This window comes from Palaemon carinicauda, chromosome 43 (genome assembly GCF_036898095.1).
Source record: "Palaemon carinicauda isolate YSFRI2023 chromosome 43, ASM3689809v2, whole genome shotgun sequence".
Taxonomy (NCBI): Eukaryota; Metazoa; Arthropoda; class Malacostraca; order Decapoda; family Palaemonidae; genus Palaemon; species Palaemon carinicauda.
Window position 1 is genome coordinate 10,340,645 of NC_090767.1, and position 72,089 is coordinate 10,412,733.

A 72,089-nucleotide genomic window follows, 5' to 3' on the forward strand; every position below is an offset into this window, starting at 1 on the left:
CACTATCCCATAGTTGGCAGGCTGTCGCAAGCTGTTAACCCATTAAGAGGCGTGTTGAGATACTGGAGTCTTTGCCAGGGCTTTCTTTACTGACTCAAGGGCGCCTCCTTTTGACGTTCTTGGAGGAGCCTCTCTGTCTATCAGCTGCAGCTTCCCTGCCGTTGGACGGGGGGGGTGGGGGGTGTTACTGGGCTGATGACAAATGGATCTTGATCCCCATTTCCTGAAGAAGACCTCCTCCTTTTCACCGGTTAAGTTTGTCCTTCTGTTAGTCGATATTTGTTCTGGTGTCCCCCCGTGTGAAAGGTAGGACCGAAGGTGGTTACTTATATTGTTAGATGTGGCACTGTTGAAGTGAGCTATGTCTAGCCAACCTGTATGCCACGTATACATTGCATTCGACCTGAAACATATCTGAGGGGACCCACTGGAAGGGGTCTTCTTCCTGGGGTATGAGCACCATTGCTTCAGGAGACGGTGAAGGGCCATGTTCTTGCACACTGCTAAAAATCTTCTATCCCTGCCCCTCTAAGCATAGAATGGAAGCCATGGTGGCTACCTGACAACTTAAATGTTTCAGGATGATGAAATATATGTTGTTGTTGATCCACAGAGTAAGCTACCAGGTCCTACCTTATGGTTAACAAATCACCAACACTGAAGAATGGGTGAAGGCAGGCGATGTCTTGTGAATTCTGTTGGGGCCAATCAGCTGGTCTGACTCTGGCTGGCTATAGCTGTTACACCAAGTCCTTGGATGGAGATTTTGGTCCTCATTCTATACGATTGTATTCTGTACGAAAGTGTGCATGTCAAAAGCTTCTTTGGACGATTTCAAAGTCAGGTGTGTTTAGAGAAAATCCTTGGTGTTGATCACATCCTTAAGGTCCCCTTCGCCCAGCAGTGTGACAAGTAGGCAGTCGCATGTTATGATGGTTAGACTGGGGCACCCTAGCAGGAACAACCTAGTCTTCTACACAGTATTCTAGAAGTTTTATTCCAGCTGTGACCAAGATGTCGAATGGTCTTCCTAGGCAGATAGTTGAATTGGTGGAACATCAGAAGTTTAAACTTGCAGAAAATGTTTTTACGTTGAAGAGGCTGAGATGTTTCTTTTTATAGTTTATATATGAAAGGTTATTTTAATGTTACTGTTCTTAGAATATTTTATTTTGATTATTCATTACTTCTCTTGTAGTTTATTTATTTCCTAAATTCCTTTCCTCGGGGGGTTAGTTTTTCTTGTTGGAGCCCTTGGGCTTATAGCATCCTACTTTTCCAACTGAGGTTGTAGCTTAGTTAGTAATTATAATAAGTAATAACAACAGGTGGCAGGAAGAGCTTATCCTTCCACAGTGGGGTTGAGCTGTCGAATGCGACATAGAGCGAGACTCCAGCTGCCCTTGCGACAGAAGGTGCTGTCAGGTGACTGACAGGTACAATGCTGCTCTGGAAGGTGATGCAACCAATGCCCTCCTTTCACCAATCTGTCGTGATTACCGATATGCTCGTCTTGTCGTGTTATGCCAGGCCGTCATTGACTAGGTAACAGATGACTGCCTGTGCCTGTGCCTGCTGGGGCTGGGATGTTGCCGGTCCGCACAATTTTCGTTTGTGCCTTCATCGCGGCCCGTGACAAGTCCTCAACATTTCAGGAGAGGTACGCCTCGACGTTAGCTTGGATGGTCGCTGTATCACGGACTTATCTTCTCCCATAAAGTCACAGCGCCACGTTGGGTTTGCAGTGAGACAGGATCCACGGCAATGTTTATCGTGAGACACTAGAGAGCTGACTGACCACAACAATGGCTGCAGCCCAGTGTTAGTTGGTAGCACATTATGAACACATATTGCACACCAGCTAATTTAAAGGTTTAAAGGCTGCACATCAATGGCAGAGACAAGGGATAGTGACATTGTCCCATCAAGATGGACAATACCGTAGAGACTGACCATATATACATATAATCAGCACCCAAGCCCCCTCTCCACCCAAGCTAGGACCAAGGAAGGCCAGACAATGGCTGCTGATGACTCAGCAGATAGACCTATAGGCTCTGACAAACCAACACCCATCCTTAACTCACAAGGCTGGTGGGGTTGCAGCAACCTAAGGAACTAACGAGTTTGAGGACTCCAACCCCAGTCTGGCGATCACCAGTGAAGGACGTTACCACATTATTAATATAATTATTATTATTATTATTAATAATAATATTAATAGCTAAGCTACAACCCTAGTTAGAAAAGCAAGATGCTATAAGCCCAAGGGCTCCTACAGAAAGAAAAATAACCTAGTGAGGAAAGAAATAAGGAAATAAATAAACGATATAAGAAGTAATACAATTTAAAATACATCTACAAATTTGTGTATTACATTAATGGATTAATTCCAAAGGTTTCTACGATGAAAATAGTAAATGAATTCTTTGAAATAAGCTTACATAGGCCTAGGCCACCCCAACCCTTTGATATTGGCCTCGTAAACCAAGTCTGTCTCAACGAATGATCTCGGCATCTTATTGCATTTCTCAATAGCCTAAATATTTGATGTATCTTGAAAAGACTTCAAGCTTATGACTGGCGGCTCCCTTATAAAGGTTTAAAGGTCGCTCATGAATGGCAGAGGCAAGGGACAGCGACATTGCCCTAGCAATCAGGACAATGCCCTAGAGACTGATGGCAGAGGCAAGGGACAGCGACATTGCCCTAGCAATCAGGACAATGCCCTAGAGACTGATGGCAGAGGCAAGGGACAGCGACATTGCCCTAGCAATCAGGACAATGCCCTAGAGACTGATGGCAGAGGCAAGGGACAGCGACATTGCCCTAGCAATCAGGACAATGCCCTAGAGACTGATGGCAGAGGCAAGGGACAATGCCCTAGAGACTGATGGCAGAGGCAAGGGACAGCGACATTGCCCTAGCAATCAGGACAATGCCCTAGAGACTGATGGCAGAGGCAAGGGACAATGCCCTAGAGACTGATGGCAGAGGCAAGGGACAGCGACATTGCCCTAGCAATCAGGACAATGCCCTAGAGACTGATGGCAGAGGCAAGGGACAGCGACATTGCCCTAGCAATCAGGACAATGCCCTAGAGACTGATGGCAGAGGCAAGGGACAATGCCCTAGAGACTGATGGCAGAGGCAAGGGACAGCGACATTGCCCTAGCAATCAGGACAATGCCCTAGAGACTGATGGCAGAGGCAAGGGACAATGCCCTAGAGACTGATGGCAGAGGCAAGGGACAATGCCCTAGAGACTGATGGCAGAGGCAAGGGACAGCGACATTGCCCTAGCAATCAGGACAATGCCCTAGAGACTGATGGCAGAGGCAAGGGACAGCGACATTGCCCTAGCAATCAGGACAATGCCCTAGAGACTGATGGCAGAGGCAAGGGACAGCGACATTGCCCTAGCAATCAGGACAATGCCCTAGAGACTGATGGCAGAGGCAAGGGACAATGCCCTAGAGACTGATGGCAGAGGCAAGGGACAGCGACATTGCCCTAGCAATCAGGACAATGCCCTAGAGACTGATGGCAGAGGCAAGGGACAATGCCCTAGAGACTGATGGCAGAGGCAAGGGACAATGCCCTAGAGACTGATGGCAGAGGCAAGGGACAGCGACATTGCCCTAGCAATCAGGACAATGCCCTAGAGACTGATGGCAGAGGCAAGGGACAATGCCCTAGAGACTGATGGCAGAGGCAAGGGACAGCGACATTGCCCTAGCAATCAGGACAATGCCCTAGAGACTGATGGCAGAGGCAAGGGACAGCGACATTGCCCTAGCAATCAGGACAATGCCCTAGAGACTGATGGCAGAGGCAAGGGACAATGCCCTAGAGACTGATGGCAGAGGCAAGGGACAGCGACATTGCCCTAGCAATCAGGACAATGCCCTAGAGACTGATGGCAGAGGCAAGGGACAGCGACATTGCCCTAGCAATCAGGACAATGCCCTAGAGACTGATGGCAGAGGCAAGGGACAGCGACATTGCCCTAGCAATCAGGACAATGCCCTGGAGACTGACCGTATATTATATGATCAGCGCCCAAGCCTCCTCTCCACCCAAGCTAGTACCAGGGCGGGTCAGGCAGTGGCTGCTGATGACTCAACAGATAGACCTATAGGCTCCCCCATACCCCTCAACCTTAGCTCACAAGGATGGTAAGGTTCCAGACACTAATGGCACTAACGAGTCTGAGCGGGATTCGAACCCCCGACCGGGAAACACCAGGCAGAGACGTTACCAATCAGGCCACAGCAACCTACTTCTCTATGAATGATTAAATTAAAAAAGGTATATTAGAACAGAGGTTTTAAGGCTTCCCATACAGCAGAAAATGTATTTTTATGGCTTCCATTATTGCAAAAGATTTAAAATATTTAAATTCATAAACTATGAGGTAAGACCTCCGCCATTGCAACAATTTTGAACTTTTTAAAAGTTCCATCGATTCAACTGCCAGGTGAGGAGGAATATTCCAGGACCTGGTTAAAACTGGAATTAAACTAATGGTGATTAACTATATTCCCCAATCACTCATTCCAGATTAGATAATTAGTGCTCTCTCTCTCTCTCTCTCTCTCTCTCTCTCTCTCTCTCTCTGCTCAAATGTCTGACACCAATGGGCGCAATAAATTGATTTAAATAAAAATTCTCTCTCTCTCTCTCTCTCTCTCTCTCTCTCTCTCTCTCTCTCTCTCTCTCTCTCTCTCTCTCTCTCTCTCTCTCTCTCTGCTCAAATGTCTGACACCAATGGGTGCAATGAATTGATTGAAATAAAAATTCTCTCTCTCTCTCTCTCTCTCTCTCTCTCTCTCTCTCTCTCTCTCTCTCTCTCTCTCTCTCTCTCTCTCTCTCTCTCTCTCCTGAAAAGTCTGACACCAATGGATGCAATGAATTGATTAAAATAAAGATCTCTCTCTCTCTCTCTCTCTCTCTCTCTCTCTCTCTCTCTCTCTCTGTGCTCAAATGTCTGACACCAATGGGTGAAATAAATTGATTAAAAATTCTCTCTCTCTCCTCTCTCTCTCTCTCTCTCTCTCTCTCTCTCTCTCTCTCTCTCTCTCTCTCTCTCTCTCTCTGCCTTCTCCATCATGAGGCTCAACACTAGGCCTACACAATAATCTATAAGTTTTATTCCAGCTGCAACCAGATTATGGAATGATCTTCCAAATCTGGCAGATGAATCGGTGGAACTTTAAAAGTTCAAACAATTATTATTATTATTATTATTATTATTATTATTATTATTATTATTATTATTATTATTATTATTATTATTATTATTAGCTAAGCTACAACCCTTGTTGGAGAAGCAGGATGCTATAAGCCCAAGGGCCCCAACAGGGAAAAGTAGCCCAGTGAGGAAAGGAAACAAGGAAAAATAAAATATATATCCAATCAGAAATAAGATAGAAATGTTTCAGTAGGTGATGGGTGCTTGCAGTGCTCCTTGTGAAGTACACCGTGGGCATTTCCTTATGGTCTCTGCATTATCCCCTATGTCTATAGGTGCACCTCCTTTTTTGCTTTCTAATTCCCTACATGTTCCCACCATATGGGAGAAAAAACGTGAATTCAATAGGCCTTTTGAAAATTGGAGTAAGATTGTATTTAATATAGTGTAAAATCAATAATAAAGACATATTTTATATAATATATTGTATTAGAAATTAAGATTTTAAGATATATTAAAAGATATAACCGATTTTTTCTAAGAAAGTAAAAATTTCAATATATTTATTACAAACCAAATAGATATGAATATAGTAGGTATAGAAATTAGTAAAACATTTATGATGAAATATATGAAATCATTAATTAGGGTGATAAAAATATTCTTAATAAACATTTATAATATATTTACATTTAAAATATATTTTAATTTATTATATAAGAAAATAAAATAAGTTTAAAGAATGCAATGGTTTAAACAAATTCTGTCAGGAGGTAAATTTCACTTTATATTTTTTAAGCTTTTTGGTTATATATAATTGGTTTGTTTAATAAATATATATAGAAATTTATTATAAATAACATTTATTTATACCTATAAACCACTTATATGCATTAGAATAACTTATAATATAAATAAAGTAGAAAAAACAGTAGCTTCACTTGATGCTCAAGAATTTAATATTTTTTTCGGTTATGGCGATATATAACTACTTTTATAAATAAATAAATAAGTAATTTGTTATTAATATAATTTAAGTAAAGCACTTATATGTCTTAAACTCACTTATAATCGAAAAAATAAAATAGAAATATCAGAAAAGTTGATGACGTCACATGTAAACAAACATGGCGCCCCTTTTCAAGTTGACTGTGTTCGCCTTCTCTGTTCTTGCTGTCTCCTGGGCCCCATTACTTCAATTTACTTCGGGAGACAGTGTCTAAAACTGAGATGTGGGATTTTTGTATCCATCTAGGTGAGAATTTACGGGAGAAATTATATTCTAAGGCTATTTTAAGGTTTATCTCATGATGAGGATTGACTCCGCTCTGCGACCTTCCTTTACACTACCATATTCTAAGTTAGTCATAATCATACATGCATGTGGCTGCTATCATATATACACCCCTGTTGTTTTTACATAATCATCTCCGGAGAACAGTTCATTAAAATTCCAGACAAGAGGCACTTCTTTCCAATCTTTGATTTTATCGTTTTCTGCATTATTCGTACTTTTATCCATTTGTAGTTTCATATCAAGAGTTGCTTTTAATGTCATGTGATCTTCTATTGCCCCCTCCACAACTACAATAGAAGCTCCAACACTTAATACTAACTCATCCCAGGACAACATCAGTCTTTTAAAGTTTTTTATAATCATTAAAAAAGATGTGCTTATAAATATCCAAAATAAGTTGCCATTTATCATTTGGAGAAAATAAAACTTATTTATAGTTATTTTGAACAGTCTCAACGTAGTTCATCGTCAAACATGGTGGTGATGTATGGTGACGGCCATGCCACTTAACTGCCTTATATAAAACCGTATCGCTAAGATTATGGCAGTCTAAGGAGGGGGCACAGGCAATTAAGTGGGTAAGGACACGGCTTATAAGTTGGATGGTGTTCTATGAACGAGGGAAGTCCTGTCCGTCATTATACAAAGGCTCCAAATGACAGGAGTGAAAATATTTTTCTTTTAATGAAATTATATGCAGTACAGTAAAATCTCGGTTATCGCCAGTGTTATGTAATAAACTCCCTTCCCTCTGATAGCTGAAAACCGCTAAGTAATAACTGAAATTTACTGTATATTCATTTTGCATTATTTTTATAATTTTTCATTATTTTATTTATAAGTTGAAGGTTTTATAAATCCAAAAAGGACTATGAGTAAAAAGTCATATATGAAAAATACTGTATATTGTAAAATTTATCTGCCCTGAGAAACTCATGATATAGAGAGGGGGCCGCCATGTATATTTACGTATATAGTTGTAAATCCCTAATACAGTACTGTATGGCAATGTATTGCTGTATCTCTGTTATGGTTTTCAAACGAGCTTTTTAGTAAAGTTAAATCACTTTAATTATATTGTATTACAGTAAAATAAAACCACAAATCCTTCTTGAGGTGACTTTAGGCCCACTCAAACGTCCTTCTGGGAATGACATTGATCGAGGTTAGATTATGAGGGCACCTTATGCTAGGAACTCCCTCTCTGATATAGCAGAATAGGATTGAGGTTTCCTTTAAGCCTCTGGTAATCCTTGCTTTGAAAAAATCGTTGCCGGACTCAGGACTTTGGCCGGGGAATAATGATGTCACTTGTCACCCACTTACATCGATGTTTCGTGTCGTAAATAAAAATTGTATAAAGATAGAAAGAAACTGAAGATTGCAATAGAGCTGAATATGTCTTCTATATATCACATCGTAACATGGACAAATGTTCAGTTAATTAATAGTCTTTGATGTAGTATGTTGGGTAATTTTGGACTTTCAGATACAGTAATTATCTTGAAAAATTCTGTTTCAGGTTAATTTCCGTTTGATATGTGTAGTTTCAGAGGTAGAGTCTCCCCTTGGAGGAGAGTAAGACCCCGGGATTGTTTGGCGAGAGAAAACGGCATAAGTAGAGTACAGGGAAGCGTCAGCCTCTACCACTGCATACCTAACCTAACCCATGGCTTGCCAGGAGCTCTTCATTTACCATAGAGGGAACTTCATCATTCTTTGACCCCATTTTCCTAATTTCACTTATTTAATTTTGTGAACCTTACATTAACAACTTGCTTAGTTAGGTTAGATGTGACTCCTTTATTATTCAGAACAAGAATTGTTGATTTATATCTTCCTAGCTTAAACTTTAATATAATTGTACTAATTTTGTGTTAATTTGGAATTGTTATGACTGAAAAAATTCAGACTTGAGATGAAGATTGTTCTTACACGGATAAAAGCCCTCGTCCTTTAATAGTTCTTCTGTAGCTGAGACTCGGTTATTAAGATTATAACCAGTTGTTGGTAGTTACTGGCAGGTGGCGGGGGAAGCCTTTACCTCCTCCAGCATTCTTGAGTGGCCACTTTGTTTTCAGTCTGTGTAGTGAAGGTTTACAGCATCCTCAACTGACTTATTTTTTATTAAATATTTTGCAGCTTTCCCAATAACTGTAGTTGACTGACGGTTTTTGTGTACAGTACCTGTTGTATATGTACACTTTTTGTTCCAGTTTAACATCATGCCTGTTGCTTTTTATTCCCTCTTAAGTGTGGACTGGGGACGACGATGTAAAGCATAACTAAGAGGTGAAACATCGTCTTTTTGCAATGAGAGCGGATCCACGATTTCGTCGGACATTGCCACTTGGATGAAAAAATGTCTCTGCCCTTCTTTTTTCCATGTTACATAATTGATTAGTCTTTAAAGACTAATCTGTAGGCATTACATATAATTGACTCATCACTTAATCATGGTGGGAGAGACAGTTTCCCCATCGTTTTGCCATGCGCTCTTGTGCTCCCATGGCAGTGCCACTTAGCCTGTTTGTGGTCGTACTTTCTTATGGGAGTGCCTCTTCACCTGTTGGTTATTGGGAACACCTAAGGAAGCTATAGTATTCAAATTGACCGTCGTGTTTTAGATGTTGAGGATTCACTTGCTTGCAGATTCTTATGTGCATTCACCTATTCACACAGTGTCCTATGAGAGCTGATTCTTCGGACACTCGTGTAACACTGATGGCACTCTTAGCGCACCATCGGATCTTAATATCACACCTGTTCATGCCTAAGGATGTGGTATCTAGATGGCAAGCACCCTACTGTTCACACGCACACCACATTTAGCGGGATTTCTTTTGAACTGGAAAGAGCTCCTTTAGATGAGCGCCTGCCTATTAGCATTCGTTCAACTCTTCTCGCCCTCTCCTGTGTATTCGCTTTCGTCTTTTCATACGCAGTCTTCGGGGTGTGCACATTCTGTTGTTTGGGCTACCATGTTGGAATGCATTAGCTAGTTAGTGTACGTGATCAGGAAGTATAGCATGCACTTAGAACGCACCTAACTTTCCACTTAGAGTAAACTGTTGTACTGTACCAAGAAAAACTGTATGTACCAGGAACACAGAGTTGTAGAGTTGTTTCTTTCATGTACTGTAGTTCTTTTGATTACTGTAATCTGTTCTGTAGCAGACCAACATTTTCTCTATCGTTATACTTCCAGAAAACTATTCGAGAGACAACGCCTTAGATGACGCCCAACGAGTAGTGAGCAAGACATTCTCGTCTCGTAGTTATAGTCGACCAATTCTGCTGAGACCGTTCGGTGGCTATAGCACATTGAAAAATCCACTTTTTGCCTGTACAGCAAGGTTAGGCATTTACAGTATTTAGATTAACTCGCTTAGAATAAATATTGCTGGCTTTCCCAATCTGTTTATACTTCAGGGAAGGTAATGTTAAAGGCACAATGCATTGCTTACATACTGTACTTTTATTCAATGTTATGCTGGTATTGCAAATGCATTTCTAAGAGCACAGGGCTGTCTGGCGCTCCAGGGACAATATTGGGTATGAAATTATCACACTTCAGATCTTTATTGCAACAAGGGACCTTTCCACTTGTCCTCGGTTTTAATTTGAAGCAGGTAACTTCTCTTGACTGCTCTGCATTCGCTTATGGTCACCTGACACCACAGTGCTTTCATACTTCCCCTTTTGGGAGGAATTTGCAACCTTTCCTGCTCTTCCTAGAATCAAGCACTCCTATGGGCGATGGGGAGAAATGGCACCACCCTTTTGCTCACTTCCTGGACGAATGACAAGCGAACTAAGGGGAACACATTTACTTTACCCTATTGTTATTCCTCTCCTAAAGTCTTCAGAAGTCCCACCTTAATAAGGAAGAGCAATTAGCCACAGAGGCACAAGATGTCTTATCGTATTCAGAATCTTAGTGACATTAACTGCTCCTCAATATGTGTTTGTGGGAGGAGCTAAACTGTAACAAAATGCTCCCTTTCTTTGGAACAAGTTACAGTAGGAATTACAGGACTTGAAAATGCTTCTGTGAGTATTATCTTGCAAGGTTCATGGGAGATCAGACCCCAAGCACTGCTGGTTAGGATGTCACCAACTGCCTTTCTTCCCTTTCCCACTCCATGACTTTTCAAGGACACTTCGACGACTCCAATCCTTCAGTATGTTCCGTCAGCGGGCTTATCAGGGAAGGTCTTCCTGGGTCACTCACCTCGCACACGAGACAAGAGGTTTATATTGGGAGTGGTTCCTTCCTTAGAGATACTATAAGTTTTTGGTATTAGTCAGGACGTTTGCAGCGTCCCTTGTACTTCTCCTACACCAGCGAGATTCCTTGTACAATTTGATGATGCCAACGGTTAGAAAGCCTTGGAATTCAACATGAGTGTCGAGAATGTTCCCTCTTGGTTCACCAGGCAAGACCTTTTGTATGGGGGACTTTTCCATCCCAGAAAACACATTCTGGTACTTATTACAGGTTCACACTTTTTTCCCGTCGGGGGAGCCCTTCTGGGTGAACCCAGAAACTGGCTACAGTCAGGTGTCTCCTGTTCCTTTCGATGACTGCCCTCAGCCTGAGTCTTTTCAGCTGGCTGAGGGTATGCAAATTTGCTTCCACAGTCAGCCGAAGATCGCTCGTCGAACCCCAAGAGTTCGACGCCCTTCTCCCGATTGATCTCCTCCCAGAGGATTTTGCGAGAGTACGAGACTTCCTCCATGCTGCCTTCAATCCCTTCGAAGCATAGCTTGTCAGAGCGAGACGACGAGAAGGTTCAATTGTTATTTACAGCTCCCGCCCCTTGCCGTCATGTCCGTAGGACATAGCAAAATGTTTACCGTTCTGCTACGGCTACTTCTTCAGGAGTATCGCCTAAGGGTTTTACTTTTGACAAAGTAAAATCTATTCTGCACACAAGTCAGTACAAACTACAACAGTCAATGTCTAGTTCATCTCTTTACAATCGAATTGGCACAAATTCTCTCCTCGCTAGGTGACACGCCCATTCACCTACAGGGAGGCGGGCTGGCGAACTTTTCCTTGGCGAGAGTTTTAATGCAGCCTGAATCTCCTTGCTAGTCCAGAGTAGCAAGTTTACTAGACCATAATCGCTCCCTCGCAAACCTTGGATTTGACAATTTTTTTTAGTACACTGTGCACAAGCAATGTGGTCATACAACACCTTACCTGAGTACAGTACCCTCAGTCAGGTAGCAGGCAGTTGCACTTGCCCCGCTATTGCTCGGCTCAACAGGGGTCTCCCCGTCAATGCTCTCCTCCCCAGTATTCACCTTACCAGCGTTCGTTTCATCAGGGGAGTAGACCTCTCTGCTCCCCGGGAATTGATGCATTTTACAGATGTGCCAAAAGAAATTTGGAAGGCTCGCATGTTGCACCACACGGCCTCCAGACTGTGGTCCGAGTCAGAGCGACAGTACCACATAAACCTCCTGGAAATGAAGGCAGCTTTTCTAGCCCTCAAGCAATTCCACTAGCTCCTTTCAGGACACTGTGGTGCCGATGAGCGACTCCACGGTAGTGGCTTACGTCAACAAAACAGGAGGTACTTTTTCACAGTCCCTCTTCCATCTAGCTATGGAAGTTTTGAGATAGATGAAAGACAACTCTTTAGCCCTCTCGGTCTGAATCATTCCAGACAAGAGGCAAGTTCTGACAGATAAACAGTGCTGGAAGACTCGGATAGTTGGCTCCGAGTGTTGTTTGAATCGTCGGATTGCCAACAAAGTTTTGGTTTTGAAACTTTAAAAAGACAATGAATTATTTATGCATAGATTATTCTGCGCATCTCTGAGTTAGTGTAAGCCACTGAGTTACAGTAAGCGTCATTTTTTGTACTTCCTAAAGGAGTAATATCACTCAAATTTAGGTGTTTATGTACCGGACTCTGATATACATTACTGGTTTGGAAGTAGATAATCTGTTTAGATACTCTTTATGTTTTTCTTTCTTTCCTAAGTTTCCAATGTAAATGTTCCGCTAAGAGCTGTTGAAGAAGGAGAAAAGGGAATATGGTAAGAAAGTACAGTTTATTTTACAAGAGCTGCAGACTTCAGTGATGTTTTTCAATTACCAAGTTACAGATATTTGTAATTTCCTTAGAAAATATGAAAGATTAGATGTCTCTTAGAACTTGTTTCCTTAATTGAATCAACATTGGAATGTTTTTCCTTCCATATATATTCCAAATTGTTACAGATTTTGGTTCCTAGACAACTTGTCCCCTTTACCCAACCGACTTCTGCTAATTCTCGGTTTATTTTGTACCTCGTGGTAGTGAGTTTTAGAAACTGGTTCAAGTACTGAAAGAATACATTTGCTACTACACAGAGTAAAGTTTGCAGTCTTTATTTGTGGATGCATCTAGTCGAGCAGTCTTTAGCTGGTGCCTAGAATGAAAGAGAGTAGTGGTAATGCCTAGGTTATGCCAGACTTCTAGCGGCAAATTGACTCCTTCTTGCCTTTGACATTGTCCTGTTTGGATGTCTGTCTTCTCTCTTAATTCCCGAGTTCAACGTGTTCTGCTGCATCTACACCTCATATTTATAGACGTTAAATGGTGTGCAATGTTGCATGAGCTATTTTCATCTTGATGTCGTGGAAGGTCCTCATAAGGATGGTATGAAGTTTCCAGGCAAGGGTAGGGAACCGCCCCTATGTTGAGTTCATGCTGGAACGACCCTGTGCTGTGTGTTGTGGCTGGTCCCCTTCTCGAGGAAGTATAAGTGTTTCCGTCAGGGTCGACACTCCTCCGAACCCTCAGAATAACCTCTGGATTCTTTTTCTCGATCTGGATGTATGAAAGACTTTGGTTTTACCGTTGAAATACTGAGGTGGATATTATTATTATTATTATTACTATCGAAGCTACAACCCTAGTTGGAAAAGCAAGATGCTATAAGCCCAGGGGCTCCAACAGGGAAAAATAGCCCAGTGAGGAAAGGAAATAAGGAAATAAATAAATGAAGAGAACAAATTAACAATAAATCATTCTAAAATAAGTAACAACGTCAAAACAGACATGTCATATATAAACTATTAACAACAACAAAAACAAATATGTCATAAATAAACTTTAAAAAGACTCATGTCCGCCTGGTCAACAAAAAAGCATTTGCTCCAACTTTGAACTTTTGAAGTTCTACTGATTCAACCACCCGATTAGGAAGATCATTCCACAACTTGGTCACAGCTGGAATAAAACTTTCCCTTTTTCTTTGATTCTGGCATTTCACTTAGTCATGACAGATACCCCAGATTTTAATGACTCTAAGGTGTGTTATGGCTTCATCGTTCCTGGTGCTAACGATGCAGGGGAGATCCCAGCCTCTGTTGGGACATCCTTTGGGTACCTGCCTTTCTCATGGGTTCCGGTTCTGCTTATGTGCCCAAAATGCCATTTTCATCTACCTATGGTAAGCAGCTCTTCTAGGAGGACACTCCATAAATCAATCCATTGTTCTATAGTCTCCGGTAGTGCCATAGCCTCTGTACCATAGCCTTCCACTCTCTTGGATTAGAGTTTTCTTGCTTCTAGATACACTTGGGCATGCTGTTCTATGTTATTTCTCTTCCCCTTGTTTAAGTTTTTATAGTTTATATGTGAAGAATCTAACTGAATGTTTCTACTCTTCTTGAAAAATATTATTTTGATAGTTTATTCTTCTCTTTTAGTTTATTTCCTTGTTTCCTTTACTCATCGAGCTATATTCCCTGTTGGAGCCCTTGGGCTTATAGTATCTTGCTTTTCCAACTAGGGTTATACCCCAGCTTTCAATAATAATAATAATACTTTGTGTATTACCATTAGCCAAATGAAAAGTGTAGGTGCCTGTGTTCCCTCTACCCTCCATCAACATGTTGGAAGCTCCTCCGGTCTCCTTTCTGTCTTGGGCTGCTCTGGTATCACGTCAAGAAATGAAGGCCCAGGCTGTAGAAATCATGTCATCGATGTTAGGCCTTGACAGAGCTCATGTCGACACTTATTGTTGTGGCTGTGCCTTCCCTTACAGTAAGTAGACAGAGTCCTTCGCTGCTTGCATGAGATCATTGTCGAAGTCTAGTTTACACATCCACACGACCACAAGCTCAGGCTACGTTTGCGTAATTGTGAACGTGGTTTCTATTCTTATTTCACTCTTTGAAAATGTACCTTAAAGAACGCTGACTTTAATTGTCTCTGGGGAATTGCTATCTTAGACTGTAGAATTCTACAGATGTTAACTTTAGTTCTAATGGTGGCATCACCTCGTCTCCATTCGTATCGATACGTATGGGGAGGCATCCCTTTAACTGGGAGGGCCCAGTTTATACTGAGGGGCCGGAATCAGTTCCCCAAAACACAGCATATGGTTTTCTTGTTGAATAGCTTTAGGCATATGCAGATACCTGTATAAGTGTCTTTAATCGTACATCACAATAAAGACAAGCAAAAATTGATTTTATTTACAAAGAAAGTGGCATCGTAAGGAAGGTGATAGTATACAAATAAAAGAAGATAATGTAACCATCTACAAGTGTGTCACATACTCTCCCTGGCTGTACCCTTTCGTCGCCTTACAGGAACAAATGACTATACCTGTACTCTCGTATAGGGGTCACATTGTATAATATACACAGGTAAGTCCACGACTATCAAGTAATAATGAAGACGGACCCAACTCTCGTGAAATGTTTTTAAAACAATCGAGTATAAATTTCCCTACTCCAGAAGTCGAGCGAAGTGTTTCTTCCTCCCCGTAGAAGTACTCCAATGCCGCTGGTCCCGTCACAACTACTTGTCATAATAGAACAATCCAGTTACTGAGTCCTTTTTCTAATCAATGTCTGTTATTCATAAAAAGATTGTGTTTGCCAAAGCAAAATAGATTCCACTATCAGTTTTGACAGGAATCCAACTCTGTTATATACATATCTGTCTCCAGTAGATTCAACTAGTTCTTTATGCATGCTGCATAAGATTTTTCTTAAGCCTGATCATCCTTTACATTCAGATCTCCCTGGACAATTCTATCCTGTTCGTAATACTAGGCAGGCAGTCAATTCTAATAGCCAGGCCTTCTCCATCATGAGGCTCAATACTACACAGTATTCTAGAAGTTTTATTCCAGCTGTGACCAAGTTGTGGAGTGACCTTCCTAATCGGGCAGTTGAATCGGTAGAACTTCAAAAATTCAAAGTTGCAGCAAATGATTTTATATTGAACAGGCTGACATAGGTCTTTTATAGTTTATATATGACATATCTGTTTTGACGTTAATGTTTTTAGAATGATTTATTGTTAATTTGTTCTCATCATTTACTTATTTCCTTATTTCCATTCCTCACTGGGCTATTTTTCCCTATTGGAGCCCTTGGGCTTATAGCATCTGGCTTTTCCAATTAGGGTTGTAGTTTGGTTAGTAATAATAATAATAAAGGGATAGGAAGAAACATGTGGATGTGCTTATAGGAACAGCGGCAGCTTGCGTTGTGAGTTCAGGAAGGAAGCAACATCTTTCCCAAGTGTTCAGGAACACCTTGCAGTGGTCTTCTCTGCTGTGAAAGTTAAGCCCTCATTCTGTTTCTGACCCTGGACTGGTATTTGAAGGCGTTGGGGGATGCCCGACAGAAAATGGGCGATAGAAGTTCCTGTCAACGCCTCCCTTGCGGAGATGCTTATGTTCTCGGACGCATCGCAGGTTTTGGAAGCCACACCTAAAAAAACTTAGTTGATTCAGGATTGTGGACAGAGGCTGAAAGCCGTCATTGGGCCAATTGACGAGGAAAATTCATTCCTGGACGTCTCTCTGAGCTATAGAGTTGTCAGCCTGATGCATTCATGCCAATCAACTCTTCTGTGTGGAGCACCTTTTCAGAAGGTAGTGGATTGTCTCGTATTCCTTTGCCCTGAGAATTGTCTCTTGTTCTCTGTCATGACAGTTTATTATTTCACTCAGGACTCTGTAGTAAGGCATTAACCTCTCCAGGGCTCCGTTTGAAAAGCCACAAAGCGAGTTGGATGGGGGGTCTCAATCTCGTGACTTTTTAAGGCAGCCTTGGCATCTATTGACTTTTTTCTTTATTTCAAGCTTTGTTGTTCAGACTAACCTAGTGGTTCAAATCGCTTTTGCTTTCTCTCCTTCTCTCCTTGATGTTGTTAAAAGCGAGATGGGCTTTCGTCCTGTGTTATCGCTTTGCCTTCTGAAGAGAACTTGTCCCTTTTGAATGACATCTTTTGTTAGTGTGGGCAGGACCACTTTCTTTGATGTTGAAAAATTTACTTTGATGTTGAAAAATTTACTTTGTTGACAAATATACTTTGTTGATAAATTTACTTTGTCTGTTGACAAACTTTCTTTGACAATTGACAAACTTAGTCCGTTGACAAACTTTCATTATATATTAGCAAACTTACTATTTGTGTTGACAAAGTTAATTTGTCTGTTGACAAACTTACTTTGACAGTTGACAAACTTACTTTGACCGTTGACAAACTTTCATTGTATATTAGCAAACTTACTATTTGTGTTGCCAAACTTACTTTCTGTTGACAAACTTACCTTGACCGTTGATAAATTTACTTTGTCCATTGACAAACTTTCACTGTATATTGGTAAACTTACTATTTGTGTTGACAAAATTACTTTGTGTGTTGACAAACTTAATTGTTTATTGGTGGACAAATAGGCGAGTTTTATGCAATACCTATAATCGGAAAAACCTTTTCATACACATTTCTTGACACTTAGCAAATCATAATTGTCACATCTACCTATCATTGCCTCCCTTGCTAGACCGTATCCTATAGTCATTTTTTTTTAGCGATGCAGATTTGCACCGACTCGCAGCGGCGCCCTTTTAGCTCGGAAAAGTTTCCTGATCGCTGATTGGTTGGACAAGATATTTCAAATGTAGATGTAGGAAACATTTACTATAAGGTAGTACCTCAGTCTGGTTATTTTCTAGGGATATTTTAAGCCCTTTTCTTCTGCCATAATCTAAATTCCCTTTTTTCTCCTTCCCGTGATCTTCGTCTTCCACGGGACTTTCTGCTATAAAACTTTCTCTCTTCGCAATTTTCCGCGTTTGTGGACCTGCGAAGGAGGGACCTTTCCGTATCACTTCTCGCAGTTACATGTTCAGAGCGGGATCTATTCAAGAGTAACTGATCCATGCATTGTTTTCTATTTCTTTAACGTAAATACCCCAGTCTGTTTCACGTTTCCTGTATAAGTTTTGACTTTATCATTTTATCCCTCTTACAGGCTGCCTTGGTTAGCGCAAGAGCCCGTGGCCTTGCACCTTCAGTGTAGGTCGATCTGAGAACGAACTCCTAACCTGAAATGCTCATACAGTAAACTAAAACAATTTTTCACGTGAGATATAAAGGAAATTCAATGTTTTCCAAACGTCTATGAATACATATATAGTGCATACATTTTTATAGGTTTGCAATGGTTGTTATTGTTGAAATTATAACCTCAAATATCATAATGCAGTGCAGATATTTTTGCTCGCAGAATTTTAACGTGCGCTTGTATCCCAATATGCCAGATGGAAAAGTAAGATGCTACAAGCCCTAGGGCTACAACAAGGAAAATCTCCCAGTGAGGAAAAGGAAATAAATATACTATATATGAGAAGTAATGAATAAAACATGTGAAATATCTTCAGATCAGGAAAAACATTCAAATATATCTGTCCTTTGTAATCTTAAGAGTCCAAACAGTTCAAGTTCCACTGATTCAACTACGATCCGGAAAATCATTCCGCAATCTGGTCACAGCTGGAATAAAATTCCTAGATTGATGTTATACAATATACAAGAACTTCTGATATTTTGAGTTTGTTTCTTGAGTGAGTTAGAACTTAACACTATTGTTCACCACACTAAGACCCTTGTTTCGTTGCAGGTGGACACGCTCTTCTGCCCAAATTGCCTGGAGAACATGCCGTCGACAGAGGCACGGCTCAAGAAGAACCGGTAAGAGAGAGTGTAGTAAAAATATTTTGTTGAACAGGTACTTAATAATCTCTCCTACATGATAGAGTTATTGTCTGGCTGTATATATATAGATAGGTATATTTTTTTTCGGTCATTCTCAGCTTTTCCCGTCCCTCGTGTATGGGTGTAGGGAGTTGTCATAACCTCGTGAGAGAGGTGTATATGTGTGTATTGATCTAAATGTGTTTAGTCATTATTTTTGAGAGATGCCATACACAAGTTTTGACATATTGCTGTAAGGTCAGTAATGTTCTGTCATCTAATTCATATTGCTATGTATGAATGGAAGTACTGTATAGAATTTTGGTCTTTATAAAGCACAAAAATATATTAAGAAATGGAATAAGGACCATTATAAAAAGGTTTGAAAGCAGGGCACAGTATTACCGGGAGAATCTGTTTTGCCTTTAACCTTTAAAAGGAAAAAGAACTTTTATGAAGGAATCTTTGTCAATCTTTTGGAGGTTTAGTTAACTATAGTTGACTCGTATTATTATTATCCATTTCTAAGTGCCGAGGTGGACGAGAGGAGAAAGGAGCGATTCTATGGACATTTTTAAAATGATTAAAGAATACAGGAAAGTGTGCAATTAAATATTACAGGAGAGAGAAAATTTGATAGGCCGTTGTATTACCTTATCTTCCTAAATCATTAAGTCTAGACTTTTTTTTATTATAAATTATGTTATGTATAGATTTAAAGTGACGTTTTCTCATAACATTTCTGAATTGCAATAACTTTTTTTCAGTTGTTTTGAATAGATTGTATATATAGGATATTTTCAATTTTAATTGTTAATTCTAGTTTATTGTTCTGCACATTAAAATAAACTAGATAGAGAGAGAGATTGAGTGAGTGTGTGTGTATGTAAGTAATGTACAGAGAAGGTTTGTCAACTAGTGCCTTCAGTGCTCCTCAGGCTACACATTGTATACATTATCCAAGGTTTGTCTGCATCTTACTTCCTTCTTTAGATTTCTACTTTCCATTTATACCACTTGATCCTTTTTTATCCTTCTATTCAACCTCTCTTCCACACGAAGGAAATTAATCGACGGAAAAATTACTCTCGCTTCCAACAGATGCGCCAACTGCTTCGACTGTCCGAGCTGCGGCCACACGCTGTCCATTCGGGCGACGAGCATCCAGGCCCCTAACCCGGAGGACTCGAGCAAGACTGTCGCCAGGAAGGTCTATTACTTGGCCTGCACCAGCTGCCGGTGGATGTCCCGAGACGTCAACCTCAGCGACAAAACTGTCGGTAGGTTCTTTGTTTTTAGGAATTTTTACAATCGGCTTTTGTCGTGGTATGAACCATCTGGCCATCCCAACTAGGGGAAACCCTGTGACTCCAAAAGAGGAAGTTTGTTCATTATAGAAGGAAAGAAGGTGCTATTTTGGTATGTGATCTCAGAGATGATTCTTTTGCTTTGATATGCGATCTCAATGTTTTTAATAGGTAAAATAAAACTGTCATAGAAAATTTAATGGTTCTCGCTTCGCCGTGCGCTCGCTTCTCTCGCGAGAAAATAAAAACATCAAACTGTATGTACTGGCAAGCGGTAATGTTGAACTGCGCACGCCAATATCAATGATTAATTATTATTTCTTAGATAATTATTCCCGGTATATATATTGGTTCTTGCTTTGCCGTGTAGTGAAATGAGATCGCTTCTATCAGGTGAGATCGCATACTAAAGCAATAGCGTGACTTAGATATCGCATACCAAAACGGCACCGGAAAGAATTACATAAGAAATGAATAACAGATAAAAGAATGATGTAGAATGAATGAGATGAGAAAATGAGATTATATACTTTTAATAGTTACTAATTAACAATAATAACTAGGTGCTACTAGTGAATGCTAGTAGAAATTAGGTATTTCTTAATGGAAATTCCGCAAATTGCAAACTTTGTAGGTTCTAGGAAGCTTTTTGTCATTCAAATTCTGTTCAATTTTGGCTTAGGGTAAACTTCACTTAACTCACCTGTCAAGTGACAGTAGATATCAAACCTATTTTAGTTGATTGTCCTGTTTTCAATCTTACAGATACTATTAAGCGGTCTCTTCAACTTAAACTTATTTACTTATCACTCAAGTCTCTCAAATTACATAAGTGTAAAGTATTTTATTTTGTCTAGATACATATATTGAATGTTCAAGTGTAGATTTTAACATAAGGTTTTTATTGTCGAACACCAAAAACATCCATTAAATTTCTCTTTGTTATTCTAGGGCGATCCTGGTCTCACCTCTGAGCTGGCGCCCTGCGTCGCCGAAGAAGAGGTGGATGGACTTCCTAACAACATATTCACGGAGGAAGTCGACCTCTCGAAAGGTCAGTCGAAGAAGAGGCTTGCGTTTGCCTCGATGTTCTGGCTTCTCACATTATCCTTTGCCCAAAACTGCAGTATTAATATATAGGGATGCTACTTAATATAGCTGTGCATATAGGGCTCGGTGTGAGTTCCACAATATAACCTTGAAACTATTAATATAAATATATAGAATATGATTGGACAGTTTCAGATGAGGCTTAGTCAAATTAATGCATCCGTAAACAAGTATTGGTCTTAAAATTCGTCCCTTGAAAACTGCCTAAAATCACTAGATAATATTAATGGGTTTTTTACAGCTACCGCATTCTCGTCAGAGCATATCGATCCATAATTATCAGTTAACATTGCTTTTTGAAAAGTCTATTTAGATAATTATAATAGAGCGTCATTTTTAATTCTGTTGTGATTATACAAAATCCGAGATTTTTAAAAAATGTTTTCACTTTTTTTTATCGCAGGTGCATCTTGAGCAATGGGAGACTGAAATTTGAAGGTTTCTAATTTTGCTGCTCTTCTGTGAAAGCATAGAATGGACGAGAAGCAGCTAAGTGCATTATTGGGAATGTTAAAAGGTAAGATTAATAAAGAGCATTGTTTCTTAGGTTTCAATGGAATTGTAATAAAATGTTGGTTTGTGAGTAGATGGAGATGAAATTAACTTTTCAAGTAAATTAAAATTTTATAAACTTGTGGATTATGATCATAGATTGTCGATGCATTACAGACAGTCAAGTTTATGGATTAAGTTTTAATTTAAATTATGATTATATTCATAATTAGTTATGACAGAACTTTCTCGTTAGTAAATTCCTGTAGGATTTTCTTCATTCTTTACTGCATTGACAATTGTTAGACTGATTGTAGATTGCACCGAATGAAGGGCGTTGTGGTTTAAAGTGCTCTCGTTAGAAGACTAAAATAGTATTGGATTAATAATGAATTAAGGTCTGATTTGATTGCTAATAGATTAGGATAGTGTTGGATGTCCAATGTATGTTCCTACACAAATAATCCTCCTTTAATAGAGTGTTTTCAACTAGCTTGAGCTAGGCTGTTAAGATGTATAATGAGGTGTTAGTAGTTGCTGGTGTGTGAGGGGAAGGCCCTGTCCTCTCTCCAGCACACCAAGAATCCACTTTGACCAAAGCTGCCGGGTCGTACACTCGTAAGCTCGGTGTCGCCTTCGTGAGCCGGAGCCATGTGGATCCTCATTCTTTTTTATGCCTCTCACATGGGGCATGACTTAGCAGTCTTCCCCTTGCAGTGAATGTAAGGATTGTCCATCAGTTTGAGTGATGTATAGCAAGAAGAAAAAGAAGCCAAAACAAAACCATTCACCTTTGGGTCATCCTCGAAGTGGAGAAAATCCCCGTGCATTCTCTCTTCTTCCGATGCCCGAACATTTAGCCCTTCTAGGGATGGTGACAAGAAAGGTGGCAGTTCTGATCTCCCTCACGGGAAAGCTATGAGAGAAACAACGGTAACTGGTTACCCAGGAGAGACAGCTATTCCCCACTCTTTGCCGAGTTATGAGCCTCAAACCTAAGTTGACAACAATGCTAAGGAAATGACCATAAGGAAACACCAGCCTTCCATGGACTTGTAGGGCATCCAATAGCCTAAGTTGCTGCAAGTCCTGGGTATTTACAGTCCGGTATCTTCCTCACCTGCCACTCGGGCAGAGGAAATTCCTAATTTAGACCTGCGTTTCCTTGTTTGTATTCCCAGTGACTCAGACCATGGAAACACTGGACTACCATTTCAAGAAAGGAAAAGCAACAACTTTGAATGCCTTCTCTGACTAGTCTAATTTAATCAGCCTTACACTCCACTCTTTTTTTGCTGATCCCTGCACACTTTGCAGAGGTGAAATGACAGACGCTTGATTGCAAGTAAAATGAGGGCCATCACGTCATCAGATTCTTTGGAGCACTGTGTGAAACCTCACATTCTCATCCTTCTCTTTGCTTGCCCTCATGTGTTAGCCTGCATACCCTGGACAGAGAGCAGCCACCTATATGCATTCTCCCATTGCGTTCACCTATGTGCGCTTGGCAATTGCGGTATACTATTCATGCACTCGCCTTTTCTGCAGTGCCAATTGCTTGCACACTCCTGATAACATGCACCCATCGCTTGCGCATGGTCCTACGCTCTCACTCATCCCTTGCTACTCATTGCTGCTCGCTCCCAATTGCACATGAGATGTTCATTAGATGAGCCTCTTTGCTCGCACCCTGACGGAGGCATCCTCTCCTTGGCGCACACAGCCTTATGTTGAAGTTCATTCCCGGTGCTATGTCCTCTTTTATTACTGTACAATGCATTCTAAGGAGATTGAGCACTTGGTGCGCTCCCCAGTTTGAACACGCACAACTCCCCATGCTCGTCTAGTTTCTTTCATCTACCTACTTACGGTATTTAGTCAGTCCAAGGGTCCTTCTGATTGAGTAGTAGGAGCCCTTCAGCTGTACGGGTAATAGGTTACCCGAGGCTCGCACTGGAGTCAGGGAGCCAAGAGAGACCACAAATCCTATAACCCCTGACCAAAGTTCCTCTCTAGCAGTCATTGAACCTGGAAATGGAGTCAACCTTCGTCTAGGCCTTAACTCTAATCATGGGGATAAAAAACTTGTGTGAGGCATCAAGGAACCCTTTGAAGGGAGGGAAACTTGGGTGAGGCATAAAGGAACCCTGTGAAGGGAGGGAAACTTGGGTGAGGCATCAAGGAACCCTTTGAAGGGAGGGAAACTTGGGTGAGGCATAAAGGAACCCTGTGAAGGGAGGGAAACTTGGGTGAGGCATCAAGGAACCCTTTGAAGGGAGGGAAACTTGGGTGAGGCATCAAGGAACCTGCGAAGGGAGAGAAGACCTCTATTGACTGACACTTTAGTATCCTTCAAGGGTCAATACTATTCTTCAGAGCTTCCCTGGTCAGGACATGGTGAAGAGGCATCTAAGAGCAAGCATGTCGTACGGGATCTCAACCCATGTCCCCCTCCCATCAGTGAAGGTTTTACTTGAAGGATCTAACATTTCTTCCCTTACAATTGACACGGAGATCATGATATTGACCCTCAGGCTGCATTTACACAAAGTGAGTCGAGTCACGTCATGGCAAATTATGACGCGGCGTGAATCGCCACCCTAGTTTAACGTTGATTTGTTCTCTAGTCTTGGGTAGTGCCATAGCCTCTGTACCATGGTCTTCCACTGTCTTGGGTTAGAGTTCTCTTGCTTGAGGGTACACTCGGGCACACTATTCTATCTAGTTTCTCTTCCTCTTGTTTTGTTAAAATTTTTATCGATTATATAGAAAGTATTTAATCTAATGTTATTACTCTTCTTAAGATATTTTATTTTTCATTGTTTCCTTTCCTCACTGGGCTATTTTCCCTGTTGGGGCCCTTGGGCTTATAGCATCCTGCTTTTCCAACTAGGGTTGTAGCTTAGCATTTAATAATAATAATAATATGGATGTTTAAAAAACAGTTGACACCAAAGAGTCGAGTCACATATGGCTGGACCCATTTTCTACTTCAGTCGCAGCAAGCCCATCATGGTGTGATCATCATGCGAGTGGAGTTCCTGATCAACTCAAGATCATCCTGCTATTTATGATCCCAGTGATCGCAGCCACCGGAGTCTTGATGTCATAGCTGCCATGTGGATAGATTCCGTTGTTTGATGGTTCTATTATACTGATATCTCCAACACATTACAATGCTAGTCTCATCTCTTTGATTGGATTATCGTTTCTTTCTACACACGCATGAGCAGCATGACCTAAATTGTGTGTGTTTGTGTGCAAGTGAGAGAGAGGGAGGGAGAATTGGCTAGATTCAGTCTTAAGGTATAAGAGTACTCTATAGTACTGGCTACTCTGGTGTTACCCATCTGGAAGCATAGTTATACGATCAATTCCCATTGGAATAAAGGTAGCTGGGGACAGGATTCACCACCCCCCTACAGAACAGTTTCTTGCAATCGACTTGAGATATCTACTCTCGGCCCCTCGGGTATAACTGATGAGAATTTATCTTTTGCTCAAGAGTCAATGTTCGTTGGAGCAACTGACACACTCCTGGGCCTGCGGGGACTACCCTACTGGGTGTTGGCTGACAAGGTAGCCCAGAGCCCATCCCAGTTTCCAGTAGTTTGGAAGGGAAGATTTTTTTTTATTCTTTTTTTTTTCCTCCTGGAAAGGTTGCTAGTACAATCCATCTCCCGTAGCTTTATGAGGGAATGCCTCCTCCCGTAGGAGTGAATAATGCTACTTGCCAAGCTTATGTAGGAAACGGGTCATATAAGAGTGCTTTGGGCCATACCGCTTTGGCATGCGTGAGCACAGGCCCGAGTCTCGCGGGGAGTCTTGCGCAGCATTGCCCACCCATTCATGGAGCATTAGTTGTGGGGGTGAGTGAGCTCATCTGCCTGACGGAGGTCTGTGGGCGATCTAGATCACTCACCAACCTCATGGCGAGTTTGTAAGGGCCTACTCACCCACATGTCATGGTTTGACATTTCATTCACCATGAGTGCACATTATCTTGATAGCACGCACTCACTCACCACCGCATTATGCTCTATCAGCAAGACAGGAAGCAAAGATACCCACCACCTTACCTCGCGAGCTTATACAGGTGCTCACCGACACTCTCATCACAACATTCACCTCACCATTAAGTGGTTCAGCATTCGCGCTCGCTGGGGATCGCTGCTTTGGGGGACACCCCCACTATACCTGTTCGCCCTACTTTGGTAGGGGACGGGAGCATGTTGGCTCCCTGTGGAGAACTGGGATATCTAGGAATGAAGATCCATACCGGTCTAGGCAAAGTCTTTCTGTTCAAGGCGAAGGCTGCTGGAGCACTTGCCCTCCTCAGAGGAACTGGTATCCAATTAGCCTCCTGTGCTTTCGCTCTCTACTATGGCAGCTGAAGACCTCTCGGTCTCAGCAGTTAGACCCTCTTAACATCATGGTTCCGATAGGGTCACAGCGAAAGAGATACCCGAGCTGGTGGCTGTCTGACAGTAATCTGCTCAGGAAAGTACACCTCTCTCCCCTAGAATTTACAGATGCCTTAAAATAAGAGGAGTGGGCCTCACCTGTTGCACCACACAGCCTCTGGGCTCTGGTCCAAGTCCAAGTGACAATGAAATGAGGGCAGCATTCCTAGTCTGCAAGCAATTCCATTACTTCCGTTCAGACCACTCCATGGTGCGAGGAAAATGACAACACCACGGTAGTGGCGTACTTGAGCAATCAAGGAGGTACTTTGCATAGCCCTCTGCCATCTAGCTGTAAGAGTGTTGAGTTGGACGGAAGACGACTCAGTAGCCCTATCAGCCTGTTTCATTTTGGGCAAAAAAGTTGTACTGGCAGACAATCATAGCAGGAAAACTCAAATTGTAGGCTCCAGATGGTCTCTGAACAACATTAGCCAACAATCGACCTCTCGGGTACCAGATCCCTAAGCAGTTTGGCATGACACCTTCCAACATCGGTTGGACAACCTTGACATTTACTTGTTCCCCTCCTACTACCTAGTAAGGAGGTTTCTGAATAAGGTGAGGTCATCATAAAACCTCTCAATGATCCGGATAGCTCCGGTGTGGCAACATGTAGAATAATGCCGGACCTTGGACCTTCTGCATCTGATCTACACAGACAACCACACGTGAAGATCTTTCACCTAGCGATAGCTTCGCCGTGATTTCCCGCCAGGAGGTTCTCCCGCAACTCCTAACAACACTGTGCTTTTTGCAACTAGTTGTGAGGAGGAGGCCAGGAGACCTCCCCAAGTCATCTTCCTCCGTATACAAGGCGAAGTGGTCCGTCTTTTATTGTTGGTGTCGTGGACGGTGTTTCGCTCCTCTCAGTGCTGCTACCCCAATGATAGCGGAATTTTCGTTGTACCTCAGAGAGGGAAAAACTGCTCGGTCTCGGCCATGAAAGGCTACTGCGTAGCCTTGAGCCTTGCCTTTGGATTGAACAGAGTTAACACTTCCTCCTCGAAGTAACGTTTTCTCCTCGTATGAAGTTTTGAGTGCATTTGCCCTGAGTCAGAAGTCAGACTTATGCTTTGGAATGTAGTTCAAGCACTACATTCTCTGAAAGGATTGCCTTTCAAACTGCTCGGTCATTCATCAGACTCTGACCTGACCTTGAAGACTGTTCTCCTGGTAGCCCTGGCCTCCGCAAAGAGAGTCGGTGAGCTACAGTGTTTGTCCGACAACGTCGCTCATTCAGAAGGATGGAGGCAAGTGACACTGTTGCATTCCCGAGTTTGGGGCAAAGACTCGAAATATGGCTGTAGCAGATCTTAGATTGGGTTCCTTCCGAATTGAAATAATGAAAATGAAAATAGTTTACATTTTTCGTTACCATATAAATCTGGAGCTCTGCACATACTGGTCCCGCCGTCACCTTCCCCCATAAGTCCTACCGCAGTTGAAAAGTGACGTTCAGTTAGTAGTGCAGGTATGAGTGGGGTGGTTCGTCTACTCCCCCCCCCCTTCCATCAAATAGCTGAGGGTAGTTACACCTCATAAACGGCTTCTTAACAGCTAGTTTCAGCTATTGCATAATTAAAGAACTCCAAGTTTGTATAGTCAGGAAAAATATCAATTTCCAAACTTTGTCATTTTGCACAGTGCTGTACAGTACACTTGTATATTAAATAATCACATACATACATATACCAAGGCACTTCCCCCAATTTTGGGAATAAGAAGAAGTTTTGGAAAGACGTGAAGAGAGTAAGGAAAGCTGGCTCAAGAATTGAAGAGACAGTGAAAGATGGAAATGGAAGGTTGTTAAAAGGAGAGGAGGCAAGGAAAAGATGGGCGGAATATTAAGTAATATTCTCCAGAAATTGTCTTTCAGTAAATTCTATTTATGCTCAGAATAGTGTTTATACAGACTCATTTTTATATATAAATATCTTGAGTAATCTGTGTTTGAGAAGGTATCCTCTGTGATGTAAGGTATAATGTTTGATTCAAGGAATTGTTTTAAATATCTCTTGAAGAAAATGTATCAATCAGGGGAGGTACTGCGAGTCAGTGTGTTACCCAAGGCTAGTCATTTGATTATTGTAGTGAAGGATTCCCTTGTTATATTTACGAGGGAATACTCTTCTACTTCACAAGACATACTTGTAGCCATAGTTATTTTCATTTTGATATTTATTATCCCTTTTACCCCCACCATAAGGTTAAATTTCAAGCACATGTTGGTATATATTTTTTTAAAATTGCTCTAACAGCCTTAATTTTTGTCATAGAGAGGTCAGGTTGGTCTCATTCTTTTGGAAAATGCCTCAAGTTTCTCATAAAGTTATCAAAAACATGTAAATAATAGTGTTTTGCAAGAACGTACCAGTACGTCCTTTGGGGGCGAAAGGGTTATATAGAATATTATATTAGAATATTTTATATTTGTTATAGTTTGTCAGGCAGAATATTTTATTGAAAGTTTAGTCTTGATATTTAAGTGCACAGTAAATTGAATAAGACTTAAATATCTGTACAATTAACATCATTTTATTTTTCAGAGAATCATCAGAAGAAGTAAATAATTTTTAGCCTCACCATCTCGAACCATAAAAATAAACAGCATGTCGGCTGTTCATCATGTATCATGAGACACGAGACCTTCTTCATGACATCAAGTTGAAGATCAACGACGAATAATCTGGGATTTACTACAGGAAAAAAATCCAGTTTCCGACATTATAATAGATTGTTCTGATTTCAGATTTTAAAAGAGGCACAGGATATTCTCAGCCGGAGTAGCTATTCTATCAAATTTTTTGGTAGTGTTAGATTATCATTACAAGTTTTATTCCAGCTGTGACCAAGTTGTGGAATGATCTTCCTAATCGGGTAGTTGAATCAGTAGAACTTCAAAAGTTCAAAGTTGGAGCAAATGCTTTTTTTGTTGACCAGGCTGACATGAGTCTTTTTAAAGTTTATTTATGACATATTTGTTTTTGATGTTGTTAATAGTTTATATATGACATGTCTGTTTTGACGTTGTTACTTTTTTGAGGATGATTTATTGTTAATTTGTTCTCTTCATTTATTTATTTCCTTATTTCCTTTCCTTACTGGGCTATTTTTCCCTGTTGGAGCCCCTGGGCTTATAGCATCTTGCTTTTCTAACTAGGGTTGTAGCTTGGATAGTAATAATAATAATAATAATAATAATAATAATAATAAAAAGTTAGTGATAAAAAATAATTTTTTTAAATTTTTACAATGATATTAATATAAAAACAACTTAAAGTATTAAATTTTATTAGCAGATTATTTCAAATTAATCAGTGTCCTTTTCTGGAAGAAGTTTTTATAGTTTAGATAGGATATATTTATTTTAATCTTGTTGCTCTTCTTAAAATATTTTATTTTCTTTTGTTTCCTTTCCTCACTGGGCTATTTTCCCTGTTGGAGCCTCTGGGCTTATAGCATCTTGCTTTTCCAACTAAGGTTGTAGCTTAGCAATTAATAATAATAAAAAGTTAGTGATAAAAATAATTTTTAAAAATTTTTCAATGATATTAATATAAAAAAAACTTACAGTATTAAATTTATTAGCAGATTATTTCAAATTTATCAGTGTCTATTTCTGGAAGATATGAATTTAATTATTAAAGCTATTTAACTTTTACTTGTTCTTTCAGCAAGAATTTTATTCGCACTTAATTTCTACAAAGTCAATCCATATAAAGCTGATTTTAGTTTTTAATTCTATGCAGATTTCCAATAAATAAAAATGTGATGCTATTTTTTTCTAGTTATATTAGGTCAAGATGAACATTTAATGTATGAGATTTTATGATTAATTAAAGTCCAAATTTCAATTTCCTAATTATCATTTGAAATGAAACGTATAATAATTTTAGTTGCCTAAACTCTAGTTGGTGAATAAGAATTTACAAATGTTGCCTCTCACCTCTTGAAATAATTAACCGGAATTATGTGTATTGTAAACTAGATTTTTTTATTTGTATTGTAATTTTTTATATAAATGAGGAAATTGAATTTTTAAATCTATGTGGGGATAACTTTTCCCCACAACACTCATAACCTCTGTTCTTAGTCTCTCCGAAACATAACCATAGTACGGAGAGGAGACAAATAACTTTTTCTTACTGACTGTTTGAATTGTTAAATTTTGACTGTAAATTTTATCTAAAAACTTCTTGCCTTGATTATAATAGAGGTTCAGAGGGAACCCATTGGTAATAAAAATATTTTTATGTTATTGTGAGGAAATTGAACATTACAAACCAGTTAAGATCAAATGTAAATGATGAAGCACCTTTCCCCTAGAAATTTTCTACTCAATTTTTCAAATTTCATTAACTTTATGTTAAATCAAATGTCATTTTCTTCTGTATTTCTTAGTATACATCTAGATCGTATCTTTTTAGTATTGTCTAAAGTACTGTAAACAAGTTATCTAAATTTGTGACTGAAGGAAAATTACTATTATTTTGTATTGTCTAAAATACTATATACAAGTTATCTAAATTTTTGATTGAAGGAAAATTAGTATTTCTATTTTTAGCAATTGTTCAAATTCAATCTAGTCTATATGAAAGGATATTAATTTTAATTGAATATAACCTATAACTATAAATATTTCATCTTTGTCTAAACCATTTCATCTCTATCTTTAGAAACTGCCCCTTTGATCCAAAATCAAACCATTGTTCTCTTGTCTTGGGTGGTGCTATAGCCTCTGTACCATGGTCTTCCACTGTCTTGGGTTAGAGTTCTCTTGCTTGAGGGTACACTCGGGCACACTGTTCTATCTAGTTTCTCTTTCTCTTGTTTTGTTGAAGTTTTCATTTTTTATTTAGGAAATATTCATTTTAAAGTTGTTACTATTCTTAAAATATTTTATTTTTCCTTGTTTCCTTTCCTCGCTGAGCTATTTTCCCTGTTGGAGCCCCTGGGCTTATAGCATCCTGCTTTTCCAACTAGGGTTATAGCTTAGCAAATAATAATAATAATAATAACTACCATTGAACGTTGAATCTAGGCTTATGTTACCTTAAAATGTATAAGCAGATTTACTTCAGATATTGAACAAAACAACTTGGTTCTTTAATCAGAAACCTCTTTAAAAATTGTTCAAACACTTCTTTTTAACTTCAGGGTTTCATGGACTGGGATAAGACCTTAACCCTTTTACCCCCAAAGGACGTACTGGTACGTTTCACAAAAGCCATCCCTTTACCCCCATGGACGTACCAGTACGTCCTTGCTAAAAAATGCCATAAATTTTTTTTTTTTCGTATTTTTTATATTTTTTTAAGAAAATACAGGCATTTTCCAAGAGAATGAGACCAACCTGACCTCTCTATGACAAAAATTAAGGCTGTTAGAGCAATTTAAAAAAATATACTGCAAAATGTGCTGGGAAAAAAATAACCCCTTGGGGGTTAAGGGTTGGAAATTTCCAAATAGCCTGGGGGTAAAAGGGTTAATATAGAATCAGCTTGTGTATAAGTATTGGTATTATGAATATATTAAAGTAAAAAATTGATTTTGGCTTAATGTTGCAAAATAAGTTATTTCCTTCCCTCTTGCAATAATGAAAGGTGTTCAGCTTCAATAGAGTTACTGTATCTTATAAAGGGGAGAACCAAGTATGCTCTGTAAAGTTTTGCTTTATTAAATAGGTTTACGTATTGTGTGAGCAATTTAATTTATCTTGTGTGATGGGAAGTAAGGGAAGACGTGAATAGAATAATTTGAGATATTTGTGAAGGGGGTCACTGTATTTAAGGGGTTAAATATTACTGAGCATTAGAAAATCTCTCTCTCTCTCTCTGAGGGACCTGGGTGAACCCAAACATAGAATAAGGCTCTCTCTCTCTCTCTCACTGAGGGACCTGAGTGAACAAAACATAGAATAAGGCAATAAGGCTGGTGCTCTCTCTCTCTCTCTCTCTCTCTGAGGGACCTGGGTGAACCCAAACATAGAATAAGTCTCTCTCTCTCTCTCTCTCTCTCTCTCTCTCTCTCTCTCTCTCTCTCTCTCTCTCTCTCTCTCTCTCTCTCTCTCTCAGGTTATATTCACAATAAAAGTATACCTATTTCAAAGTAAGTTTACAATGTATGGATACTTTTTTTCCCCACGGTTTTTGTAAGTTTAATATCATAACTTCACATAGAATATGTTCAAGTAATTTTCCTTCGATCATTTTTCCAAAATATCAATATTTTTATTATTCTTGTCACGAATAACGTTGTAGTTTGTTTGCAGTATGAAATTTTTTGTTTCAAAACATTAAATGACAAAATTATTATTGAAAGGATAAAATCTCATGTCCACTGGTTTTAAGCTTTGCAAATTCTTTATTTTATTATTACTAGCCAAGATACAACCCTAGTTGGAAAAGCAAGATGCTATAAGCCCAAGGGCTCCAACAGGGAAAAATAGCTCAGTGTGGAAAGGAAGCGTAAGAAATAAATAAATGATGAGAATAAATTAACAATATATCATTCTAAAAACAGTAACAACGTCAAAACAGATATGTCCTATATAAACTATTAACAACATCAAAAACAGATATGTCATATAAACTGTAAAAAGACTCTTGTCACCCTGGTCAACATAAAAACATTTGCTCCATCTTTGATCCAATTAATTGCCTCGCATTCTAGTTTATATTGTAGCTTATATAGTTATACAGTTGTAGTTTGAAACATTTCAAAGATTAAATTTATATTAAAAGATTTTATGAAAGGAATAGCGACTAAATTCTTTATATCGTAGCGTTAGTTTTTCCACGCTAGACTCGAGAAGGAAAGAATCAGTGACTTTTTTAATTGACGTTCTCGTAATATTACTTAAAAGTGGATGTCCTAGCGGTGATTTTAATGTCAAACTAATAGATTGTTCTTGAAAGGTTTAAAGAGGTAGTTATACCTAAGGAAAGTATTAAGATTCTGGTTCTTGAAAAGGGAATTCTCAGACACGTCTGGTTCTTGAAAAGAGAATTCTCAGACACGTCTGGTTCTTGAAAAGGGAATTCTCAGACACGTCTGGTTCTTGAAAAGAGAATTCTCAGACACGTCTGGTTCTTGAAAAGAGAATTCTCAGACACGTCTGGTTCTTGAAAAGAGAATTCTCAGACACGTCTGGTTCTTGAAAAGAGAATTCTCAGACACGTCTGGTTCTTGAAAAGAGAATTCTCAGACACGTCTGGTTCTTGAAAAGAGAATTCTCAGACACGTCTGGTTCTTGAAAAGAGAATTCTCAGACACGTCTGGTTCTTGAAAAGAGAATTCTCAGACACGTCTGGTTCTTGAAAAGAGAATTCTCAGACACGTCTGGTTCTTGAAAAGAGAATTCTCAGACACGTCTGGTTCTTGAAAAGGGAATTCTCAGACACGTCTGGTTCTTGAAAAGAGAATTCTCAGACACGTCTGGTTCTTGAAAAGGGAATTCTCAGACACGTCTGGTTCTTGAAAAGAGAATTCTCAGACACGTCTGGTTCTTGAAAAGAGAATTCTCAGACACGTCTGGTTCTTGAAAAGAGAATTCTCAGACACGTCTGGTTCTTGAAAAGAGAATTCTCAGACACGTCTGGTTCTTGAAAAGAGAATTCTCAGACACGTCTGGTTCTTGAAAAGAGAATTCTCAGACACGTCTGGTTCTTGAAAAGAGAATTCTCAGACACGTCTGGTTCTTGAAAAGTAAGCTAAACTTAAGGGATATAGGAAAGAAGGAATTGTATCCAGGGTGCTGCTACAGAGGATAAGAAAATAATCATGTGATTAATTATTTAGGACAATGGGAGGAATAATTCCCTATAGATAAGCTTAAAGAAACAAATACAGAGATATTTTTAAATGTAGCCACTGTCTTGGGTTAGAGTTCTCCTGCTTGAGGGTACACTCGGGCACACTATTCTATCTCATTTCTATTCCTTTTGTTTTGTTATTAAAGTTTTATTTTATATAGGAAATATTTATTTTAATATTACTGTTCTTAAAATATCTCATTTCTTACGTTTCATATACGCACTGGGCTATTTTCCCTGTTGATGCCCCTGGGCTTATAGCATCCTGCTTTTCCAACTAGGGTTGTAGCTTAGCAAATAATAATAATTTTGAAGTATGGCTATGGTATTTTAAAAGGTTCTTTCTTGCAAAATGACACCTACAAAGAAAAGATTACAGAAATGTAGATTGTATTTTAAACCTACCGAAAGGGAAAGTGGTGGTAAAATTACTTAGCAAATCTGATGAAAATAATTTCATATAAAGACGGTGCAATTTGAAAATGGTAATTTTAGATTTTTTCACACATATAGCAATGCAGATATCAAAGGCTTAAAACCAGTCGATTTATATAATAAAATACTGTTTTTGTCATTTACGATTTTATTAGATACAAATATCTATGATTAAAACTTGATGAATGAGATGCATTTATAACAAATGACTGTTCATTGAGTAGAATGATTTAAAATATTTTGTTGTTAATAATAAACGCTACTTAATAAGGTCTACTTCATAAGAGGAATTGGTATAGATGATACTTGAAAATACAAGAGCTATGGTTCTGAATGATATTTATGGGGAAATAAAATTGCAAATGGTATAAATCATATATTAAATGAAGGTAGACGTCCCAGCATGTGGACATAAGTGATTGTTAATATGGATATTACTAATGACCTTAGTCCTATTAGGTTCATTATTATCAGATAACTGCTAATAGATTGCTGTTCCCTGATTGGTAACGTCTCTGCCTGGTTTATCCCAGTCGGTTCGAATCCCGCTCAGACTCGTTAGTCCCATTAGTATCTGCAACCTTACCATCCTTGTGAGGTAAGGTTGGGTGGGTTTAGGGGAGCCTATAGGTCTATCTGCTGAGTCATCAGCAGCCACTGCCTGGCCCCTCCCTGGTCCTAGCTTGGGTGGAGAGGAGGCTTGGGCGATGATCATATATGGTCAGTCTCTAGGGCATTGTCCTGCTTGCTAGGGCAATGTCACTGTCCCTTGCCTCTGCCATTCATGAGCGACCTGATCCAAATGTCGTTGACTCAAAATCATAAGCAGTTCTCTGATTATAATGAACCCTAGATATGACTAAAGGTAGTCATTAATGTCTTGTGTTATTAATCGCTAACGTCCAAATGCTGGGATGTCTACCTTTATTTAATTTTGTCATAACATTGTTATTTCACTTCTCTTTCCATAAGTTATCATTCAGGACCCTACCTCTTTAAGTAAGTATTCTTGTCTATAACAATTAATTCAAGTTTATAGACCTTATGAAGTAGCGTCTATTATTTACGATAAAATATTTGAATTATAACTTATCTTGAAATATTGTTTAGTTGGTATTTTTGTAGTTTAATATATGGCACTTTATTTTCATGAAAAAAAAAAGTCTGTAGTGCTTCCTATATAAATTTTCTTTTATGTAACATCTTGTGAATTCCGAAATAAAAAGCATATAAAAGGTATGACAGTATTTAATTCAGTTACCCTCGTAAATACAAAGAAAACCTGGAATAGAAAATGGAATGAGACAGTATTATCCTTACATTAAACCTCGTATGACAGAGTGTTCTCCTTGAACGGCCCCCTTCCCCTTCTAGTACCAGCTAATGCCTTCTTCCCCATGAAAAAAGGAGCTAAAAGGCCAATGAAATAAGTCCTTTCTCCTAACTAGCCACCTGTCCGTAAAGACCGTTGTTAATTCCCACATACAGAGTTTGTTCACTCCCCTACTGGGGCGATGAGAGCAGCTACAAATGTTTGATGAATATAATGTACAAAGTCAAGATGGCCGAACTGTATCGGTTCTTCATTTTGAACCAAAGTCCATTTCTTAAACCAGATATCTGTTCAATAGGTTTTTTCCTAACTGAAGTCATGATAAAAATTATATTTCCATTAGTTAATATTCCTCAAAAGCCTCTTATTCAATCTTGTAGATATTGAATTAAAAAAGGTAGAAAAGTATACCTGAATTTGTTCTTAAAAGCTTCCAATTAATACAATATGGCTGAAGAAAAACTTGAGAATTCATTCAAGACTTTTATTGTAGGAGATTAAATGTCAAACATGAAACAGGTTTCAGTGTAATCTAGTTATATACAAATAATTGAAACACTATTTAGTCAATGACATATATCCAATTCACAAAACCCCTTTTTTTCTGAAAGCTTTAAAGGCTTTAGATTAAAAGATAAGTTGATGTTTGTCATGCATAAAGCTCACGATTCGACCAAGAGAGGCTCTTAAGTGAGTCACCCTTCATCCATGACAAGAATCTCGTTTTCTTTGTATATCAGGCCAGTGTACATTTTCTTTTTTAACTGTACTTGCGTTTAAAGCTCAGCATTTAGGGTGCCACATTTCACGATTGTGTAAGTAAGTAGTGCTTTCTCTAATAGTAAAATTATTAATTAAATAAAAGGAGGAGAAGGAAAACCCACCAAGGCCGTCCCCTGTCCCACCTAGTAACCAGAAACTTGATTTAAGATTTCTTCTGAGGCGGCAATGTTACTAGGCCCTTGAATGCTTTCCTTTTCCCTCTTTTTTTTTTTTTAATTTTATTGATAATTTTACAAACAATAATATCAGGATTGTGATTTCATGACTTCAGGAATAGTTTGTAGGTCTCCTGAAGTTAAATGGTAATACATTTGTTATTATTTACAATACTAAAAGGCAGATTCTAGTTATAGTTACAGAACATTATTTAATGAAACTCTATTATATACTTAAGACAAGAAAAACATCATTAATATTTCTAGATTGGAAAATAAATAAAAGATCTAAACGTAGTAAAGGAGTAATTTTCAAGCCTTTGCGCAGTCTCAGAACGATCCATTACTACAGACACCCGAAGCTCACAGAAAAGCAGACAAGATTCACAAATGCCAAGATGTCTCCCTGTCTCGCCCCATTTCAATGCACACGATTGAGTCGGGTAAAAGAGAAGAGGCGTGCAAGACTACTGCCCTGACCGTCCTTGCTACTCCTCCCAGCAGACGGTCAGATCGGACCGAAGTACGCATTCGTCTTACACGCGGACACCTGAATCAATTTAGCTGTGTGTAATAGAGTTCTCGAATGCAAACCCTAGAAAAGGCAATGCTGGAAAGCTAGTTTAACCTTGAAATAATTCATATGAGTTCTATTAACAAACTTAGACCTATAACTAATACTCCAAACTTATATAATACTCCTAGAAATAAAAATATGGCTTATACAGATATAGAATTAAATAGTCAACCCCAATAAATACTATCCTCAACTCTTACTATCTTCTATAATTCCTTACTACAGAATACTATCCTCAGTATATATCATTATCTTATAAGTATTTATAATGCATGGCTAATCTTATAACCTCTTACGATACTATCCTCTGCTCATAATCCCTTTCTATACTACCATGAGCATATGCTCCCTAACTAAGGCATCCTCAGCCAATAATCAAATGATTATTATTGATTATACATTTTACGCAGGTCCTGTGTCACTTAATACAGTGTATCGCTTACATGTTACAGTGAAAATGGTAATGATCAAGCTATTTTTAGTAATCAAAATAATGTGATACTAAGGATTTTTGTCCTTAATCCTTTTACCCCCAAAGGACGTACTGGTACGTTTCACAAAACTCATCCCTTTACCCCCCATGGACGTACTGGTACGTCCTTGCAAAAAACTGCTATTTACAATTTTTTTTTTTGCATATTTTTGATAACTTTATGAGAAACTTCAGGCATTTTCCAAAAGAATGAGACCAACCTGACCTCTCTAAGACGAAAATTAAGGCTGTTAGAGCAAATTAAAAAAATATATATTGCAAAATGTTCTTGAAAAAAAAAAAATGCCTGGGGGTTAAGGGTTGGAAAGTTCCAAATAGCCTGGGGGTAAAAGGGTTAACAGACTTTAGATTAACCCAACATGAAATGGAGTTTATAGAATGCAATTTTAACATCAACAAATGAACTCAGAAACAAAAGACAAACACATGAGACGGACAGACGGAGATTAAGTTCGCCGAGTACAATATTCTCTACTGAAAACCAGCACAAGGTAAACAGGTATTAAATTAAAAGATGTGATTTCAGTATTGTACGGAACATGAACGTCTCTGATTTCTTTATACCTTTCAATGTACGGTAGCTGAAAAAATGTAATAAACGAAGGCAAATATATCTTTAGATGATTAAATACCCAATTATCTATAATAACCAGCAGTTTGCCAACATAATGACATTTAATGATGATTAGTTTATTATGCATTTTAATTCAAAATGATAAAAAAAACAATCGTTTTCATAAGAAACACAGGACCAGGAATTATAAATTCTATTCACGTTAATTATCGTTAGGGAAATATATATTTATAAAAGAGCAAAGCCTCAAACTGAAGTCTCTCTGAACAAATAAACAAAACTATAATCTTTTATCATTTATTTATCAGTGACTTTATTAAGACGGAAATTTTCTCCTTTGTTAATTCAGAAAATCATATAATTAATATCTCAAAACTTTAATATGGAAAAAAGAATCTGCTCTTTGAAGTTTTTTCTTATATAAATTCATAAAACAACGTAATCTTTCAAGTTAAATAAAGTTATCTCCAAAAATCTTTATTTAGGCCTATACTAAAACTTCCAAGATATTTTTTTACTCTAATACATTTTTAAGATTATAACAAGAGGCTATTTCAAAAACTTAAAATAAATGTTCTATTACTGTATTTGCTCTGCTTAAATGATTTTACTTTGTGAATGCTTTTTTGAAGAAACTCGAGTTTGAAGCGTAACGAAAGGGTGACTGACTGGGTGTTGTACCTTCTAAATGGATAAAAGATATTTTTCACCTTTGCAGCTAAATAAAATTTATAAGCTACGCTACATAAATTACAAGGATAAACCCATCTTAATTCTACATAAAAAAAAACTATAATACTATAATAAAATGCTGTACCAACAATCCTTTCAGTTTGACCTCTTTAAGGAAACGGGTAAAAAAAGGACTTCCCTTGTCCTCATTGGGATGTGATCTATTATCATTATTATTACTTGCTAAGCTACAACCCTAGTTGGAAAAGTAGTATGCTATAAGCCCAAGGGCTCCAACAAGGAAATAAGCAATAGAACGAGCTAACTTCTCCGTAAGAATCTCACACCAATCACCCAATATCAGCACACACTCATTCTTTGCAGTGGAATTCAAAAGACTTTTATATCACCAAGTCCCAACATTAAATATTTGCAAATTCTCATCACAATTAAATAAGACTGATATCGAGGATCAAAATACGGTTTTAATTATTTTGCTACACTGATGTGCAATGAATAACAATCTTGTATAAGAGAGAGAGAGAGAGAGAGAGAGAGAGAGAGAGAGAGAGAGAGAGAGAGAGAGAGAGAGAGAGAGAGAGAGAGAGAGAGAGAGAGAGTTTACCCTGATGTGCAATGAATGACCATCTTGTATAGTAAAAGTGACTTTAAAAAAACAATTTACTTTGTTACCAATAATGAAAATGAGAGAGAGAGAGAGAGAGAGAGAGAGAGAGAGAGAGAGAGAGAGAGAGAGAGAGATTTACCCTGATGTGCGATGAATAACTATCTTGTATAGTTAAAGTGACTTTAAAAATAACAATTCACTTTGTTACCAATAATGAAAATGAGAGAGAGAGAGAGAGAGAGAGAGAGAGAGAGAGAGAGAGAGAGAGAGAGAGAGAGAGAGAGAGAGTTTACCCTATCACACCGCATCGTGAAACAAGAAAAATAACACTAAGATAGGTTATGCAATATTCGCAAGTGACCTCCAATGACCTCAATGACCTGTTTTGAGCAAACAGCTAAATCATTGGTATCCTCAAAGGGTGTGGGTAGAGATAGAATGACTTATAAGGTCAGTCACGGGTCCTTGAGAGACATCGAAAAACATAACCTTTAATATCGTACGGTAACATTTTAAATTGTACCCTCTTTATATATGACAATTTGTGAATGAAAGGTTTGTTATTCCTCCGACAACTATCAACGTTCTGAAAGTGAACTATTTTAATCACTGCAATCCTTATCAAAGTTCATGTTATTTTCAAATATGATAAATTGATACCAGTTATCTAATGAATTATAGAAAAAAGGCAATTTAACAAACAAAAGCTAAAATGGCTACACAAAAAATGTTATGTATGAACCAACCATTAATCCAAAGTATAATCTAATTATTTTATAATTTCTGTACATTGTAAAGATATCTAACCATGAAATAGAAAATAGATTAAAAAAAGGAGTAAGGTGGGTCGTGAATTATCCATATTAGAGGGAATTAACAAGCTTATAAGTACGACACTCCAATCATTGTAAACTGCACAGTTGTAAAATACCTAATACGTCTGTTGCAAAGTTGAGAAATTCCCTCAAGGAAGGATACTATTTAAAGATAGGTCTATTTCGGCACATCAGTATTGCATTAACCAAAAAAACATAACCAGAAATCAATGCATCTTTAAAACTCAGGTTAGGAGGATGTGTAAACCAAGAAATTTTAGGGGAATGGAACTTTCATATCTTGACTAATGTAAGGAAATTGAGATTTCTTTGCAATAAATCCAGGAGAGAGTATCTAACCCTTTTACCCCCCAAAGGACGTACTGGTACGTTTCACAAAACTCATCCCTTTACCCCCATGGATGTACCGGTATGTCCTTGCAAAAAACTATTTAAATTTCTTTTTTTGCATATTTTTGATAACTTTTGAGAAACTTCAGGCATTTTCCAAGAGAATGGGACCAAACTGACCTCTCTATGATGAAAATTAAGGCTGTTAGAGCAATTTAAAAAATATTTTCTGCAAAATGTGCTTGGAAAAAAATAACACCTGGGGGTTAAGGGTTGGAAAGTTCCAAATAGCCTGGGGATAAAAAGGTTAAAATGCACAAACCTGATGATATTCTTCATCAACATTTTAGAAACCTATTTTTCATACCGAATTAGTTTTCCCACCCTTTAAACAGCACAAACAAACACACACACACACCTAGACAGCTTATGTGTAAGCGACTAAGATATTCGAGACCTTATTACACAATTCATCTAAAAATGATTAAAGTGTTATTTATCCCTCCTTCATGTCAGGGGCACAAACGACACGAGACAAGAAACAAGATGGAGTTTCTGAAACGAGCTGTGCACCTTTTCAGAGAGCCCAAGTATCTCGCCATAATATAAAGCTCTGAAATGCCAGACTTGAAAATGACCCTCTTACCACATTCCTTGAAACACTTACGTTAAGTACACTTATTAAATCTTTAACATTATGATTATACCTGAATTTGAAGTTTTTATGAAATATTTGGATATAAGTTCCCATGAATTACACATTAATTTCAAAAAGAGCATAAACATATCTGGAGTATATTAAATCACAATCCTTTTACATTAGAAAGACATTTCACTACTTACATTACACAGTTCATAAACAAATTTGATGTTTTTGTCATTGACACAAGTGCATAAAACTTTAATAGAAATGAAAATGATAAGAACCAAAACCTGTACATTTGACATTATAACCTCCTACAATGTAAGCTTCTTAAAACTTTCTGAAATATTTGATTTAAATACAATAGTTTATACTAAATTCTAAAATCTGATAAACCATTACAAAGTTGAAAGAATTTTGAGGCTTTTGAGCAAATTAATAATGGCATAACAAATTTATCATGACTTTAGCTGTCAGGAAGAAACCTACACTGACAAGACACTTTGATGAAGAAGCAGACTAAAGTCAAACATGTTTACCAATACAGCCGGTCAGCCTTTGAAAAGTACAATATATTCAAGCTAACACATTGTGCTACATATCTCAAGACACCAGTAAAAGAATGAACAAGTTCTGTACATGAATAAAATAACAGTCTAAAAGAACAAGTGATTACTCTAGTTAAGAGCAGGATCTACCTCATGAACCCTTCAGCGCTTTTTATGGCGAGGAATAAAATGGCAAATGCTGATGCTCAAAGAGGAGGGGGGCAGTGGGAGACACATCAGCCATATGAGGCGAAGGTCTTTAGGTTTTTTTGATAACATTTCCAAATTTAGGATAAGGAAGGATCAAGGATGGGGAGTGGGAGGTCTGAAATTAGGAGTTGAACAGCAGGTTGATATAAAAGAGAACTTCTTCCTAATTCAAATGTATTAGAAAATGTGTATGAAATCTCCCATTACAGAGAGAGAGAGAGAGAGAGAGAGAGAGAGAGAGAGAGAGAGATAAAATGACTAATATTCAAGAATTATTCAAATATTAAACAATAAAAAATATGATACATCTATTCTTTATCTTTAGCATATAAATAAAATGACCTATTCTAGTTTGTTTTCATCCTTAGTAAACAGAATTGTAAAAAGGGGAATACATTAATTTCAAAAGCAAAAGTTAATTATTGGGCAGTTTTCTTTAGCAATATATAATGACTTTGGAGAATATTATGCTTTTAATATTTTCTTATCTAAGAAACAAAAGGGGACAAAGAAAATCTCTAGCTAAGTTTATGTTTTGGCAAACAGCTTAGGAAGAAAAACTTAAAGTGCTACATGCGAGAAACATACCTTGAATTCTATTAATAAAGAAGTTCTCTCTTTAAATATCAACCCAAAAATTGAAGCAAAATTATTAGAAATATATATAAATCTTAAATTCCCTAATTACAAATAATTTGTTGGAGGAATCTCAAATAATTCTGGAACCTACAGATTGGTAAGGAAAATGGAACTCTTGAAAACAAGAGGAATCCCAAACAACTCTGGAACCTAAAGATGGGTAAGGAAACTGGAACTCTTGAAAACAAGAGGAATCCCAAACAACTCTGGAACCTAAAGATGGGTAAGGAAACTGGAACTCTTGAAAACAAGAGGAATCCCAAACAACTCTGGAACCTAAAGATGGGTAAGGAAACTGGAACTCTTGAAAACAAGAGAGATTGAAATGAAACAGGGAATTACTTGAATAGAATCAAGAAAATAATGAGTCAATTGAAATGATCAATCAAATGAGAGCACAAAACAGCTCCTGCACCAAGGTGTGTAGCGGACAACTCCGTACACAACGGATTGTTCAAATAATTGCATAGGTAATAAACTGCTCCAAATAACTAATAGATCGCTTCATTATCAAATGAGTGCCCAAGATGACCCCATAAAAGTCTTCTAAATAACACAAGAGACAAAAGTACCCAGAATAATTTCCAAGACCAAGAAGGGTCATGAATAACTGAATGGACAAAGGAATAAGGTCAAAATAACCGAAAGGACAAAGGAATAAGGTCAAAATAACCGAATGGACAAAGGAATAAGGTTAAAATAACCAAATGGACAAAGGAATAAGGTCAAAATAACCAAATGGACAAAGGAATAAGGTCAAAATAACCAAATGGACAAAGGAATAAGGTCAAAATAACCAAATGGACAAAGGAATAAGGTCAAAATAACCGAATGGACAAAGGAATAAGGTCAAAATAACCGAATGGACAAAGGAATAAGGTCAAAATAACCAAATGGACAAAGGAATAAGGTCAAAATAACCAAATGGACAAAGGAATAAGGTCAAAATAACCAAATGGACAAAGGAATAAGGTCAAAATAACCAAATGGACAAAGGAATAAGGTCAAAATAACCAAATGGACAAAGGAATAAGGTCAAAATAACCGAATGGACAAAGGAATAAGGTCAAAATAACCAAATGGACAAAGGAATAAGGTCAAAATAACCCACGGACAAAGTGGTGTTCTGAATATACCAGTGTGTGCTACAAAATATTCTGCAAACCAGAGAATACTCAAATTGGTAAATCAAATAAGAGCCTTTGATAACTTAATGAATTAAACTCCTAAAATAATGCAATACATAAAGGATTCGATGATAACGACAGACTGATGAGTATCCTAAATAACTTTAAAAATCATGTAGAGCTTTAATTTCTCCACAATCCATAACAAAGGAGTTCCTTCAATAACTCCACATACCAAGGAGTTCTACGAAAGCTTTAATCAAATCAGAACTAGGGAATATACTCCCAAAAGCTTGATAAATCGAAGCATTTACCCAACAGCCAATTTTTCCCCAAAGAAAATTCATGAGACAAGGGAACTCTGGAAGACATTTTCAAACATAAAGTACCCAAACAAACCCTGATAACTAAAGAAAGCCCTTTTAATGCAAAGGTGACCGAATATATATATCTTTAAAACAGTATTATCTGAAAATCAAGGATTGTTCACAACTCTATAAAGCAAGGAATGCCAAACGTAACTCAACAGACTCGAGCACTAACACACACAATATCAGAATTCACTCAACAGAGATACTTTAAACCAAGCGGTATCACTCCCTCACAAAAGACAAGTCAAGGATACATATAAAATCTCTTGAACCAAACTTGGCCCTTTTCAAAACTGTCGGATAAAGTGGCTTAAAAATTCCTTAGGTAAGAATAACCCTGAAACTTAGAAAAAGCTCTGTAAAACTTTGCCAACTCAAATATGAAGGAAAATATTTCAAATTGATATCGGAAGATCGTAACTGTTTACATAACTTTTTTATAAATTTTCACAACTAATAATAAGAAAATCATGTATATACTGGTGTCCTTAAAGGTTTAAAGGCCGCTCATGAATGGCAGAGGCAAGGGACAGTGACATTGCCCCATTAAGCTGGTCAATGACCTAGAGACTGACCATATACATATAATCAGCGCCCAAGTAAAGACCAAGGAGGGACAGCAATGGGTGCCGATGACTCGGCAGATAGACCTATATGCTTCCCCAAACAACCAACCAACCCCCTTCCTTAGCTCATAAGGGTGGTGAGGTTGCAGCGACCAAAGAAACAAAAGAGTTTGAGCGGGACTCGAACCCCAGTCTGGAGTTCACCAGTCAGGGACGTTACCACATCGGCCACCACGTGGGACACAAACATTAGACATTTTTACTATTATTAAGAACAAGTTATTAGTTGCTACTGATCTCATTAAAACATTAAATTCTCTTAAAATCTAGAATTATTCTAAATTCAGATTCAATTTTAATCCTTTCCTCCAGTAACCACTGGAGCAAAAGGATTTTAGCTATTCCTTAAAAAGGATACAGACAGCCTTCAGAAAAGCTAATGTGCAAAGGAAACTTAAGTGGGAAATCATGATTATATCTATGAATGAGATCCTTATTTTCTATATAAAAAAACACAATAAATCTATCATGAAAAGGGAAATAAACTTTAAGTAAAAATTATTAGGAATAAATTTTCAAGCTACAGAGTCTTTAAACTGTGTAGAAAGCCACAACACCTTAAAAACCATATTTTCAACTCATCAAACCATCAATAACTAACCAATGATAAAATATCATCCTTCCAGAAAATCAAAGAAAAGAGACTACAAAAGACTTTTGTTTGACTACATATTCTCAAAGATAATAACTTACATGACAGAACCTTTGTGTATAATCAGTTAATAAAAACATAAACCAAAGTATTCCACTGTCTATTCAATTCATTCAATTAACATAGGGTAAGAATCATGATTATTCAACATCATGAGCAAGGTTTCAAATGAAAGAAAAAGCAGGAAGAATGGAAGTGAATCACTGCAGCTGAAACTTGGTTATTAACAGAAAATGCATCCAAGAAGGGAACTCAGAAAAAAGCATAACGATCGTCATAGGTGCAAACGATGTGTTCTTATTAAAGGCGAAGCTGAATGACCAACTAGTCATAGAATACAAATGACTATGGAAAGTAAAGACAAAACATTGCAATGACAAGCAAAAACACAGAGTCGAAATCCCAGGCTTAAATACTCAAAGAACAGGAAGGCCTAATGGACAGTAAAGATAAAAACAAAACCTTATAATGTCCTAAGCTAAAACACAAGGTCAAAACCCAGGAATTAAGTAGCTTTCCAATCTATCAGCCTTAGTCCTATATCCAAAGGTACCACCAAGAGATAAGGTACCATGGAAATAAAATGAACAGTAGAAATCACTGTAAGATCCTCACCCTGTAGGACCTCACCTAATTGAGAAACTGGTTATCAGTTGAACTTTAAGTCACAAAAATATATAGTTCAGATCAAATATCTGGACTTATGGTAATGTATCATTTCAAAAACATACATTATACTATATAATCAGAATATATTATTTTAGTAAAAACAAGAAAAAAATTACCTAAAGATAGCACAATGCTTGTTTGTAAAAAAACTAGCTATTTAATATTAGTATTAAAAGTTTTAGCTAAATATGTTTACTGATTTATAAAAGTACTATGATCAAGTGTCTGTGTCACTTCAAATGTTACATAGAAATTATAACTATCAATTATCTCGAAGGGTAAATTCAGGTAGCATAAATATGTTATCCCAAATGTGCTTAGAAGAATGACAAACATACAAACATTGCGGTCAAATCAAATTAGAATTAAGTGGCACACAACTGAAAATCATTTAACATTTTTCTATAGTCCTGATAAAACGAGATATTACCATCATTTTATACCTTGTATAAATATGAAAAATATATCATAAGTAAAATTTTCAATTGATGATTATACAATAGTGATAGATTTAATATTGAGGCTTAAAGGAAATTTAGTATGACACAAGATGGCAAAAAACTGAGATGGCGATTAAAGTTAATGAAGTGGTGATTCAACGATACTTCAAGTTGCAAATAAAGTATGACTTAATTTTACGCTTTGTTCTATGTTTGAAATTTTCAAATGAAAAAAAACTGACAATAGTCTTTATGATAGTTAAGAATTAATCAATATAATGTCGTCACCCTCATAAACTAACTGCCTAAATCATTTTCTCCACTTGTTGGGAAATCAAAAAGAAACCTTCACATTTCCTAATTCTTTATATCATTTGTCTTGAGTTTCAATTCACAAATTCTTAACAGAAGAATTTCTGAATAAGAATTTGTTAATTGAAGCTCACCACAATGATATAAAGAATTAGGAAATGAGAAGGTTTCTTTTTGATTTCCCAACAAGTGGAAAAAATGACTTAGGGAGTTAGTTTATGAGGGTGACGATGTAAAAAGAAACTTATATTGCACAGACTGAAACAGATTTTAAGAACTATAGAAAAATAGTTTTGCCGTTGAATTCTAACAGCTTCAACAATTACTCAGGCAATATCAAGGTATTTAAAGCCTAACTGTAAACAGATCTACAAAAGAATATTGATAATGTCTAATTCTTCCCACACTTGAACCCATGACAATATTTGTTCATGAAGTCGCATATCGTAAATTCCACTTGTAAAGAATAGAAGTTTTCTTGTGATTAATGGACATGAAAATTATATCATGTTCTTCATTGGTTAGTCTCAAGCGATTAAATGTTATCCTGGAAATAAAAACAAATTATGAATAACTCTTACAATTTAGGACAATAAAGAGCCTTAGATAGGTAAACTCAAACATATAAAATATCATGAAAAACTATTAGATGAAATCATAGTAAAAAAAAATGGATTTTGACGAAGGAAAAATCTATTTCTGGACTCGACCTGTGTCGCTCCGTGAAATGCTCCTCTAGCACCATTTCTAAGACACAGTTATTGCTGAATATACCAGAGAAAAAAAGAGATGCATGGAATTCCAGGAATAAACCTAGCTCGCTCACTCTTTGAGTGTCGGTATAGAAAATTGGGGCGTGATTGAACCACAACCATAGATCCCTCACCAATTAGACCTCTTCTTTTATGAAAACCAATAGAAAAAGCACACATGTCTATAGATTAATTTTATAAAATGGTTTCATGTTTATTCTACTCCTTAAGGATATTTTGATTAACTTACCTAGGAATTACAAGCTTAGTTTGGTCTTATCAGTGAAAATTAACAAGAACTCATATTTACAAATCGGTACCATGATTACCGTTTGTAGGCAAACTTATAATGATAATTTACTTTTTATATAAAAAACATTAACGCCGGCAGCAAACTAGTGACTCTGTGGCACCACAAAGCCACAGCATCGTGTGGCGGGGATGTGGTCTCCCATAGGTTTCCATTGTTTTCAAAGCCACGCCACGCCTGTGGCGGGGATGAGCGACAGAGAGCCACAGTCGCTAGCGACAGTCGCTAGTTTTCACGGCAAAACTTGAAAACAATGGAAACCTATGGGCGACCACGTCCCCGCCACACGATGCTGTGGCTTTGTGGCACCACAGAGCCGCTAGTGTGATCCCGGCCTTAATGTCATTAAGTTACTGAACAGGAAGAGCCCGTGTAAAATTCAAATTACTGTGATCTACGATGTTTGCCTTACACAATATCGTGTAATATAAGTTGCAACTACCTACTCAGACTAAATACAGTACGAACGAAGATCTTGTTAGCATACTTACTCTAAAAATTTTCCCCTTAATATAATATATAGGGACCAGTCTTATGAAATACTTTTATCAAATAACTGCCATTGAAATTATTCTAGAAAAATGTGACAAGCTAAATGAATTACCATTTTTATCTAATATTTCTTTCTCTTATGAAGACCATACATAAGTTTAAAGATGACTGACCCCAGATTAAAATTCTTGCACCTAACTGTAAGAAAATGACTTTTGCTAAAAGAAACATCTTGCGATGACTGAAAATTAGTTATACCTTGTTTCCAGATAAAGAAGCGGTGCAAATTTGTCCGTTAAAACCTATCCTACAACTATATGGGACAGCACCTCCAATATCACTCCTCACAAAATGGAGTTTTTATGATAAAACAGTTTTATGAATACTTACCTGGCAGTTACATATATATTTAAAGGCCCACCCACCTCCCCTCAGGAGACAGGTCGGGCAAAGATGATCTGAGGAACAGAAAACGGGAATGATTCCAAGTACCACCCTGTAAGGGTTGTTAACCACCTAACCGCACAACCACCACAAGGCGGTTGCCGCGATTTTTTTAAAAATTCTGCCGAACGTCAGAGACTAAGCTATATATATATAACTGCCAGGTAAGTTCTATTCATAAGAATATCATTTGCATGAATACAACATGAAGTAGAACTCCATTCTAACCTGAAGATTTAAATCATTTTCTTTCTTCAAGAAAAAGATACATGTATGATGGAGGCATGGAACATGGTAGATTTCCCTCATAATTCATACACTGAAGATTAAATAAATCCATACATTTAAAACCTTGAACATATATCACAAGCACACGTGATTTCAATCAATGTAAATATCACCAACGAATGGTATTTAATACCGAATTCTATCTTGGGAATATACATCCACTTGGAATTCATTTTATGGTAACAGCTTCTGGCCGGGTGGAGATTCGAAACCCCACCTGTGGGCCGGAAACCATGCCAGAAACGACTCTACCGACTGAGCTATCAAGAGAGATAGCTCATTCGGTAGAGTTGTTGCTGGCATGGTTTCCGGCCCACAGTTGGGGGTTCGAATCTCCACCCGGCCAGAAGCTGTTACCATAAAATGAATTCCAAGTGGATATATATTCCCAAAATAGAATTCGGTATTAAATACCATTCGTGGGTGATATTTACATTTAAAACCTTAACTAGAAACTAAATAATTTATCTTTAAACCTGTTATATATAATACAACTTGCTAACATTTGGCGTTGGCTAAAATGCTAACGTTTATGTAAGAAGACACTTAAAAATAATTTGGTAAATAGATTGGCTAACGCTATTTTCCATTGAACCTGGAAGTCTCGGTCTATTGCCAGAAATAGTTATACTTCAGTGCTGGAAGGAAAATTGTTATATCAATCAAATACATCCTGTTAAAGTCATTAAAGCAGCTGGTCTCGCCTCAAACATCAAACAAGGGGTCACAGGTCAAATCAGTTTATGAATAAATTTTGAGTTTATAGAGAGTGAAATACTAGACTTACAAATAATAATATTTTCTCTGCTAAAGTTTCATATATTTTAAGGCAATATTATTATTATTTATTCAACAAGTATCATACCACAGGTTTAAGAAATATGTCAGAGTGTTTAAAATCTATGATCAATGAAAGTATACTAAGTTTATATTAGCTAATCCATCACTGATAAGACTTTTTGAGAATTAACCTTTCGAGGAATATCTGTATATTTAGAATAACCAAATAGTATAAAGAGATAAAATTAATAATGTAAAATAACGACAAAATCTATATCTAACCAAATATATGATCATTTGAGAACACTTCTCCTTTCATGAGTTCAGAATTACTCGACTTTTCAGATAGTAAATACTCATAACTATATTGTACACTGTAATAAGCTACCTTCCATAGATATTTAATACCTACAATATAACCTATTTGAGTTGTAAACTTCTGGAAAAAATTAAAATAATGACAATTTTAACTTATCTTTAAACTGATGTCAGTTTAATATTACAGCTTCCATTCCTGTCATCAGCTTTGATTTAGATCTGAATAATTTAATCTTGTGTCATCAGCGTTCCTTTGGCTTACATCTCCTTCCCATATTAGTATGGGTTACCCACCAGAAAGACTGTTTACCGACTTCAACTTTTGGATTTCAAATGTGAAGGTAAATAAACACTTCTGAAATAAAATAAAAATATCTTTACTACAAATGTTCACTTTCAAGTCATAACCCGACTTGATAATTTGATACATAAGTCACTTTTAAGTATTATCTATTAGAATAACTGGTATATTCAACTTTTCGTTCAGAGATAAAGATAACAGCCACTTTTGATTCTTAAACTTGACCATGCTGTGATGGGCGGTAATCGTGTGTCTAATCTATGGGGAACTAAAGTGGGAGATCATAATAATAAAGCTAAATTAGGCTGGGAGGACACTGTAGTCTATTTCTTTGTGGGATAACAATCAAGAGAAATATGAATAACTTACTTACATGTTATTTGTCACGGTAAAAAGAAGTCAGCATTACCCGACCTCCTCATTTTCTATCTAAACTTATCTTCTTTATATACTATATTTTAACAGAGCCTTTGGTCAAACACACTTGATCTAAAATATTGAATGTCTCTAAAGATGTTATGCAACCAATTGGAAATTTTCTGAAAGTCGAACGTAATATAAAACCTGCTAGATACTTGTCAACTTTAAAAATAGGTTCCGCCGCTCAAATTGAACCACATTTCCGATAAACGCATTGGGAGACCTACCCTATTAAGTGAGTTCTGTCACTCAAATCATTAAATAAGTTTTGTCATCATCATGAACATCATTATTATTATTATTATTACTTGCCAAGCTACAACCTCGTTGGAAAAGCAGGAAGCTATAAGCCAAGGGGAACCAACAGGGAAAATGGCCAAGTGAGGAAAGGAAACGAGGAAAAATAAAATATTTTAAGAACGGTAACAACATTAAAATACATATTTCCAAAATAAACTATAAAAGCTTATAACAAAACAAGAGGAAGAGAAATTAGATGGAACAGTGTGCCCAAGCATACCCTCAACCAGGAGAACTCTAACACAAGAGACAGTGGAAGACCATGGTATAGAGGCTATGGCACTACCCAAGATTAGAGAACATTGGTTTGGTTTTGAAGTGTTCTTCTCCTAGATGAGCTGCTTACCATAGCTAAAGTCTCTCTTCTACCCTTACCAAGAGGAAAGTAGTCACTGAACTATTACAGTGCAGTAGTTAACCCCTTGGGTGAAGAAGAACTGAACTACGTTTCCTATAAAAGCACTGAATGATCTACCCTTTGGATGACCAGCCCTATTAAAGACCGTATCAAACGTTTTATGAGGATAAGACAGACCAGTTTCCCTACAAATTCTTTGGTAACATTGATAACTCAGTATATCGAAGGAAAATATGGATTGGATGATGGAATAAGAACCATATTGTTTACTACACTAACTTATACAAACATATTTGGTAAGTTGAACTAAAACTTTGATTATTAAATGGCAAAGGTGTTAAACCCACAGTAAAATCATAAAATAAAAGTGAAAAATTTGGATTTAAGAGTACAGTAGCTTAAATTTATGGGAAATTACAGCATTACAAGTGTATAAAAAAATTCAAAAGTAATTTGTATTTTTCCTAACTTTACAAATTTGAGTCCTTTAATAGGAGTATTCTTTCAGTGAAGAGGGAGGGTGGCGAGTAAGCCCCGCCCACCCAACCATTGAGGTCCCACTTTGGCCTTAAATCTAGGACTTAGGCTGGTAACATAAACTATCCAAGGTTTGTATAGTTAAGATAAAATAAAATCTACCTTAACCCTTTAACCCACAATGGACGTACTGGTACGTTTCACAAAACTCATCCCTTTACCCCCATGGACGTACCGGTACATCCTTGCAAAAAACTGCTATTAACATTTTTTTGCATATTTTTGATAATTTTATGAGAAACTTCAGGTATTTTCCAAAATAATGAGACCAACCTGACCTCTCTATGATGAAAATTAAGGCTGTTAGAGCAATTTGTAAAAAAAATATTGCAAAACCTGCTCGAAAAAGAAAACGCCTGGGGGTTAATGGTTGGAAAGTTCCAAATAGCGTTGGGGGTGAAAGGGTTAAAAATGTAATAAACTTTTGTCCTAGACAGTAATAGGATACTTATCCTTAGGAGGGAGGAAGTCCCTATAACTGGCTAACTTACTTCCTAGGGATATGTCAAAGCACTTCAGTCCTCTACAGGAGTAAAAATAATAAATCATGTTAAACTCCTAATGTCATGAGCATGAAGATGAGGTAGTAGGTGTTAATCTTGGTTATTGCCATATACTAGTAGACAGTCAAGGAAGAATCTACATCCGTTTGGAAGATATGTTGTCTGAATGAAAGTTCATTTATGAATAATTGGTCTGCTTATATTTAGCCAAAGAAGTCCTTCCCTTCATCTGGGAGGACGGAGGAGACACTAATATAAAAAACTTTTTCGTTATGAAAAGTACCTCAATCAAGTGGCTTCCTCCATCTAATGTCTGATCAAGCAAATAAAGAAGCGACTGCTTCACCACAAGGAGAGGGAAGAAAGGATAGATAGAAGAGCCAGTTGGTCTTATTTCTCATCGTAGACTTATCCTGTGACTGCTATCTTAACACAAGATGTTTCCTGTACCGGAAAGGAGTTAGGTTTGCTACGAGATCTGCTGTGCAACTACTTCCGAGGGTAAGATACAAGTAAATAGGGACCTGTTAATATACCCTCATAGGTAGCCTAATTGACAGAGAATCTTATCTATTGTTACCCAACTCTTGTGTAGAAGAACTGCGACCCTGACAGGTTCTTCCTGGGAGCTGGGATGGATCAGACATGATCGATTTCATACACTCGAATACGGGGCGATCCTTTCTTTTCCTCGCCTACAAGGATATCACATCTGAATGTCCCACGAAGCCAGAAAACCAAGTTTTCCAGGATCTTTCTTCTTATTCCTTCCATTACTGTATTAGGAGTTGCAGTATCCACCTAAGACACAAAGGAAAGTCTTCATATGACTGTTAGACACTTCTTGTCGGGAAGAGATGCAGGACAAAGTCGTGAACAGCAGGGTTCCTGGTTCATTTGAAATGGAAGAAAATTTTCTGGCGATGATTGAAATTTTCTGTTATTTGACGCTATAATGCCGAATAAATAAACCAAAGATAGTAAGATGACCCTTTCCTGCCAAAGAAAGAAATATCACAAATTTTTAAATTAATATCTATTTTCCTAACTACACAAACCTAAGCTCTTTGATAAGCGAACGATTCAACGAATGATTCAAGCACAGCTGGAATTTGACAGTTGAAGCTTATAACAAGCTGTCGGCAGTAGTCGGTAGTTACCGTCTGGAGGCTGGGCCGCCCTGCCCCTGCTGGCAGTATACTTAACAGGGGAAGTGAAGGTAGGAAGTTAAGGTAAAGGTTTCAGGTTTACATAGTTAAGAAAAATACAAATTATCTCAAAAATTTGTGATTCGATCCTACACGGATACAAACCCTCATCCTTCAATAGGAGACTCATCCTTATTAGGTGGGAAGAGACTCATCCTTAGGTGGGAGGAGACTCACCCTTCGGTGGGAGGAGGCTCATCCTTAGTGGGACGAGGCTCATCCTTAGGTAAGAGGAGACTCACCCTTAGGTGAGAGGAGACTCACCATTATGTCAAAAGAGGCTCAACCTTAGGTGGGAGTGGATTCATCCTTAGTGGGAGGAGACTCATCCTTAGGTGAGAGGAGACTCATCCTTAGGTGAGAGGAGACTCATCCTTAGGTCAAAAGAGGCTCATCCTTAGGTGGGCAGAAGTCCCTATTATCAAACTGACAGGCTAAAATCCCGGGATCGCTATGCTCAGACCTGACAAGTTACAGAGAATAGCATCCTAGAGACTTTGCGAACCGGGGTCAAAAGACCCATGAGATTCACGGACCAGGCGACTAAGGCTGTTGCAAAAGAAAATCTCTTTCTTTATCTAGTAAGTCTGTCCATTAAGGCCTATACAAATAGATGGGATTGCCTGTAAAATCTATCCTTCCCCTCGTAAGGAGGATGTGTAATAGAAAAATATCAGTCCAGCTACATAGGATTCCAGCAGCTATACCCAAAGGGAGGGGAAGAAGAGAGAAAAAAGGGCCAGACACTCTCACTCTTAGACAAGATGCTTTTGTTCTTGAGCAGTAATCAAAACATATGTAAAGACTTGCGAGTGCATTCCTGCAAATAATGCACAGTAAAGGTGGCTTGAGGTTTCCGTAATCCTGCGTCTAAAACTTGAGCCACTGTGAGATGTTTCTTAAAGGCTAGAGTAGCTTCGACTTCTATGTTCTCCTGGGCTTGCACCTAAACTCTCTCTGATGTGCTGGGGAGTGTAGGGCGTAATGCTTTATTGATAGTCTACCCCAGCCAAGAGGAGATTATATGATTGGTGACTTATTTCACTCTAATAGTGCTTATGAACAGATTCTGTAACCTGTCTAGTATTCTTCATTCTCTTAAGGTAGCACCTTTGCGCACTTACAGGACACAAGAGTAACTCCTCCGAATCATGGGTTACTTCCCTAAGCGATGAAACTGTAAAGGATGAAAACCTGTTATCAAGGATAGATAGATTTTGAGTGTTGGCTACGAAATTAGGGACAAAAGATAAATGGACCTATCTCCAGTGCACAGAATGAGAGAACAAATACTAGTGTCTGTTTAGTTTGCCTAAATACTTAAGGAAAAGCAGAATGTTATAAACCCATGGGCTCCAACAGGGAAAATAGCACAGTGAGGAAAGAAAACAAGGAAATGAGCAAACTACAGGAAAAGTAATGAACAATTAAAGTAAAATATCTTAAGAACAGTAACAACATTAAATTAAAACTTTCATATATAAACAATAAAAAGTTCAAAAAAACATGAGGAAGTGAAATAAGATAGAACAGTGTGCCCAAGTGTATCCTCAAGGAAGAGAACTTTAACCCAAGACAGTGGTAGACCATGGCAAAGAGGCTATAGCCCTACCCAAGAGAAGAGAACAATGGTTTGATTTTGGAGTGTCCTTCTCCTAGAAGAGTTGCTTACCACAGGTAAAGTTTCTTCTACCCTTACCAAGAGGAAAGTAGCAATTGAACAATTACAGTGCAGTAGTTAGCCCTTTGAACGAAGAAGAGTTTTTTTGATAATCTCAGTGTTGTCAGATGTATGAGGACAGAGGAGAATGTGGAAAGAATAGGCCAGACTATTTGGTGTATGTGCAGACAAAAAAAAAATTTAGCCGTAACCAGAGAGAGAAATCTAACGTAGTACTGTCTGGCCAGTCAAAGGCGCAATAAATCTATAGCCGTAGTATCACAATGGGTGGCTGGTGCCCTGGCCAACCTACTACCTACTACGGTTCATAAGCTCTCTTTAAAGACCGTAAAACCTTGGTCACATCCCAAGCTGGAGGTTGAATTTCACGAGGAGGACAGGTCTACTGCACACTCCTGATAAGTACAGATAATTACCACAGAGGAAATTTTCCCTCCTTTCAGTACCAGGTTCCAGGCCTTTTACCACTGAAAATGAGAAGTGGTTCTCCTTTTGTAGGTAAGCTAAAAAGCCTGCTACTAGTGGAATAGAGACCCGAGAGGAGAAGTACTACGTCAACAATGCCATCCACAGATTTCCCACTTTGCCTGGTACTGTATACGAGTGGAGGATTTCCTGAGGCCTCAAGACACGTATCACACTGTCTGGCGTGAATAAACCTCTCTTAGAAGAGGTGCTGCATAACCTCCACAAATGAAGTGACGAAGCGATAGCCATTCCACTGAGTTGCTGAACCTCTGCAGATGGAGTTGAGGGAGCAAGTTCTTTCGGAACCTCTACATCAGTAGGAGAGTGAAGGTCAGGTTACCATACTGCTTGAGAACATTTTCGAGCTATTTAAGAGTCAACTTTTTAACTTTTGCGATGGAAACACCTTGTTTGACAGCCTACAAAAAAAGGCAAAAAGACAAAAAAAAGTATGGATGTCGAGGCCATGCCAGGGATGCTGGAACGCGTCTTTGAGGGCTGCTGCAAGGTTTGGCAATGGTGATCAATAGACTGGCAGTTTTCTGTTGAGGCTCGTCATCAGGATGTCTATTATTGGGAAACCACATAACATCAGGAGAATTGTCACTGTTTGGGATGTAAAGAACCATTCTGATCAAACTACTGTATCTTTTCTCTCCGACAACTTGTACACTCAAGACATTCCTCGTCGGGAATGAACCATGGTGAGAAAAGCACAGCATTTAAGAACTACCTATTCATACACCTACTTTGCTAGTTGACAGAAAAGCTGAGAGATTGTGCTGCCTTCCTTGTTGACATATACCGCTACGGTTGCATCGACGTTCATCAATGCAACCAAGTAATAGAAGAGGCTGGAAGTGTTGAAGTGGAAGATAAGCTGCAATTAACTCCCAAATAATGATATGAAAACTCTTCCTTGTGAAACCATTGTCCCCATCCTCTCCTTGTCAATCCATAAAAATAAGATCTGAAGAGGGACACTACAAGGGGAGACCCCTGAAACAGATTCGCCTCGCCTAGCCACCAAAGTAAGGTCGAGTTTGGCGTCTTGCTCAATCGTTACCAGGGCAAGAGAAGTACCTGTGGTCTGCGACCGGAGTAGAAGAAAAATCTGTGGTCTAAAACCAGTGTCTCTTTAGATGCCATTGCAACAATCATAGGTGGAGACGACCGTGAGGAATAAGCCTCTCTAACGAGGTCAAGTGGCCTCGTACCATTACCTTGATATCCCCACCCAATAAACTTTGCTTATAATGCTTTCAATTCTGAAGTCTCCCTGGTCATGGTGCTGGGATCTAAGGAGGTAATTTTCATAAGCCCAAATGTTTATGTTTATTCTCCATAACAAGAAGGCTAAGCAATGATTTTAAAATACTGTACAGTACTGTAATTATGCAATGCACAGTATAGGTACAGTATTCCGATGGGATGAAAATTCCTTTCCATGATACCTTAAACTGTTAATCAGTAGTAAAAGAATAGAAATAAAACTTGCATAAGCAAATGACACCTCAGAACTAATGTCTGCTCTCTATTTTTTCTTTTCTTCCCACATTATCCCAACATTAAGGGGTCGGCTGTTTGTTGCACTCTGTCCAATACATTCTATCAAAGGCATCCTTTTCCACCAAACCTCTTCTCTCCATATAATCTTTCATCTTATTTCACCATCTAATTCTTTGCCTCCCTCTTGATCTCCTCCCTCTAACAAGTTCCTCTCAAGCCCTCCTCATTCCCTCCCTACCACATGCCCACACCATATCAGTCGTGACACTCTTTATCACCTCTTTAATCTTTACTTCTTTCATTATTTTATCTTTTCCCAATCTTTCAAGCAGTGATATTCCCACAATCCATCTTACCATTCTCATCTATGTACTCGCTACCTCACTCCACTTCTATACGGCTTCTTTTATCACATTCTCAACTTCAGCCTCACATCCCCCTTCCTGACTTACGGTAGATCCCGAGTATCTAAATTGTTCTGTTTTATAACTGAGGCTCTAATTTCATGTATGGATATCCCATCCCTACCTTCCTTGCTGCTCACCAGAACCTCACTCTTACTCACATTTATCCTCAAGCCACCCTTCTCCAAAGTCTCATACCGCTCTCCAACTCTTCTCTTCAAGTTTTCCTAATTTTCAGCAGTAATCACCAAGTCATCTGCACATAGCAACTCAGCTCTCTCCTGCTTTAGAAATCCATAATAATTATTAACCCTTTTACCCCCAAAGGACGTACTGGTACATTTCACAAAACTCATCCCTTTACCCCCATGGATGTACCGGTACGTCCTTGCAAAAAACTGCTATTTACATTTTTTTTTTGCATATTTTTGATAATCTTTTGAGAAACTTCAGGCATTTTCCAAAATAATGAGACCAACCTGATCTCTCTATGACGAAAATTATAGCTGTTAGAGCAATTTAAAAATAATATACTGCAAAATGTGCTTGAAAAAAAAAATGCCTGGGGGTTAAGGGTTGGAAAGTTCCAAATAACCTGGGGATAAAAGGGTTAAGGATCCCAGTAGGAGACTAAGTTTTGGGTTTAGGTGGGACAAAATATACTAGTGTTGCGAACCCTACATTAGCAGCAGATATAAATGAATCACACTAAAAATAATTTGGAAATACATGTCATAAATTGAGTTGAATAAGGAAACCTTGGTCTCCTGAAGGGGGAAAATTTAGATAAAGGAAGAAAGAGGGACTTCAGCTAACATAAGCAAGGGACAACATAAACATCACACTGGCCCTCGCACTTCAGACCTCACATATAGTTCATATAATAAACAAATTTCTCAAACCTCACATATACTCATTTAATGAATTAGATATGAGAGACAACTCAGACCTGCCTGGTGCTGCCATCTAGCGCAAAAGGTTTTAAATCTGGAGCTCAGTCGGAGTACAATACTCTATATGCAAAATTGGAGATAAAACAAAAATGCTTATGTCATCTCAAACCTGAGATGTTATGTAATTAATCCCTTAGTTAAAAAGCTTTTTCTCGGCCGTGGCCACTTTGCTCTCATTTTAACAATAATTCACCGTTCCTCTCTTCTGGCGAGCCGTCTACAAGGATGCGATGCCCAAGCCTGCCGCATGGGCTAGCACTTTCCCATTATTCTAACTATTCATTGAATTCAACTAGTTTTTGCTCGACCAGAAGGATTTGGTTTTGGTGTCTGGTCCGGTATAAAATCACACAAGGTCTGTAGGTATATCTTTATCTAAATAGGGTCCAAGTCTAAGGTCCAAGGGCATGTCCCAAGGCAGTTCAAGGTCCAAGGGCATGTCTAAGGGCAAGACCAGCTTTTAGTGGCCCCCATTAACCACTCTTACATTAGCTATCCTAGGAATCCAGGTCTTTCTCTTTTCTTACCAAATGGGTTTCAAGTACCTGGAATAACAAGCAGATGCCAAAACTGTTTCACATACAAACCTATAATCAAAACGGCCTACGTATTAAATGTAAATTGTTCCTTACCGAAGTGTAGGAGGTCGAAGACTGAGGTATTCCTGTAGCTATGGATACAATCAACTTGATTCCACTTTCTTCTGTTAGCTGAACGTATAATGTAGCTGTTTTAGGCATAAGTTGTGGATCTGTTCGCACCTCCTCTTCTGTTGAAATATATTTGTATAACTAAAACAGTCAAACGTAAAAAAATGGTATAAAAAGAGGTTAAAAATACTTTTATCTGGCGAATGAACATATATTACTGTAGGTAAAACATGACTTTTATACTCCCCTACAGAATATATCTTCATATCATATCATATACGCTCTTAATGTTTTGGGCACTTCCACCTGTATCAGAATCTACAAAGAGTTCTGAGTGATTAACAGAGGTGCCTATATACATTATTGGCTTTTCTTGGGAACAAAAATATTAATATTCCTCAAGTAATCCCCAACTGGAAAAAGGAATATACAGTATTATAAAAAATGTATACTAAACATATTTTTTAATATGAAAATCTGAGCAAAATTATGGAATGGTGCAATAAATGGTTTTTAGTAATTAAGACAGATTTGTAATACATTTTGTGGTGTTTTGAAAGTTTTTAAATTGATTCCAGGCAGAAATCTGTAGTTTTTGAGTTATGGTGGGTCAACTACCATAACTGAAAAGCTATGTCTTTGCGCTATGTACCGTCATCAATTACGTTCGAAAAACCGAGAAATTCACAGTGAATTAGTCTAATTGTATTGATATTTAATTAAGTTTTTTAGACTTTGTTGTTTCCGCCAGTCATCGTAAAACAAAAACAGTTATTATCATCAAAACCAGGTACAGTTATAGCAATGAAACACGGTCAAAACACGAGCTTTTGTTTGCCAGAACTTTCAGCGGAAAAAAGGAATATTTCCACCCCATTTTCTATGGAGTCGTTCGTAGCAGTATTCATCGTACTACAAATGCCTTCTTAATTAATTGAGCTAATAATATACTGTATTGGTCTGTGCTCTGCCGTATCTTCGCTTCGCTAGCAATTAAACAGTTTATTTCTACCCTAAACTTATATTATTAACACAATAAATAAATTAAGAGCTATGATTATATTACATATTCCAATACTGTATTGAAAACAAATAACAAGTAGTTTTAGGATAGCAATTGGTGGGTCATTTATTTTGTCGTACAATATCTTATGACGGAAGCTCCACCTATCATTGTCTTTCTGAACTAAGGGGTAGGACGAGGCTCCTGTGGCTTGTGCTATGATGAGAAAAGGAGAAAAATAGGTAATTTTTTTTTATCACAATAGTGTATTTGCAAAGATCTATTCAATTATGTGATTTTAAATGTCTTAATTAATATTGCACTGTTCTATAAAGAAACCAAAAATTGTATCTGGAAAATTTGTATGATGAAAAACTGGGTATGTAAGGTATGGGTAGACAAGGCAAGAGTAGGTAAGTGTAGGTAAGGTAACAGAAGGTAATATAAGGATAGGTAAGGTAACAGTAGGTATCAGTCGGTAAGATAAGGGTGGGTAATGTGAGGTTAGGTATTGCAATAGTAATGAGTATTTTGGTAAATCTTGTTTTCGTCATTTATTACATTTTTTAATCACATTAAAAATCTAAGATACATCTTTTGAGAACCTATACTGCTAAATCTACACTGGGGATAGTCCAATCTGGCAAGGAATTACTTATCTGGGGCCGTTGTGGGCGAGGCTGGAGGCAAGGAGGGTTTCTTTTATCCTCTGTGGTGTCCTGGAGGAGAGGCAGTAGCTGTTGACGGCCCACAAGTCACAGCCTGAGAAATATATACGTAAGAGATTAGACAAGATTAATCTAAGGCTGCATAAAAATATATATCACTGTTGTACATATAAAAATGAACAAATTCTTACGTTAATTTGACTAGTTTGTCAACAGGAACTCTCTCACCTTATACACCGGGATATATCTGCTGTCTGATTGGCTGGTTGTAATGTGACGTCACACACTCGTATTTATGAATGAATGTGACGTCGAAGGCCCGGTGGCGTAGTACCTATACATATTTCAAAATAATTAGCGCTTAAAAAATTTAATTTTACAAAAAATAATCTATATAAAGTTATTTATTTTATTATAAATAAATAACAGATCTTAATAAAGGTTATAAGTTAAATAAATTTGTCATATTTAAAGGAATAATTAACTCTCATTCTGGCTACGATGTTATATGTGTGTGCGTTTGTGTGTGTCTCTGAAGTCGTAGTAAACGAAGTCAATAAGCCAATCAGAGCTGGGATAGATGTAGCCAATCAGAAGACTAGAATGTATAAAAGAGATACGATGATTTATGAGTTGCTGTTTGAGAAAGCTGTCCGAATTTTCGTAATGTCACATTGATACAGGATAGAACGCCCCTGGTGCTCTCCCCACGCCCCTGGTGCTCTCCCCACGCCCCTGGCACCCTCCCCACGCCCATGGTGCCCTCCCCACGCCTGTGACACCCTCCCCACACCTATGACACCCTCCCCACACCCCTGGTGCCCTCCCCACGCCCCTGGCACCCTCCCCACGCCCATGGTGCCCTCCCCACGCCTGTGACACCCTCCCCACACCCCTGGTGCACTCCCCACGCCCCTGGTGCCCTCCCCACGCCTATGACACCCTCCCCACACCCCTGGTGCCCTCCCCATGCCCCTGTCGCCCTCCCCACGCCCCTGGCGCCCTCCCCACGCCCCTGGTGTCCTCCCCACGCCCCTGTATCATCATAACGAGTTAAATACATTTCATATATATAATATATTGAACAGATCATTATCGAATCATTAATTAAGAAATACATCATCGTAAGGGATATATACCAACATTATATATATTTTTTTAGATAAACTATTGCTTAAAATTGCAAGTTTTATTAATTAAACTCGAAAACAGTCATCTCGTAATAAAATTGATCTTTAAATATAATTGTTATTTTATTATTTATATGTAAAAAGAAATAAGGATGAAAAAATCTCATTAGCTAGAGTGTTTTACTCGAAATCTCCAGTGAAACTGACTTTTTTCTCAACAGCAGCCCATAAATCTAAGGAATCCTCTCGAAATATCTGTCATCTCATTGGCTAATTCGTCCTCTGCTCTGATTTGCGGCTGTATGTGACGTCATAAAATCGTAGTTTTATGAATGAATTCGACTGAGCAGAAATGAAATACCTATACTTATTTTATAGAATTTAGTAATTATAAATTATAATTTTTATTTTAATAAACTTAATATACAATTGATTATTTTAAAAAATAAATACTAAATCATATACATAAGCATAAGCTAATTAAAAAAGTAATTTTAGAAGAAATAATTTACTGGATTTTGGCTACGATGTTTATACACGTAGTAGTAGTGAAATATCTATACTTATTTTGAATAAATTAGTAACTATAAATTATAATATTTATTTTAATGAACTTAATATACAATTAATTATATAATGAAGTAAATACTAGATCATATACATAAGTATAAACTAATTAAATAAGTAATTTTAGAAGAAATAATTTACTAAGTTTTGGCTACGATGTTTAGATACGTAGTGGAAATTTGTAAACAAAGCCAACGACCAATCACAACTGAGAAGAGACAGCCAATCAGAACGCTGGAATAGAAGATACAGCCAATCAGAACGCTGGAATATCCCACCGGGAGAGAATTCCGGCCACATGGCACACAAAACGCTCTGATCATCTAATATTGCTTGCACAAATGTACAGTGAAGTGAGTGATTTCTATACAGGTTTAGTGAGTGATTTCTATACAGGTTTAGTGAGTGATTTCTATACAGGTTTAGTGAGTGATTTCTATACAGGTTTAGTGAGTGATTTCTATACAGGTTTAGTATAGCCTACAGGATCAGAAGAAAATATATTTGTGGAAATGGGGATTTTTGGGTGGTTTTGGGGATTTTTATCACGAGTTTTGGGGAATTATTGGGTAGTTTTGGGGATTTTTGGGTGGTTTTGGGGATTTTTATCACGGATTTTGGGGAATTTTAGACTGTCCAACTGACAACATGGCCGGTCACCTACTGTATACTCCTCTATTGCAACAAAGAACAGCCATATATATTGAACTCTTTTGTGCAACTCATATTTTTCCCATTATTTGAAGGTAATATCCATAAATCCCATTGATATTTTAATAATTATACAGTTAATGTGTTTACTTTTGGGTTTTTGTTACTTGCCTGATATGTGTATATTATTGCCTAGGGTTATAAAGTGGTCTATCCTCAGTGTATATTTAGTAGTATAGGTTCTCGAAAGACGTATCTTGGATTTTTAATTTGATTAAATAATACAATAATGCAGAAACAAACCAAATGAAAACAAGATTTACCAAAATACTGTACTATTGTAATACCTGACCTCACATTACCCACCCTTATCTTACCTACTGTTACCTTACCTATCCTTATATTATCTTCTGTTACCTTACCTACACTTACCTACTCTTGCCTTGTCTACCCATACCTTATCTACCCAGTTTTTCATCTACCAATGGTCATAATACATTTTTTGGTTTCATTATAGAACAGTGCAATATTAACTAAGACATTTAAAATCACATAATTGAATAGATCTTTGCAAATACACAATTTTGTATCCCACATACTACTGGCGGAAACTTCTAGTAACGAAGTTACAGGTTTTGATAAAAAAAAATTACCCGTTTTTCTCCTATTGTCATCGTAGCCCAGGCTACAGGACCCTCCTACCCCTTAGTCCAGAAAGAGACAGATAGGTGAAGCTTCCGTCATAAGATACTTGTACGAACAGAATAAATAACCCACCAATTGGTATCCTAATCTTTTTTATTTGTTTTCAATACAGTATTGGAATATGTAATATAATCCTAGCTCTTAATTTATTTATTGTGTTTATAATATAGGTTTAGGGTAGAAATAAACAATGTTTAATTGCTAGCGAAGCGAAGATACGGCAGAGCACAAATCAGTACAGTATATTATTAGCTCAATTAGTTAAGAAGGCATTTGTAGTACGATGAATACTGCTACGAACGACTCCATAGAAAATGGGGTGGAAAAATTAGAATTTGGTGGAAACTCCTGTTTTCTATGTCTCGAAGTTTAGGCAAACAAAAGCTCCAGTGTTTTGACCGTGTTTCATTGCTATAACTGCACCAGGTTTTGATGATAACTGTTTTTGTTTTACGATGACTGGCGGAAACAACAAAGTCTAAAAAACTTAATTTAAATATCAATACAATTAGACTAATGCACTGTATATTTCACGGTGTTTCGAATGAAATTGATGACGGTAAATAGCGCAAAGATATAGTTTTTAAGTTATGGTAGTTGACCCACCATAACTCAGAAACTATGGATTTCTGCCAGGAATCAATTTAAAAACGTTCAAAACACCACATAATACATTATAAATCAGTCTTAATTACTAAAAACCGTTTATTGCACCATTCCATAATTTTTCTCAGAATTATGTTTAGTATACATTTTTTTAATCATATACTTCTATTTCCAGTTGGGGATTACTTGAGGAATATCAATATTTTCCTTCCCAAAAAAAAGCCAATAATGTATATAGGCACTTCTGTTAATCACTCTAAACTCTGTAGATTCTGATACAGGTAGAAGTGCCCAAGACATTAAGAGGGTATTATCTTGGAGATATAATCTGCAGGGGAATATAAAAGTCATGTTTTACCTACAGTAATATATGTTCATTCGCCAGATAAAAGTATTTTTAACCTCTTTTTATACCATTTTTTTATGTTTGACTGTTATAGTTATACAAATATTTTTCAACAGAAGAGGAGGTACGAACAGATCCACAACTTATGCCGAAAACAGCTACATTATACGTTCAGCTAACAGAAGAAAGTGGACTCCAGTTAATTGTCTCCGTAGCTACAGAAATACCTCGCTCTTCGACCTCCTAGACTTTGGTAAGGAACAATTTACATTTGTTACGTAGGCCGTTTTGATTATAGGTTTGTATGTGAAACAGTTTTGAGATCTGATGCGTTATTCCAGGTAGTTGAAACCCATTGGTGAGAAAAGAGAAAGACCTGGAATCCTAGGATAGGAAATGTAAGAATGGTTATGGGGGCCACTAAAAGCTGGGCCTGCCCTTGGACATGCCCTTGGGCCTTAGACTTGGACCCTATTTAGATAGAGATATACCTACAGACCTTGTGATGGAGCCTTTGTAGGGTGACGGCCAGATCCGTTTTCATTCATAGAAAATGGGAATATTATAATGTGGGGTGGACTGTGGCCGTCATTCTAAAATCTAGTTCGTAGAAAACTGGAATATTCTGAACTGTGGCCGTCGTTCTAAAAACGATTTTGGCGGGAGAAGCTAACTTAAAAAACCCACCTAACCTATGCTAAAAGCCGTATCCTTACCCAGGGGGGCTTCGCCCCTCCGGACCCCCCCCCCCTTACCTACTGTGGCCGGAGTAAGAACTCGAGCCACAAATTTTCAGGTAATTTAGGGTTTTCGGCAAAAAACATAAAAGTGTGGGTTTAAGCACATATTTAAGATCCGTAGACCATTTCCAAACGTTTTTATTCTATACAAGATAACAGTCGGAGCGATAATAAGCAAATTAGGACGCTTGGCCGTATCGCTACAAACTACCCCTTGCGATTTTATACCAGACCAGACACCAAAACCAAATCCTTCTGGTCAAGCAAAAACTAGTTAAATTAAATGGATAGTTAGAATAATGGCGAAGTAATAGGCCATGTGGCAGGCGTATGCAGCACATCCTTGTAAACGGCTCGCCAGAACAGAGGAGCGTTGAACTAATGTTAAAATGAGAGCAAAGTGAGCCACGGCTGAGAAAAAGCTGTTTAACTAAAGGATTAATTACATAACATCTCAGGTTTGAGGTGACATAAGCATTTTTGTTTTATCTCCAATTTTGCATATACAGTACTGTACTTCAACTGGGCTCCAGATTTAAAACCTTTTACACTAGATGGCAGCACCAGGCAGGTCTGAGTTTTCTCTCATATCTAATTCATTAAATGAGTATATGTGAGGTTTGAGAAATTTCTTCATTATATGAATTATATGTGAGGTTTGAGGTGCGAGGGCCAGTCTGACGTTTATGTTCTCCCTTGCTTATGCTAGCTGAAGTCCATATTTCTTCCTTTATCTAAATTTCCCCCCTTCAAGAGACCATGGTTTCCATATTGAACTTGATTTATGACATGTATTTTCAAATTAGTTTTGGTGTGATTCATTTATGTTTGTTGCTAGTGTAGGGTTTGTTAAACTAGTATATTTCGTTCCACCTAAACCCAAAACCTAGTCTCCTATTGGGATCCTTAACCCTTTTGCCCCCAGGCTATTTGGAACTCTCCAACCCTTAACCCCCAGGGGGTTATTTTTTTTCAAGCACATTTTTCAGTATATTTTTTTTAAATTCCTCTAACAGCCTTAATTTTTGTCATAGAGAGGTCAGGTTGGTCTCATTCTCTTGGAAAATGCCTGAAGTTTCTCAAAAAATTATCAAAAATATTCAAAAAAAAATTGTAAATAGCAGTTTTTTGTAAGGACGTACTGGTACGTCCATGGGGGTAAAGGGATGAGTTTTGTGAAACGTACCTGTACGTCCTTTAGTGGTAAAAGGTTATGGATTTGTAAAGTAGGAGAGAGCTGAGTTGCTATGTGCAGATGACTTGGTGATTACTGCTGAAAATTAGGAAAACTTACAGAGAAGAGTTGGAGGGTGGCTTGAGGGTAAATGTGGGTAAGACTGAGGTTCTGGTGAGCAGCGAAGAAGGTAGGGATGGGATAGCCATACATGAAAGTAGAGGCAAAGTTATAAAAAAGGTGGAGCAATTTTGATACTTTGGATGTACCGTAAGTTAAGAAGGAGGATGTGAGGCTGAAGTTGAGAATGTGATAAAAGAAGCCTTATAGAAGTGGAGGGTGGTAGCGAGAACACAGATGAGAATGGTAAGATGGATTGAGGGAATATCACTGCTTGAAAGATCGGAAAAAGATAAAATAAGAAGAATGAGAGAAGAAGTAAAGAGTACAGAGGTGATAAGAGTGTCACGACTGAGATGGTGTGGGCATGTGGTGGGAAGTGAATGAGGAGGGCTTGAGAGGAACTTGTTAGAGGGAGGAGATCAAGAGGGAGGCAGAGAAGTAGATGGCGAGATAAGGTGAAGGATGATATGGAAAGAAGAGGTTTGGTGGAAGAGGATGCCTTTGATAGAATGCAATGGATGGGCTGCAACAAACAGCTGACCCCTTAATGTTGGGGTAATGTGGGAAGAGAGAAGAAAACAGGAGAGCAGACAATTAGTTCTGAGGTGTCATTTACTTATGCAAGTTTTATTTCTGTTCTTTTACTACTGATTAACAGTTGAAGGTATCATGGAAAGCAATTTTCATCCCATCGGAATACTGTACCCGTACTGCACATTACATAATTACATTACAGTATTTTAAAATCATTGCTTCGCATTCTTGTTATGGAGAATAAACAAACCATTTGGATGTATGAAAATTACCTCCTTAGATCCCAGCACCATGACCAGGGAGACTTCAAATCTGAAAGCATTATAAAAGAAATTTATTGGGTGGGGATATCAAGGTAATGGTACGAGGTCACTTGACTTTGTTAGAGAGGCTTGTTCCTCACGGTCGTCTCCACCTATGATTGTTGCAATGACATCTAAAGAGACACTGATTTTAGACCACAGATTTTTCTTCTACTCCGGTCGCAGACCGCAGGTACTTTTCTTGCCCTGGTAACGATTGAGCAAGACACCAAACTCGACCTACTTTGGTGGCTAGGCGAGGCGAATCTGTTTCAGGGGTCTCCCTTTTAGTGTCCCTCTTCAGATCTTATTTTTATGGATGTGACAGAGAGAGGATGGGGACAATGGTTTCACAAGGAAGAGTCTTCATATCACAGTATTTGGGAGTTAATTGCAGCTTTATCTTGCACTTCAACACTTCCAGACTCTTTTATTACTTGGTTGCATTGATGAACGTCAATGCAACCATAATGGTATATGTCAACAAGGAAGGCAGCACAATCTCTCAGCTTTTCTGTCAAATAGCTAAGTAGGTGTATGAATAGGTAGTTCTTAATGCTGTACTTTTCTCACCGTGGTTCATTCCCGACGAGGAATGTCTTGAGTGTACAAGTTGTCTGAGAGAAAAGATACAGTAGTTTGATCAGAATGGTTCTTTACATCCCAAACAGTGACAACTCTCCTGATGTTGTGGGGTTTCCCAATATCAGACATCTTGATGACAAGCCTCAACAGAAAACTGCCAGTCTATTGATCACCATTGCCAAACCTTGCAGCAGCCCTCAAAGATGCGTTCCAGCATCCCTGGCGTGGCCTCGACATCCATGCTTTTTTTGTCTTTTTGCCTTTTTTTGTAGGCTGTTAAACAAGGTGTTTCCATCCCAAAAGTTAAAAGTTGACTCTTTAAGTATCTCCAAAATTTTCTCAAGCAGAATGGTAACCTGAACTTCACTCTCTTACTGATGTAGAGGTTCCGAAAGAACCTGCTCCATCAACTCCACCTGCAGAGGTTCTGCAACTCGGTGGAATGGCTATCACTTCGTCACTTCATTTGTGGAGGTTATCCAGCACCTCTTCTGAGAGAGGCTTATTCACGCCAGACAGCGTAATACATGTCTTGAGGCCTCAGGAAATCCTCCACTGTCATGTACAGTACCAGGCAAAGTGGGAAATCTGTGGATGGTAGTGTTGACGTAGTGCTTCTCCTCTCAGGTCTCTATTCCACTGGTAGCAGGCTTTCTAGCTTACATACAAAAGGAGAGACACCTCTCGGTTTCAGTGGTAAAAGGCCTTGAGCCTCGTACTGAGAGGAGAGCCACCTCTCGGTTTCAGTGGTAAAAGGCCTTGAGCTTGGTACCGAGAGGAGAGCCACCTCTCGGTTTCAGTGGTAAAAGGCCTTGAGCCTGGTACCGAGAGGAGAGCCACCTCTCGGTTTCAGTGGTAAAAGGCCTTAAGCCTGGTACCGAGAGGAGAGCCACCTCTCGGTTTCAGTGGTAAAAGGCCTTGAGCCTGGTACCGAGAGGAGAGCCACCTCTCGGTTTCAGTGGTAAAAGGCCTTGAGCCTGGTACTAAGAGGAGGGAATATATCCTCTGTGGTCATTATCTGTACTTATCCGGAGTGTTCAGTAGACCTGTCCTCCTCGTGAAATTCGACCTCCAGCTTGGAATGTGACCAAGGTTTTACGGTCTTTAAAGAGAGCTTGTGAACCGTAGTAGGTTGGCCGGGGCACCAGCCACCCGTTGTGATACTACGGCTAGAGATTTATTGCGTCCTTTGACTGGCCAGACAGTACTACGTTAATCTCTCTCTCTGGTTACGGCTAATTTTTTCCTTTGCCTGCTCATACACCAAATAGTCTGGCCTATTCTTTCCACATTCTCCTCTGTCCTCATACACCTGACAACACTGAGATTACCAAATAACTCCTCTTCGTTCAAAGGGCTAACTACTGCACTGTAGTTGTTCAATGGCTACTTTCCTCTTGGTAAAGGTAGAAGAAACTCTTTACCTGTGGTAAGCAACTCTTCTAGGATAAGGACACTCCAAAATCAAACCATTGTTCTCTTCTCTTGGGTAGGGCTATATAGTCCAAGAGCTCGGGGGTTTTTATTTATGTTTTTGAGTGCAAAAGGTTTGTTAGTTGTTTCTATAATAGAATTTCCTCAGGAATTCAAAAATCTATTTCTTACAAACACAGCGGTAGCCATTTTTTTTCAGAAATGCACATTGAATATGGGTATCCCTTGTGAAAATGAACTTTCTCTATGGCACCTCCTAATGTCATATATTTCAATTTAAATGTTCATTTCCCAAATGTTAATGTATAAAGTGCTTCCAAATGATTATATTTTGGTAACGATTCCTTTCTATGATTCATTTGATGTGACTAGTGTAGGACTATTTTGTTGTTTTTTAAATTTCAGATTATCAAAGATGTCACAAAAGTTATTGTGAATAAGTGGCATTTTGTAATTTTCTCTTTTTCAGATTTTCTACCAATAAAATGCCAATATACTGTTGTACATGCAATTGAAATAACTTATTATTTCTAATGTCTCAAATTATGTTTATTTTGAACATTAACATATCATAGCTTTCATGAGTCTTTTTATAGTTTATTTATGACATATTTGTTTTTGATGTTGTTAATAGTTTATATATGACATGTCTGTTTTGACGTTGTTACTTATTTTAGAATGATTTATTGTTAATTTGTTCTCCATTTATTTATTTCCTTATTTCCTTTCCTCACTGGGCTATTTTTCCCTGTTGGAGCCCCTGGGCTTATAGCATCTTGCTTTTCCAACTAGGGTTGTAGCTTGGATAGTAATAATAATAATAATAATTAGGTGTGTACACAAACAAATAATTGCGTTTTGTATTATACCAAGAAGTGGATGATAATTTAAACTACAACATAGCATTACTTTTGGTGTCGAAATGAAATAGTTAAATATGCAAAGGTCATGGCCCATTGGCATAGTTAAATATGCAAAGGTCATGGCTCGTTGGCATAGCAGTATCTATATTTTTTAATGCTATCATGCTGGCAGCAAATTGTTCTCCATGTATTCTAATCAAATCATTCATTTCATGATGACACAAAGATTACTGTCCATCATCAAAGTCAGATTCATCACTAGAATCAAACTGAGTTGATGTCATCTTCTGTATCATGACTAAGAAGACGTACGCACATTCTGTGGAAGTTGGTTTCCATTAAACCAGTCAATAACAAATGAGATGCCGACCAGTTTCCATCCGTGTTCCTCGGCTCGAGTTGTGCACGGTTGAGGACGTTTGGCATTTTCCCACATGGCAGCAACATAGTTGGTTCTGTGGATTTTATCGAGCAGGACTTTCTGACATGGTGGCATGCTGCTAGGATTAATTCCTTGAATATTTTCTAAGGAATTTTCATTCTTCTTTGGTGCATACTTCTGTTGGAAAAGAGCAAATCTAGCATCATTGATGCTGTGGAGTTTGGGAAAACCATACAATGCACAAGTGAACTTTTCAATAGCAGCCAAACCTTCAGGAGTGACTACAGCATTAACCCCAAGGTTTGCAAAAGCTTCCTTAAAATTGTCATGCTTCATAATCAACTGCAAGGCTTTCAACTTTCCTTTACTCATAAATGATGATGTGTAGTCTGAACCAGTGAAGGCATGCAATGCTGGTAAAGCACCAATCATGGCTCGATCCATATGATCCACAAGCTGTGAGATGTTAATGTGTCTCCTTGTGTTGTTACTGCTAAGGCCAACGTCCATCCAAATAGTGAAAATGCTGTCATTCGTATGATTTGCAATGTGATACATGAGCAAAATAAACACATCTGTGTCCGAACTTCTGATGACTACTGAAGAACATCTGTTCTTTTCTAGGATGTGATGTAGATGGTACATAATCCGTGTATCAGCTTCTTCAAGGAGACATCTAAGCTGTGGGATCTCTTCTCTGTGGACTTTTCCGTCCCTAGCATTGAAGGAGTATCAGGTTGTCAAGAGCGAGATAGACTATATGACCAGCCAAGATATCTATATCTGTGTGTTCAGTCCAATCTGACAGGAGGAACTGAAAAAGTGCTGTCTTGAAAGCTGATGTCCGCAATGCCTTCTG